At 46.9% G+C, this 70961-nt stretch overlaps 2 protein-coding genes across 6 annotated transcripts in view; one reads left to right on the plus strand and one right to left on the minus strand.

Moving 5' to 3' along the window:
* AP3M2 (adaptor related protein complex 3 subunit mu 2) overlaps positions 1-15820 on the plus strand; it is an 18410-nt gene extending 2590 nt beyond the window's left edge. For all 3 annotated transcript variants that reach the window (XM_082230271.1, XM_082230270.1, XM_082230272.1), the window contains 8 exons: positions 731-1080; positions 4156-4327; positions 7490-7627; positions 7929-8014; positions 9352-9485; positions 11041-11248; positions 12740-12884; positions 14339-15820. In XM_082230271.1, coding sequence (XP_082086397.1) covers positions 808-1080; positions 4156-4327; positions 7490-7627; positions 7929-8014; positions 9352-9485; positions 11041-11248; positions 12740-12884; positions 14339-14439 — 1257 coding nt within the window. In that variant the 5' untranslated portion in view covers positions 731-807 and the 3' untranslated portion in view covers positions 14440-15820. The remainder of the gene's footprint in view (positions 1-730; positions 1081-4155; positions 4328-7489; positions 7628-7928; positions 8015-9351; positions 9486-11040; positions 11249-12739; positions 12885-14338) is intronic.
* A 7902-nt stretch (positions 15821-23722) lies between these two features.
* Positions 23723-56026, minus strand: LOC309536189 (tissue-type plasminogen activator-like; the record flags this gene model as incomplete). 3 transcript variants are annotated; one of them, XM_082230149.1, is made up of 14 exons in its annotated part: positions 56006-56026; positions 44142-44256; positions 43073-43112; positions 41147-41278; positions 40597-40713; positions 36920-37094; positions 34563-34654; positions 33151-33322; positions 31193-31278; positions 30513-30702; positions 29054-29190; positions 28810-28950; positions 24978-25126; positions 23723-23881 (listed from the first exon to the last, which is right to left on the minus strand). In XM_082230149.1, exons 2-14 carry the CDS (start codon positions 44208-44210, stop codon positions 23723-23725), a joined length of 1659 nt encoding a protein of 552 aa, XP_082086275.1. In that variant the 5' UTR covers positions 44211-44256; positions 56006-56026. The 3 variants fall into 3 exon arrangements, with proteins under 3 accessions (XP_082086275.1, XP_082086276.1, XP_082086274.1); XM_082230150.1 differs by having other exon boundaries at positions 56010-56025; XM_082230148.1 differs by lacking the exon at positions 56006-56026 and adding an exon at positions 54464-54574.
* Positions 56027-70961: the final 14935 nt, after the last annotated feature.

Consider the following 70961-nt stretch of genomic DNA (forward strand, 5'->3'; position numbering starts at 1 on the left):
GGGGGCTGACGTAGAGGGACATGAGAGGGTGTGTGAATGGAGACTGGCCAAGGGTTGCGGGGGATGGTGGTGTGTGTTTTTTGTTTTGAAGATCTATTCTGCAAGATGTCATTGACACAGTAATGGGGCATTAGTGGTGGGTGTATACTGGACCAGCCACACATCATTCCCCCTCCTTGGTTATTCTGGGATGCCTCCTCAGCATTATTGCCGCCTAGAGGGGCCCCTCATTGCAGCATAAAGAGATACAGGGTTTCAGCAGGAAGTTAAACATGGAAACAAAGCTGTAGGTCTGTCCTTAAACTTCTGAAGGCACAAACAGTATTAAAACTGAGATTACATATAACCACCCCAACACCCTCATGAGCTGCTGCTGCTGCTTCTTTGGCTATCACTCATAGCAGAGTGAGATTGTCTTCCATAAACACTGTTTTAACAGTGAACCATCTTGAGCAGCTGGGTGGGAGCTGCTGTGGCTGCTGGGCAATAAGGACCGGGTGGGGTGAAATTACTTTGGTCCTGAGATTTATTTGTTCTGATTACTCCTTTTATATCCCATCTTTTTATCCTCACAGCAACCCTGTGGTTAGGCAGAGAGACAGTGAGCTTCATGCTTGAGCTGGGATCTGAATCCTGGTCTCCCAGGTGCTAGTACAACACTTGTGAACTGGCCTTCCTCAATAACACTCAATGAAGTAATATATATTTTGTCACTGTTGATTTTTTAAAGATCTGAAGTAGCACAGTCCCACTTCCTCTGGACTTGGCAAGGCATCTCCAGCGTTGTGCTTCCCTGTTGGACCAGCCATGATTCACAGCCTCTTCCTGATCAACTCTTCTGGAGACATCTTCCTTGAGAAACACTGGAAAAGTGTGGTTAGCCGCTCGGTTTGTGACTACTTCTTTGAGGCACAGGAAAGAGCCTCAGAGGCAGAAAATGTGCCCCCCGTGATCCCCACCCCTCACCACTATCTCTTGAGTGTCTATCGGCACAAGATCTTCTTTGTGGCAGTGATCCAGACAGAGGTACCCCCGCTTTTTGTCATTGAATTTCTTCATCGGGTTGTGGATACTTTTCAGGTACGTAAAATGGCAACGAGGACTAGAATCTGGTGTAGGATTCTGTGTTTTGTCACAGGGCACCTCATGATCAGGAACATACGAAGCTGCCTTATACAGAGTCAGACCACTGCTCCATCTAGTTTTCCATGGTCTACACTGCCGGAGTGGGGGGGACGACTCAAAACCCTCCAGATGGAGGACTATTTGTTTGTTTGTTTGTTTGATGGGTTGTTGTTGGACTGTTGTTAAGCTTTCAGACCGCTTTTCAGGAGATGTTTGCAGCTCATGCAATCTATTGCCATTGGGCATGGTGACTGGGGAGGATGGCAGTTTGAGTCCATCGACATCTGGAGGGCCACAGGTTGCCTGCCACCAGTCCCACTGACTGGCAGCAGCTCTAAAGGGCTTCTGGAAGGAGTCTTTTGCCACCCCACCTGGAGATGCGTTCAGAGCAGGTGCTCCACCACTGAAGAACCACCCTTCTTTCGGGCTCTTGGCCGTGCGGACTCCTAGACCCCCATTTAAAAGGCCACCTCAGAGATGCTCCAGTTCTCTTTCCTAATTTTTTACCCTTCCTTACAGAAAAATGGCTTTCGCCTCCTTTCTTACTTTGGGCATGCTCAGACTGCACACCCACCACAATTTTCTAACTACCTGTCAGCACATGAGACCCAGTGATGGAATCTGAGTTGTAATCTGATGAGCTGAGCATCAGGGATGCTTCTCTGCACTCCTTCATTATTTATGTGCCTCATTTTCTCCTCCTCCAGTTACCACTGTAGCTTCCTGGTGACTGTAAGAAAAGGGCCGGGGAAGATGGAGGAGAGTCCACCCTCCCAAATTTGGGAAACTCCAGACCAACTTGGGTCATAATCCAGGGTGATGTTCTGATATCAACAGGACCAGATGCTTCCTAACTTCTAATAATTTTATACTTCAATTCTTCCAAATAACTTGTGGTGACAAGCATGGGTCTCTCCCCTCCGCCCTGTCCCTGCCCCCCACCACACAAAATATTCCCACTTTATCCTCACAAGACCCTGTAGGAGTAAGGTCAGTAAATAGTCACTGGCCCCAAGGCGCCTTGTGAGCCTCATGGCTGGGTGACATTGAAGCGCTTGTCTCCTTGGCCCTATTCCAGCATTCTCACCACAGTTACAGAGTGCTCTGGTTCACTTCCAGGTGGACCAGCGTTGTTCCCCAATTATTTTACTTCACTGTGTGGTTTTTTAATACTGAAATGCTATTCTTCATTTATACATTTTATAAATCTCAAAGTGGTTCACAGTATACATAAAAGCAATAAATAACACCAGTTAAAACATCGACAAGCCATATACAGTACTTTTCAACAACAGCAGCAACCAAGAGAGCAAAATTCTGTCTGAATTCCAGTTGCTGGAAGCACAGTGGGTGAGACTGCTCTTGTGCTCCAGTGCTGCTTTTGGGTTTCCCACAGACCTCTGGTTGGTCACAGGTTTTTGGACTAGATGGGCCATTGGCTTGATCCAGCTGCAGAGACATCCTGGAGAAGGTGTTGGTTCTATTCCAGGCTGTGGCTGTGGCCAAGGAACTGCTATTCCCTTCTGCAGATCCTCTCCGTGGTCGTGCAGGAATTTCTTGTTGTCCTCTGTTGTTTTAATTTTAACTTTCTTTCCTTTGTAGTTGAAAGATAAACCTTGGGGAAACTCCCACCTGTAGGGTATCCCGTTGCCTCTCAGTAGTCTTGCTAAGTCAGTATACGCGGTTCTAAGGTCCAGAAGTTGTTTTGGTATATCTTTATAAATTTCCGCTCTTTTATCTTGGATCTCAAGCGATTTCTTGAAATGAAGGTCTAGTATTTTGTCTCTCTCCTGTTTGGATCTCAGAATGATCAAACAGTCTCTGGGCCTGTCCCTCCTTGCTGCTCTTCCCAATCTAAACGCAGTTGTTATTTTAAAATCTTTATCTGCTTCTATACCCCAGAACTTAGAAAATTCTGCTGTCAAGTAGCCAATCAAATCTTCTTTCTCAAGCTCTGGGATAGATCTTAGTCTCAAATTATTTTCCCGATTTCTCAATTCCACCATAGACAGGTGAGAGCAAAATTCTGTCTGAATTCCAGTTGCTGGAACCACAGTGGGTGAGACTGCTCGGGTGCTCAGGTGCTGCTTTTGGGTTTCCCACAGACCTCTGGTTGGCCACAGGTTTTTGGACTAGATGGGCCATTGGCTTGATCCAGCAGGTTCTTAAGATGTTCTTAAAGGAGTTCTATACCAATAGTCAAGGAATCCCAGAAAGGTCTTCAGTTGTCTGCAAAAGGCCTCCATTGTCTATGCTCACCTGGTCTCTATAGGGAGCTCGTTCCACAAAATGGGCTCCTCAATGGAAAAGGCCCTCCTTTGAACCCATGCCAAATGGACTTTGGTATGGGGAGCAGTGCCCCCCCCAATAGATTGCAGTCACCTGCATGGACTGTGGATGGAAAAGGCTGACCTAACCTGGTCCCAAGCAGTACCATTCGTTCCTTGTGATCCCATGTATCCCATGTGTGAGAGGTGAGTGCTGCCAAAGCCGGCATAGATAAAACTCCAGGCTCGCTGCCAGTTGCTGTCTTTTAGATTCATTTACAAAGTTCAAAAGAAAGTTTCCAGAGCTTCAAAGCATGTCTGACCCTGTCGGCTAAGATGCCCCTTAGGGTTTTTTTTTTACTTTTTCTTCCCCAGCAGGCTGGTCGGTGGAAACCCCGCCTCTGATTTCCTCTGTTCAAAGAATAACTAGTTCCGGGCTCAGCCTCCCCCCTCCCTGCCTCTTCTTCGCTGTCGGATGACAGGCTACTAATTATCTCTTTAGGCTCTCTATAAGTGCTGGTCTCTCCCCTTAGCTCTTTTGCCGTTTCCATCTCCCTGACACCATGGGCCAGGACTCTCCATATCTCACTGTGCTGCTCCCAGTGATACCTCAAAACTCCTGCTTGAAGTGGCTTCCTCACCTTGCTACACAGGAAAACCACCTCTGGCTTTTCTTTTCATGGGGAATAAGCGGAGCTCTCCCTCTTTGGCCTGTTTCAGCAGACACCCTGAGGAGGCTTGTTAACCTTGTTTCCACACACAGGATTATTTTGGCGTCTGCTCCGAGATTGTCATCAAGGACAATGTCGTGGTGGTCTATGAGGTGCTGGAGGAGATGCTGGACAATGGATTCCCATTGGCTACTGAGTCCAACATTCTGAAGGAGCTGATCAAGCCCCCGACCATCCTACGGACAGTTGTCAACACCATTACAGGTCTGTGATTTTGTGTATGTGTGTGTGTGTGGTCTCCAAATAACCTATTTATTGAGCGTTCACTCTGATTTGTTCGCAGGGAGATTGGATGGCGTTAACTGATGAGCACGCATTCTCATTTGTTGGTGGGGTGGTTAAACGATGATGCAGTGCAGCGAGAGTTATCTCACACTTTTCACTGGATTTTCCCAGTGGGCGAGGGCTGAGCCTTAACAGGTGAACTAGTGGAGAACTGGTGTAAGAGCTTTAAAGTAAAAAGGTTTCACAGCTGCATTTTGCAACTGGAAGTTTGTCCCCACTGAGACAAGTAGGATTTGCTTGCAAGTAAATTTTATGCAGGGTTGCATCAATGAGAGATACATTTGATGAGAGATGCATCAGACTCTGGTGGTGTTCATAACTTCCTGAAGAATCTTCACTGCATGTGCTAGATGGATCCCATGACTTACTGTTTTCACTGGGGAAGCGCAGGTGGCATTGTGGACCTCCTCTTGACAAAGAGCACAGCCAGGTTTATCCTCCTGAACAGCTGGAATGAATGGAAGAGGCAGCTCTTTCAGCTCAGTTCAGATGATGTCAAGAAGACTGTCACGAACAAGTTTGACAACTGAATGGTTCTGAGACACTATTCTGCATCTAGACAACCTGACAACTGACCCATATTCAGTTCAACAGCTGTTCTTCATATTTGGCTTTGACCGCTTTCTACTTCTAATTTTTAGAATCATAGAATCATAGAGTTGGAAGAGACCACAAGGGCCATCGATTCCAACCCCCTGCCAAGCAGGAAACACCATCAGAGCACTCCTGACATATGGTTGTCAAGCCTCTGCTTAAAGACCTCCAAAGGAGGAGACTCCACCACACTCCTTGGCAGCAAATTCCACTGTCGAACAGCTCTTACTGTCAGGAAGTTTTTCCTAATGTTTAGGTGGAATCTTCTTTCTTGTAGTTTGGATCCATTGCTCCGTGTCCGCTTCTCTGGAGCAGCAGAAAACAACCTTTCTCCCTCCTCTATGTGACATCCTTTTATATATTTGAACATGGCTATCATATCACCCCTTAACCTCCTCTTCTCCAGGCTAAACATGCCCAGCTCCCTTAGCCGTTCCTCATAAGGCATCGTTTCCAGGCCTTGGACCATTTTGGTTGCCCTCCTCTGGACACGTTCCAGTTTGTCAGTGTCCTTCTTGAACTGTGGTGCCCAGAACTGGACACAGTACTCCAGGTGAGGTCTGACCAGAGCAGAATACAGTTGCACTATTACTTCCCTTGATCTAGATGCTATACTCCTATTGATGCAGCCCAGAATTGCATTGGCTTTTTTAGCTGCCGCGTCAATAAGTCAATAAGTTTTGTCAATACGTTTTCTCACACTGCAATACAGGCCAGTGAGCTGATTGTCTGCACTGAAGGCAGGGAACCTATGGCTCTCTAGATAACATTGGGCTCCAACTCTTATCCGCCTCAGCTCACATGGCCTGTGGTCAGGAATGAGGAGATTTGGAGCCTTAACAACATCTAGAGGGCTTCCCATTCCTGGTTTGCATGCAGATTATATGCCCCCACAGCTCCTACCTTCAGATAGTCTCATTTGGTCATCAGTGGCTATGTTTGGATGATCAAATCTTGGCTTAATATGCCAAGTTATGAGCCAGCGTTGTTCCTCCACATGCAGCTGCTTTGCTGCTCCCTTCATAGAATGGGGAAATGAGCCAGGAAGCCACAGTTTAAAAATAGCTTCTCATTATGTACCAACCTGGAAGCTATGATTAATGGCTTCTCAGCAAGCCAGAATATGGAGAGACAGCCTAAAGTTGGTTGGCTTGGAAGCAGTTAACCATAGTTTGTTGGTTTGAATGTAAGTAGAAGCTATGGTTAACTGTTGCACGTACCCATTGTCTCCAACTGTAGCTTTGGGGACCTAAACAAAGCTTTCCTGAAAAAGCACCTTCTCCCATTCATCCTAGATCTCTGTGAGGATGAAGGTAGCCAAGAGGTTATGCCTTAGTTTGAGAATAATGTTCTCAGGGCTAATGGTGATGGGATCTGTCTTGCCAATGTGGAGAAGATTTTTAATTATTATTTGATTTTATTTATAATTTGTTCTGAACTACAAATGAACAGTCAGAATCCCAGCAGGGATCTTGCCCGCCCATGTTCCCACACTGTAAGATTTATACACAGTTTCAGTGTGCATAAGACAATGTTCATTTCTCTGTCCAGTTCTGGGCACCACAGTTCAAGAAGGACACTGACAAACTGGAACGTGTCCAGAGGAGGGCAACCAAAATGGTCAAAGGCCTGGAAATGATGCCTTATGAGGAACGGCTAAGGGAGCTGGGCATGTTTAGCCTGGAGAAGAGGAGGTTAAGGGGTGATATGATAGCCATGTTCAAATATATAAAAGTTTGTCACATAGAGGAGGGAGAAAGGTTATTTTCTGCTGCTCCAGAGAAGCGGACACGAAGCAATGGATCCAAACTACAAGAAAGAAGATTCCACCTAAACATTAGGAAGAACTTCCTGAGAGTAAGAGCTGTTCGGCAGTGGAATTTGCTGCCAAGGAGTGTGGTGGAGTCTCCTTCGTTGGAGGTCTTTAAGCAGAGGCTTGACAACCATATGTCAGGAGTGCTCTGATGGTGTTTCCTGCTTGGCAGGGGGTTGGACTCGATGGCCCTTGTGGTCTCTTCCAACTCTATGATTCTATGATTCTATGACTTCTCCTACTGTACCAGAAGTTGTCCCTGGAGGGCGAATGCCTCACAGACCTGCAAGAACATATGCAAAGAAGATTTTTCAAGAAGACACAAATACCCCCAAGTTTGGTGCATTCCTTGCCATAAAAATGTGAGCAAATTTATGTGTGAGTAGCTCTCATTAACCTCAGCGAGACTTGGCTGCTCCCTTTGGGCTGTGGGATATTTTGCTGCAAGAGTTGCAAACTTCCATATGCATACAGCTTCTGCCCTATGAATCTGGTATGCAGAAGCAAAATATTTTGGCTCTTCCTGGTGGGAACTCCTTGCACTAAATGCAATCTGAAAATACTGCTGTTTCTGAGAGAGAGAGCAGTGTTTTGCTGTGGTACAAGAGTATGAGAAATTAGGAAATGGGTGTGGCTGTCCACTTGTCTACTGCCATCTCTTTTAACCTTTTCAGGAAGCACCAATGTGGGAGAGCAGCTCCCCACAGGACAGCTGTCTGTTGTTCCTTGGCGAAGAACCGGTGTGAAGTACACCAACAACGAGGCCTATTTTGATGTGATTGAGGAGATAGATGCCATCATTGACAAATCAGGTACATAGATCTGTATTCACATGGCATCGCCTCTAGGCAGCAGTGTCCTTGCCTCAATGAACAGAAGCAGCAGCATTTGGGGCCAAAGGAAGACACATTTCAATGCTTTCCCCTCCTCTTGTTCATTTCATTTCCCTCGCCAGTGATGGTGTTTGCATGCTACTTTTCAGATGTAACTTACAAAGTGATCTACCATTTTGAAAAGTCTTGACTACTGTTAACCATAATCAGTGTCCAAAGTGATTTCCCTGGGTTTCCTGACCTCCTTTGTGACCCACTTGGGTTTTATTTCCCATGGCAGGTTCCACGATTACGGCTGAAATCCAAGGGGTGATTGATGCTTGCGTGAAATTAACTGGGATGCCAGACCTTACCCTCTCCTTTATGGTAAAGTTTGAGAGGGCCATAGGACCTCTTGCTTGCTTTTTCCATGCTCTGAATAGACCTACTGGAATTAAGGATCATCACAGGCTTATGGTCCCCTCCGTATGTCCTTTCTCTTGTGCCTTAATGATTATTTGCACCCATGATCTTGATGGGACAGTTAAAGGCAACCCCACTTGCTGTACTGCTTGTGCCTGCAAAACATTTGGGGCAGAAATCCTGCTTCATCTCCAATCCATGCATGTCTTGTAACTCTCTGCTGAAATCTTGTGTATTTTTTTATACTGTAAATACTCTGTTTGTTTTTTGTCCTTCTTTTATTGCGCTATAGTGCAATAATGGCCCACCAGGCAGCAGTGATGTGGTCACGTTGGGCAAACATTGCAGAACAAATGAAGTGGAATGGTGTGGGTGGGTGGTCCATTAATCTCAATGGTTCCCGTTTAATTGGATACAACTCTGTGCTTCTCTTCCGTATAAAAATGTCAGGGTGGCATATGTAATATAGTAGAACAGTTGGTGTATAAAAACATTCACATGCCAGATTGTAAAAAAGCAGGAGGAGCCAAGCAGGAAAATTGCTGCCTACAGTGATGCTTAGGCAATTTTTAAAATTATTTGCCTAGCAACAGTACAGCATCAAAGTCAGCACCAGGCAAGCACCCCTAGGGAAGGCATTCCATACCTGGCTATATGGAGCCTCACAACAGAGAAAGACCTTTTTCCTGCTCTCTCTGTGCCTCGCTTCAGATGTCAGGGAAGCCTGGAAGATGGCCATCAAGCCCAAGGGGGCTTGTGTGGTCCTTCATCACTTGATGACTGTTGAGGTCCAGGCATTCAAGTGGGGCTTGTCCTGCAGACCTGCCAAGGTTCCCTGGGGGAAGATGCCAGAGGAACTGGCTGGTGTGGGTGGAAGGCACTGCAGAATGTTGTGGTGGGAAGGAGGGTTTAAACTAGGGGTGGGGGACACTTTTTCAGCTGAAGGGCCATATTTCCTTTTGGGCAACCCCTTGGGGGCCACATGACAGTGTTGCATGGAGACAGAGGCAAAAGCAAGCAGAGCAACAAACCTTTGTCTAGTAGGCTGGTTTCTGCACATGCTCATCTCTCCTCCATCCAGACAAGCAAGAGTCACTACCAAAGTTCAAGGGCACCTATCCAAGTGAAAGCACCCAAGGAGGGTCCAATGCCTGGCCGGGGAGGGTGTGTGACCTGGGGAGAGTCCCAAAGGCCCAGCCCTCAATTAGACCTCTGAAATGGGTATTAAGACAACCCACTGATTTCAGGAGAGAGAACAGTCTGGTTAGAAATCTCTGCTGTCTTTATCTTGCTTGCATTAGAATCCCAGGTTGCTGGATGACGTCAGCTTCCACCCTTGTGTGCGTTTCAAGCGTTGGGAATCAGAACGAATCCTCTCCTTCATTCCTCCAGATGGGAACTTCCGTCTGCTGTCATATCATGTCAGCGCTCAGAAGTAAGGAGCGGGGTTGGGAGCAGTCATTGACTCCCAAGGTCCAGGAGCTTTCCCTAAACCCTTGGTTTGAAAAGGAATCCCTCGTGGTGACATTCTGCTTCTCCCCCACCCAGGGGAACTGCCACCCTCTTATTGGCTCCATTCCCTTTTTGATTTTATTTCTCTTCTCTTCATTGCCCACCCTTCATCATCAAGTCCCAGGGCGGGTTACAACAACTTAAAATTCTGAATTAAAAACAGAACATACTACATTCACAAGAGTACGGTATGTCCTGAAAACACACATCTCGGGCGTCTAAGGGTAACGAGGTATGTCTCCAGCATTTGCCGAAAGCTACGCAGCAAAGAAGCCAGTCTGTAAGGAAGGAGGCAAGGTTTTATACACACACACACACACACACACACACACTGACTGACTGACTGACTGACTGACTGACTGACTAAAATCTATAAATCTGAAAGTAGTTGTCATTGGGAATGCTGACAATGTAAATTCATAGTTTTGCAAGCCAAATTTAAAAAGGAAAAAAGCACTTGGGAGCCACCATCTCTCCCCCAAATTTGTTTCAGATCTACAATGCATCTTTGGCTCTACAAAAATCCTTGTCCTCCACAAGGCATTCCCAAATGATGCACCTGGAACACATTGTGCAGAGGAAGCTTACAGGCAACTCCGCTTGCACAGGGGTTGTGTTCCAGGTCATTGCGTGCTTGTGAGAAATTGTGTGTAATCAGAGCACCCATTGAAAAACCTGCAAACACCTCATTGAGCCCCTGCCCCACCCTGCCCCTTTTTGTGACTTTTGGGGTAACATCAAAGTTTAGCACAGTGCACGCATGTGCGGTCGAGTACATAACAGTCACTGCCTGTACTGTATATATTTTTGGCAAAGATTAGAAGTCACAGAATATAGAGAATCAAAAATAAATAGCCTTGGGTGCAGAGGCCAGAGAGAACTAACCACAGGCTATTGAAATCCCACTCCTCAGACCACCAGAGTGCTGCTCAACAGTCCCTTCTGGCTTCTTGCATATTACTGCCAATGCATTTGGAATTACCATGGAAAACCTGGGGAAGATATTCTTTCAGGTGTTCCTCTGCAGTCATAAGAACTAGAAACCTTTAAAATATAATAGATATCATTGTGCAAGGAAGACATCAGAGCCTACTTCAGAAGGACTCTCCTCTCCCTGCCCTGCTCCCCACAGACACCAGCCAGCCCCAGCTATCCTCTAGGAAGGACCATCGCATGTGACTGCTGAACATTAGCCTGCTACACAGGACCGGGCAGGTTAGGGCGGCTTTCTCCAACCTGGTGCCCTGCTCCAGATGCTTTTAATTGCCATTCCCATCATCATTGGCCAGCACAGTGGGGCGGCGGCGGGGTGAGGGGTGTGCGGTTTGGACCACAGTGCCGAAACGTGACTGCCCTACTAGCTAGGCTTGATGAGAGTTGTTTTCCAAAACATATGGAGCAGGACACCAGGTTGGGGGGAGCTGGTTTTTACTGCTGCTGCTGCTGCTGCTGCTGCAATGGTGTCTCCTCTCTTCCAGCTTGGTGTCCATCCCTGTTTATGTGAAGCACAACATCAGTTTCCGGGACAGCAACTCCTTGGGCCGCTTTGAGATCACCGTGGGTCCCAAGCAGACAATGGGGAAGAGCGTGGAGGGGGTGATGGTCACCAGCCAGATGCCCAAAGGAGTCTTAAACATGACCCTCACGCCTTCGCAGGGGACGCACACATTTGATCCTGTCACAAAGGTGAGAAGGGAGGTGCGGATGGGGCAGCAGAGTCTGGTTCTTGAACAATTTCTCTCGTCTTCCAGGAAGAGAGGAGATGAGAGCCCCTTGACCCATTTAGATGCTTTTCAATGTCTTTTCAAATTAGGGCAATTAGAGTGGCACAATTTCTGCATGCGGTTCTCCAGCCAAATAACGTGTACAGAAATATATACTAAACTGTGCATAGAAACATGTGTATTAGTGAAAACAACATACAATAATGTATTATATTACAGGAAATTGCTTGTGAAATTGTGTATATTACTAAAAATAGTATACCAAAATGTGTTCACTAGGAGAAATTAGCACTAAGATGCTGGTGAATTTTCAGGAGGATTAAAAAATAATAATCCACAAGTTGCTGCAGAAATTTGGAGTACAGATATTACGACTGAAAAAATGAGAACCTGAGATCCATTCCTACTTGCCACACAATGTTTTTTCTTTCTTTGGCGATCACTTTTAGCAGAGTAAGATGGTCTTCCACAGAGTTTTAGCAATGAGTCCGTAAGTGACTGTGGAGGCCAATTCTGGATCCACCCATCCTTCCACAGGGGGACATTGGTTTCCGGATGGGAGTTGATCATGGTGTGGATTTGCCAAGCGGGCCTTCTTCTTAGCACGTTTCTCCCTTGTGTCCTGAGTTTGAGTGTCTTCAAAGCCAAGACACTTGAAGACAGGCCACACAATGTGCATATGCACTGATATATTGAACCCAAGTTAAAAACATTTTGCAGTCGCCAAGGCAGTCAAGTGAGTAGAGTGGAACTGGAGATGGCAGCAATAGGAATGACCAGTTTGCTTTAAGAGAGGAAAGGTCTTGGTCAGCCCACTAGAGGTGTCCAGTGAGCAAACAATGAATTCCCCAGGGAGGGCACCACTGCTTAGAAGCCCCTGTTCTTACTGTTTCCTCCCAGGCAGCAGCACCCTGGGAAGGGTGTCTTGGATGATTAACTAAAGCTTCCTGTCCACACTTAGGTCCTCTGAATAGAGCAAGAACTTGCTTCTGAATAAGCACACAAGAGGGGTGAGATGTAAACTCAAATTAATTCACAGTGCATTAGCTGCAGATTGGTCTGCATGTCTGAGGTCAAGGCAGAGGCATATTCTGATACCCTTCCTTCCTGTGTGTCAGCACTGCAAGTCCTACACTTTCCAGGCCCCAAACCTTATTTTATTTTATTTATTCATTTATTACCTTTATATTGCAACTTCCTTCCAAGGAACTCAAGGTGATACACTTCTTTTTCTCCTCCCCGTTTTATCTTCACAACAATCCTGTGAGGCTGAGAGTGAGTAACTGTCCCCAGGTCACCCAGCGAGCCTCATGACTCAGTGGGGATTTGAACCCTGGTCTCTCCCAGGTCCTAGTCCAGCCCTCCAGCCATGACATCACACTGGCTTTCAACCTTCCACTCTCTTACTGACTCCAAGCTCTGTGGTTGCCTGTCTTCTGTTTCTCCTGTGAAGCTGCTGTCTTGGGATGTGGGGAAGATCAACCCCCAAAAGCTGCCCAATCTGAAGGGGACCATGAGCCTCCAGGCAGGAGCCTCCAAGCCGGACGAGAACCCCACCATCAACCTGCAGTTCAAAATCCAGCAGCTGGCCATTTCCGGTATGTGGGCAGAGAGTTCAGTAACGCTCCGCTTTTTTAAACTTACGCACTTCCGTTTGAAACATTTCTCTCTCAGTTGACCCAATTAGGATAAACCAAAGCAGACGACAGCAGAGGGTGGTGGGCCTGCAAGGCAATTTAACAGCCTGTTGCTGACGCAAAAGCCACCCTTATTCCATCTTAATGGTTGCTTTGAGCCGCCTTGAAAAGCTCCCACTCTGTTGGGCAAATAGGTGGGGGGATTGGTGTTTTAATGAATGCCCAGTGTCCCCTTTGCCAGTTTCTTTAAAGAGATACCTGACCAAAGCAGGTAGGTCTTCCTAGGCCAAACGTTCTCTACCCTGGACGCCATCCTTGAGAATCCCCTTTCTTCTGTCATGCCCTATCAGTCTGGTGCCAGGAGGAGCTCACGCATCCAGGCCGGTCAGCATGCCCGGTGAGTGACTTGCTACGAGAAGGTTGGGAGTGAATGGAGGCCTCTTCAGCCTCTGCCTTCCGTCCTGCCTCTTCTGGCTCCACGTCCTTTGGGGAAGCAGTGTCCTTAAAGGGGCAGCCTCTGGCCTAGGCGCTGTGGCCTCCTGCCTCCTGTGGTCCCTGGTCAGGTCATTTGGGAGGGGCAGGCACTTGGTTCCTCGAGCTCAGGTGAAGCATCTTGGCTCTGGTTCTCTGACCCCCTGGTGTTGTGGGAGCTGGGCTCAGAGATTCCCTTACTACCTGTGTCAAGCTTGGAGCCAGGAACCAGATCTGGCTCCTTAACCGAAGGATTAAGGAGGTATCCTGATCGTTGCTGGACTCTGTTCTGGGGCACTTAGCCACTCACCTAACATTTATTAAACTTCTTAATGACATTATCTTGCCCAAGGCAACCCAAAGCGACTTAACAACCCACTCACCCACCCCACAGAGATACACTAAAACCAGGGGAGGGGATACATTAAAAACATCCCACCCCCTTCTAAAAGGCCACAGATAGTTAAAGAACGAAGTCCTGGTTACAGAGGATTTATTTATTTTTTTTGCCTGGTGCCTAAAGACAGGGATGTACAAAGCAGCAATCTTACTGCTACAGGGGGACATGTGAAAGAGACTATATGGCTCAGTGGACTGCAGCAGACGATTAGTCCCCTCCTTTGCTCCTTCCCATCTCTAGCGTAATAGGTTTCATGAAGATTAAGCAGTTCTGTGCACATGTGCTTAACAGTCTCAACATCCCAAAGGGCTAAGAGGAGACCACTGGATCAGGCCAGTGGCCCATCTAGTCCCACACGCTGATCTCACGGTGGCCAAGCAGATGCCCTGCGAAGTGCACAAGAGCCCCCCCCTCACCTGTGGCTCCCAGAAATGGGCACTCGGGTCTTCTGCCTCCGTCAGTGGAGGCAGAACAGAGCCGCCATGTCTGGTCTTCCCCAGTTGCTCTCCCCCAACCTCTCTCCTTACCTTTTCCGCCCTCCTAGGTTTGAAAGTGAATCGCCTGGACATGTACGGAGAGAAATACAAGCCTTTCAAAGGGATCAAATACATGACCAAAGCTGGGAAGTTCCAAGTGAGAACCTAACGGTGGCCCTGCCCGCAAAAAGGCTTGCGTGTGCCCTGACTTTCAGTCCGACTGTGTCCCACCTCCCAGAGCTGCTCCTTGCTATGGCCCACCTGGAGTAGGTCAAGGCAGGTATCTCTTCCCACCCCCACCCCTGCCAGCTGGGCAAACCTAGCACTTACACCTGGATCTTAAATTGTGAAGCCCTTGGGTGGGATTGAAGAGCAAACGCGAAACTGTGAACCATCTTCCCGGCTTACCAGCGAATGTTTCAGCTCATGAAAACCCTGCCCCCGTCTCCCTATTTTTTGGCTGGCATTTGCTTAGTTATTTGCTGTCTGGCGTTCCAGTAGCATCTGAAGACAGGAGGAGACGTCTGTAGAGATTGAGGGGTTTAATCCTGAAGATGCTCCTCCTCTTTTGCATCCGGTACTCTTCTTGTTTGTTTCAAAGGCTGCCTAGGAAAGAACTCCCCACCTCGTAAATCCTTGACAAAGAGCTGGCTGAAGAGGACTGGAGAGGGGAACAGGATGCTCTCCTCATTTCCTCCTGTCCCGTTTTAAATGTATTGCTTGGGGAAGAGGTTGGAAAGAGCTAATAGTCTTGCGGGGCCTGAAGGTCCCGTGGAAGAGGCACTTGAGCTCCTTGCAGATCTGCCAAGGGCCAGTCCAACACTCATCTGTCTCGAATGGCTTTTTGCAGATTTCTTGGTCATGCTTTGAAAACCACAAAGCCTGTTCATCCAGAGATAGCAGTGCGACACAAAATGCAACTGTGTTCAGGGCTGCTGCTGCTGCTGTTGCTGCACCATCTTTCGCTGTCCAAAAAATCCCCGTTATTTTCTTTGCTGAAGGGTTGTGGTGGGAGGGGAGGCTGTGTCCCCTGTGTCCTTCGTCTTGCTAAGGCAGCCCCTTCACCAATCTGGTTGACCTCCAGGCACTTTGGACCACCCTGGGGCTGATGAGAGTTGCAGTCCCAAACATCTGGAGGGCCCCCAGACAGTGAAGGCTGGATTCAGGGAGTGGAGTGGTGGCAGGAGCCTGGGGCTTTGCGGGGGCTGCTTTGTGGCTCCTCTTCCTGCATGCAGTGGTGTGTTGCTCACCTGGCTGTCCTCTCTCTTAAGCATATCGCTCCTATGCAAGTAGATTATCAGATTATAGTTGGGTGCATACCGGTCAGAGCTTACATCAATTTGCACGTTTGTTTGTTTTATAAAACACAGCAAAGCCAGGTTGTTTCCTTTTTGACACAGCAAACCATCTTCCGAATGTCCCCATTGTTGAGAACTCTAAAAGCACAGCATACAGCTGTGAGCCACATGGGGAGAATCCACGAGGCTGGTTAGTTACTGTGCCAAAACAATCCTTGCACGCTGGACTTCACGATTCAAGTGCCCATTTTTTTTTAAGACAATAATTATTAAAATGGCAGTGTACCCTGGATCGCTTTTTCAGGACTCTGGTGGGTCAGAATCTCAGAAGACCCTTTCGCCCGTCAGATCCCTGCCACTCTCTGAGTGCAAAGAAGACAGAATTAGGTGCATCCCCTTGTAGCCCGGGGAGGTTTTCTCTTAAAGGAATTTCCTCCACCCTCAATGATCACCTTCCTACAGTGAGACCCCATATGTAATCACCAGCCCATTGACTTGCAGCCGCTAGCAGATTATAAGGTGGTGCCATTTTTAGCAGAGTGTTGTAATGTGGTAATCTGTCTGCATGATTCTGCAGCAGCTGTCATTTCCAAACACTTTTGAATGATAATGTGTAGATCTGATCCAAATGTGACTTAAAGTCCCTGGCCAGATCTGCTTTCTCCAGGGAGGGGTGCAGCTGACACACCTGCTGAAACTGGGCCAAAGCACTCCTTGCCACCTGAAGATGTGGAAGCAGCTCCAGATCTGAGAGCACCTACAAAACTTGAATTGGGTCCTTCAGAGGGAGCACAAGCCCACCAGGAACAGGCCTGCCCTTCTGTTCTTGCCCCAGCATTTCCACAGACCATTGCCTGGCTTAAGCCTTAGCTTCCCATGCAAAGGGGAGTCCACATCCAGACTGGCTGCAGGGCCAGCCCTCTGTCCTCAGCCCCAAGATGGTGCATCACTCCTGAAGTTTCTCCTACACATTAAGAGTGGACATCTGCAAAGAAAAGTCTACATGTATAGACTTCCAAACACATTAGACTTTCTGTGTGTTCTGGAATCCTGCCTAGATGTGAACATGGGGAGGCTTTCCTTTGCAAATGCCTAATTTGTGGGTGTTGTGGAGGAGGCCAATGTTGGGGTGTGGCTTTGGCAGTGTGTGTGTGTGTGTGTGTGTGTGTGTGCACGCAACCTTGAGTGCAGCCCTTTTCTACCTACAATTTCCACTCCCCACATCTACAATCCTTGTGTGAAAGGAACTCTGGTCTCTGATATTTCCATATAAAAGTGCATAACAGTAGTGAACTATTTAAAAACAACAACATCTCAATAAAACCAGATGAACTCTGGCATAAAGACAGATCTGCAGCAAGGGTGGGCAGGCTTCAGGCTTGTGTGATCTGCTTTGTTGTGTGTTTTATTTATACTGTAGCCTCAAGATCTGTCAACTGGAGCCAAGTATGAAAGACATACACTTAAATGTAAAAGAATTATGAGCCCAGGACTTCATTTTGAGTCTTGGAACCATGGATGAAGCGGTCAGGGATTACGTGAGCTAGACGGTCTGTTCCTATTTCAGCACTTGGTGCAGGCAAGAAATGAGAGTTGGTGTCAAGAGAGCATTCCATGAAGACAACTGAACAGAGCCTTTCCCTCTTGCTTCAAAGGACATGTGGACTTGTAGAAGCCTCCCAGGACAATCTTAGAAATTCAGGCAGATTTAAGCAGGAGAAAGGAGTCCTTTAGGGTCCTAAAGCACCGTATTTGGGATGATGATATTCAGTGCATGCTGTCATTAGCAATGGAATTGGATATGCACAGCAGAGCTGAAGCCCACCACACCCATGTGAGTGTGTGTAAAGGAAAGAAAAGCTTAGGTGTGGTTTTGGCACATGTGAGAAGTGCACTCTCCTCTTTCTGTGGGAGGGAGAGATGTGCTTGCTTCCCATGCTCAGTAGGTGGAGCTGCAACTCCAGGAATTGTGATTCTGTGCCCTTGTATAGTTATTCCCCTTCTGCAAACCAGTGGGCCTTCTCAGGTGGGAGCCAAAAGGAAGGCCTAGTTTGGGTGGGTGGGTGATGTTTGGCACCATTTAAGGACAGTAGAGCAAGAGGTGCACAGATCTGGCTCGTCAGGTACAACAAGAAGGAAATCCTGCACCTGAGACCGTGCTCTTCTGCAGCTCCCCCCATTGATGGAAATGTCTTGCTTCATTTCAAGGGAGCAGGCGCAGCACTTCTGCATATGTTGTGCCCTAGGTTAGCTGATGACAGGGTTGCAGGATGTCCCGATGGAGGGCTTCCCAAGGGGCACCTGCGATGGCCACAATAGGATGATGGACTAGGCAGGAGCAGCAGAAGCTGCTCTTCTACCCTCACACCAGCATTCCTTCTAGCCCACTATTAAGGAAGGGCCAGAGCTCAGTAAGAGAGCATCTGCTTTGCGTGCAGAGGGTCCCAGGTTAAGTCCCCACCAGGTCGGGGTGAGAACACCCCCTCTCTGAAATGGTTGGGAACTGCTGCCAGTCAGTGCAGACAGTACTGAGTGAGATGGACCAGTGGATTCATTCGTCTACATTGGCTGGCCAGCAGCTCTCCTAAGTTTTCAGGCAGGGTCTCCCAGTCCTTGCTGGAGATGTCAGAAGTTGAATTTGTCAGAAGTTGAATCTGCATGAAAAGCATGTGCCCTACACATTCCTGCCTGCAGATCTCTGGCACGTCTCAAGTGCTTGTGTCTAATGGGAATGTCTCCTTGAACTTGAAAGGGTCAAGAGATGTGTGAAGAAACCTCTGACTTTGCATGGCTCAGATATAGCCTCCTGCATAAGACTAAGAGTCATGTCCGTTGAGCTGCTCGCTTGCTTCTCTGGCGGTGCCCATCTTTGTCAGGAAGCCCCTGCCAGGTTGCCTATGAGAGAATTGGGCTGGAAAAGATTCCATGCCTCTGCTCTAACCACTCACCGTGCTGGTTTTAGTGTAAAACACATGGACCCAGCACGTGTGCCAATCCACTTGATGCACTGTTACCCCACTCTTCCAAACCAGTATGTTTACTGGACTTCTGAGGAGGAATTGTGGAGGACTAGATGTTGACTGCTGACACTCCTGTCAGCAGAGATAATCATGTTCGGGCTCACTAGCAGTACATGTGGAAAGGATCAGCAGAAGTCTAGTGTCCAGATCAAAGGAAGTTATAGTCCCACGCTATTCTTCCTTGGTCAGACCACATCTGGAATACTGGGTGCAATTCTGGACACCACAATTTCAGAAGGATGTTGACAGGCTGGAAGGCGTGCAGAGGAAGGGTGACCAAGATGACCAAGGGTCTGGAAACGCAGCCTGATGAGGAACGGTTGAAGGAGGTGGGTATGTTTAGCCTGGAGAAGAGGAGACTGGGGGGAGATAGGAGAGCCATCTTCAAATATCGCAAGGGTTGTCACATGGAAGATGGAGCAAGCTTGTTTTCACCTGCTCTAGGAGCAATGGCTTCATGTCACAAGAAAGGAGATTATGACTCAACATCAGGAGAAATTTTCTGACAGTAAGAGCAGTTTGGCAGTGGAACAGCCCCCCTGGGGAGTTGGTAGCCTCTCCTTCCTTGGAGGTTTTAAAGCAGAGATTGGGTGGCCATCTGTCAGGGATGCTTGAGCTGGGATTCCTGCATCGCAGGTGGTTGGACTGGATGAATCTTGGGTCCCTTCCAACTCTACAATTCTGTGGTTCTATTCTTGCTTTTCTCTCTCTCTTGCTTTCTCTTTAGATTAGCTTGGCTTTTATTGTATTTCATGTGGAAAACTTCCAATAAAAATTGATAAAAACAAAAGAACAAACCAGTATGTTTACTCTGGTAACTTGGAAGCATTCTGTTTATTTTGATCTCTGAGGGCACGTTCAGCTTGCTCAAAGGCCTGGAATTTGATGTTGCTTCCAAGTTTAATCCCGGGATGACCCAGTTCTTTATCATAATCAGGCCTTCCTGATGAGTTTGCATCCTCTTCAGTTTTTGACCTTGGAAAGATGAGGGTTGGGCTGGGCTGCCTGCCAGGTGCTGCCGCTGCCGCCACACTCCCTTCAGTGCTGCTGTCTCCTGGTGTCCGCTGAAAGCCTGGTTCCAGTTGCTGGATCGGATGGTCTCGTGCTACTCACCTTCAGTCTAATGGGAATATAGGAAGCTGCCTCCTGTCAAGTTGGCCCGTTGAATTAAGTGTTGCTGACACTGACTGGCAGTGACTCTTCAAGGTTTGGGGCAGGGAAATGTTGAGGACTGTAACTGGGGACCTTCTCTGTTTAAAGTGTGCACTCTGCTACCTCCAAAATAAAACCCTTCCCTCTCATAATAAAGTAAGATTCCAGCCCTCATGATTCTGAATAAAGGACTGATTTTAAATGAGACAAATCCTTATTCCATTGAGCCAGTTGCAAAGTGTGTGCTCTGAGCTATGGCCCTCCGCCAGCAACTTCTGCAAGTAAGCTTTCCCTACAAACTGGTGTCCTCCCCACCCAGGTGGGTCAGATTTCACACCCAATTTGTGGTGGTGTTGGTTGACAGCCATCTGTATCAAGAGACAACTGCATATGCCTTGGCAGGGGTGGGAATCAAACCACTGAGAATCACAGCACCTGCTGTGGCTGCTGAGAACAGTAACTTGCGACTGCTGCCTCCTGCCTTGTTTTTCCTGCGTTGGTAGCACCAAAGTGACCTTCCCAGGGCGCCAGCCTGGGCCATGTGAAGGGAGGTCTTTGGCTTCCCAGACGATAAGACCCGCCTCTCGGCCTCACTGGTGGGGTCCAAAGGGAAGCAGAGCTGGGCTGCAGGAGTTGCTGAAAGGAGACACCTCTGGTACTACACAAAATCAACAGCCTCTGCCCCCCAGATCTCTATGGTAGAGATGTGGCCCTTCAGGAATTGCTGGATTACAAGTCGCATCATCCCTGACTATTAGCTATATTAGGATTTCCATACGTCTGGAATTTCCCGGACATAGCCAGGATCCATCCCTTGGAAACAGCGTCTGGTTGAAAACCACTGAAATGTCCAGGAAAATCTGGACGTATGGCAACCCATGTTGGATTTTGGCTAATTTCCTTTAAAACGTCATATATAATTTTGAGATTTTGCAAAAGAAGCTCAACAACCTTGGGCAAAAATAAAAAAGCTCAACAACTTTGCCCCCCCCCAACCCAAAAAATATGACAACCATAAGATATGCTGACTGGGGCTGATGAGAGTTGTACTTCAACATCATCTGGAAGACCATGGCTTATCTATGCCAAGGACACAGCAGAGGGAGCCAAGCAAGCGTCCACATTCCTGCCGTCATTTGTTCTGTTGTTGGGGCTTCTGGAGAGGGAGAAATGCCCATCTCATTTCTCTGAGTCAACAAACCTCCCGCCGAAGGCCTTGTTCACTGCGTTGGAGTGAGGCCTTCATTCCTGAAAGGCTAAATCACCAGAAGGCCAAATCAGCCCTGGCTTGAACTTTGAACAGCAGCAGAGCAGAAAGACCTTGTGAAGTTGGGAGGAGAAAAGCCTGGAATTCGCAACCCTGATACCTCAATACAGATGCAAGTCCTCTTGAATTCAGTGGGACATGCCCAAGTAATTGTGTATGCCATCAATCTCTTATTTTCAGAAATAATAGTACTGTAATATCCTTTTTGCATGATTTCTGTTTCTTTTCTTCACCTTTAACTGCCCTGAACCATTTTGCTTGTTTTTCTTTTATCTTACTTGCTACTCTCTTTCTCCTTTCATCTATTTCTGTCATTTCTATATATGAGGACTATTTGATTCCTGCAGTTGACCTTTCGCCAACATTTGCTGTTTGTGCTGTCCTCAGCATCCTGCTGGGCACCACGCAGAAATCAAAGAGGGGCACATTCTGACTCCCAGGCTTGCAATCTAATAAACTATGGTATGTAAGAGAAAGGGAATGCAGAGGGGAGAAAGGAAGATCATGAAAAAACAGCAGGACAGACAGAGAGAGAAAATGCACTTTCAATAAGTAGCTGTTTGGCTCAAAGGTGGAGAAATATCCCAGGCTTATGGAGCAGCAAGTTCAAAAAATGAACTGCTGAAAAATGGCACACGAGAGCTGGGTTATGAAATGCAGGTTAACATTGGAAGTTAGCGTCCTTCAGTCTTGAGACAATGGAGTTCACCTCTGGGGGTGAAGTCCACCTGCTGCTATAGCAGCACTGGAGTGACTTCCCTGGGGCACAAGCCTGGGCAGTGTGGACGGAGGTCCTGGGCTGCCCAGGCGACAAGACCCTGCTCTGGGCCTCGCTAAGATGGTCCAAAGGCTGCCAGAAGGAGGCATACAAGGGGCCATCCAACTGTCTTGGGGACTCCAGGTTTGTGTAGAGCCTTTTCTTCTCCCAAAGGTATCCCACATGGCAGCGGAGGTTTAGGATCAGGCCAGACCAGGCCTAGTGAGCACAGCAACTCATCCCTGTAGATCTAGCCCCTATGAGGCAGTTGTGTGGATTGAAGATCCCCACCTTCCCACAGTTGCCTAAGTCTCCTCTCCCAGCTCTTTCTCAAGCAACCCGACTCCATTGCTGTGCCTGTTGGTGTTCCGCCCTCTCCACACCTCTTCTGGTTCTGGGAGATCAGGGGGAAGGGAGCTGGTCACAGGAGGGGGGCGGACCCCCCAGCTTCTTCAGCAGCCAGGCTCATCTCTGCCTCTTGGCCCCTCCCCTCCTCTCCAGCTTCCGCTTCTGGACTGCTCTCTGCCCCAGCCGCTTCCCGCTCACTAAGCCCTGTTGCCTCTTATACAGTAAATAGCTCTGTGATCCTCAAAGGGCAGTATAGAAATTTAATGAATAATACGAAAGAAAAATGTGGAACAGGACTGGGGCAGATTCTCAAGGGAGGCCCTGAAGCACCACATTTGGCCCAATCCTTGCACTGTCGTGTCAATTCAAACTCCACCCTCCAAGCTGGTCATCGAGCACACAACCAAGGAGAAAGATCTCCTGCACAACCCACCTCAAAATGCGTGGGAACTGGGCAAGCAGAACTACTGTGTTCTTGATTTCAGTGGGACTCTGGATCGGTCGATACACACTGTGCCCGTGTCTTTTCTTTGTAACCCTTTTAAAAAAAAATGGAAAAAAAATATTGAAGCAAATTAATACAATGAACACCAATTAATTCAAAGACAAGGTAGTTTAATGCCCTAGGAACCACACACAGAAGGACAATTTTCAGCACAGAAGTATTTTCAAGTAGCGGCAGAAGACAATTCTGCCTTTGGACAGATGGTTAACATTGTATTAAAGAGTGTTTTATATAAAACATACACAGAAAGGTTAAATACCTGCAAACAAACTTTTGGATTAAAAGGATCTGAATGTGTTCCTGACTAGAAGTGCGATTTGGTCCCCAGCTAGGGGAGCCTTGGGTCTTTCAGGTCATAGAATCATAGAATCCTAGAGTTGGAAGAGACCACAAGGGCCATCGAGTCCAACCCCCTGCCAAGCAGGAAACACCAGCAGAGCACTCCTGACATATGGTTGTCAAGCCTCTGCTTAAAGACCTCCAAAGGAGGAGACTCCACCACACTCCTTGGCAGCAAATTCCACTGTCAAACAGCTCTTACTGTCAGGAAGTTCTTCCTAATGTTTAGGTCAGGGGCCTTGCAGGAGAGAAGTGGCAAGCTGGCTTGGAGAAGTGGTCGGAGCAGATCAGGGCCCTTCTTTGCAATGCCCACGTTCTCTTCGCATACCTTTAGGAAACTGGAGCTTTCTTCATTCAGCAGGCTAAGCGTGTGTGAGAGAATTTATTATTACTGGCTGCTGCCCACATATCATCATTGTGTAGCCTGCTGCTAGAGTAATATACTCTCTGTCTTCTCCTGTTCATAAACTGCTCTTTACAGCGCTTCCTGGTTTGAAAAGTTCTTAACTGTGTGGAAGTGGGAAAGATATACACTCCTTTAAACAAGGCAAGTGTAGCTCTATGCTGAAGATTTCATTCCTCTCATAAAGTGCATGTCGGGGTCATATGCATGCTGGACACGCAGGTGCCTTCAGACATGCACATGCCTGCTTTCTGCCAGTTTCCACTCCATACATATGGAAGCAAGTTTCGTGTTCTGCCATCCACTGTCTCTCCCTGATGCAAGGAGATTCCAATGGGAGGAATGACTGGCTTGCAGGTGCCATCAAGGCTTCATGTTCTCCTGAATCCAGCTCAGATAGTGAACCACCTTTGTGTAGACGCCCGGAATGCCTTTCTTCCCACAACCCACGCCCCAGCTGATGATCCCCAGCAGGTTCATTTGGCCATTGTTCAGACAAACCAAAGGCCCACCAGAATCGCCCTGCAAAAAGAAAAGAAAAAGGAGGGGGTGCATTAAGTGAGCAACAGGTTCATTATTCATTTTAAGGCTCACTGAAGACAAGTCTTTAGCCACAATTAGCCACCTAGTCCTCCTACGATCAGCAGATCCAGGAACCAGTATCTAAATAAGCTGCCTATACCCAGGCGCCCAAATGAGCTAACCTTTAAGTGGGTCAGTGGGTTTCCTTGCTGCTTTCATGAACGCTGTTTGCAAAGGTTGATGCCAAAGAGATATGGTGATCTAGGAGGAAAGGGTGAAGCAGCCTTCCCCAGCCTGGTCCTGAAGTGTAGTTCAAAATGTTTGCATCCACTCAAAAAACTATATTTTAAAAAGGGCCCCAAAAGGAAATACAACAGAATCACAGAATTGTAGAGTTCATCATCACGAAACTCAAGAGGTTACTCAGTTAAATTGATTGGCAGTGTTTCTCAAACTTGGCTCCTCAGCTGTTGTTGTACAACACCCATCATCCTTGGCTAGCAGAACCAGTGGTCAGCCATGAGGGGAGTTGAAGTCCAACAACAGCTGAGGACCCAAGTCTGAGAAACACTGCTCTATGTGATTCACTACTGCAAAGTGCAGGGATGGTCGACAGCTTAGGCAGACAAAATTCGTGGCAGATAAAAGGCCTTATGGGTAATGGCACCCAACCTGTGGAACACTCTCCCATCATATGTCAGATAAACAAATGACTTTTAGAAGACATCTGAAGGCATCCCTGTTCTGGGAAGTTTTTAATGTTTGATTGTGTGTTTATATTTTGCTGAAAGCTGCCCAGAGTGGCTGGGGCAATCCAGTCAGATGAGTGGCATATAAATATCATCATCATCATCATCATTATTATCAAACCATGGCTATAAGCCACAATGGCTATTTATTTTTAAAAATCCTATGTCCAGCTTCCCCCGCCCGCTCTGAAATATGGGATCTCCAAAGTCAGATGTTATTTACCTCTGATCCTCAGAATCTAGAGACAAAAAAATAGGACATTGCTTTGATGTCCTCCTTGTGAGCTTTGCAGGCTGCTAGTCTGATCCAGCAGGGCAATTCCTAACATTCCTAGAACTGGGATTACCTTGCAGGCATCGTCCATCTCCCTGGTGTCTCCTGCACACAGCATGTTCTCAGTGACCGTCCTGTTTGAAAGGAGCTTGGGTGTGCATTGGCTGTCTGGATAGAGCCTCACATGTCCTTCCTTCAGACGCTCCGAGAAGAAAGCAGAAACTGTAGATAGAAAGAGAACATATTAATCTGGATTATTGTCTTAATACAGTGGTGCCCCGCAAGACGAATGCCTCGCAAGACGGAAAACTCGCTAGACGAAAGAGTTTTCCGTTTTGGAGGTGCTTCGCAAAACGAATTTCCTATGGGCTTGCTTCGCAAGACGAAAATGTCTTGCGAGTTCCTGCTGGTTTTTCCCCCCCCCCCTTTTCTAAGCCGCTAAGCCGCTTATCAGCTGATCCGATCAGCAGATAAGCCGCTAAAAGCCGCTAATAGCGCTAATCCGCTAATCCTTCAATGGGCTTGCTTCGCAAGACGAAAAAACCGCTAGACGAAGAGAATCACAGAACGGATTCTTTTTGTCTTGCGAGGCACCACTGTACATAATCACAGTGAAGAAACTCTGGAGTGAATAAAGAGCAAGGACTGAATACTTCTTAATATTAGAACAAAAGTTGTGATGTTGGATTGGCAGAAGGTTACGGCTGATGTTTATCTATAATAATCATCAGAGAACCTCTTTTGGACTTCTTGTCTTGAAAGAAAATTGAATGCCTGAATTGAAGACTGGAAAAACATCACCTAGCAGAGGGAAGAACAGCTGGAAACAGGACTTTGAATCATTCTTCCACCCCTCTTCTTTTCGTTGTTTTTGTTTAGATTAGTTTGTTGTTCAATTGTATGTATTATGAAAAGTCTTAATAAAATCTTTTTTTCAAAAAAAAAGAAAAGAAAAAAGGAACAGGTGCCTGTAGCCAAAGCACAGCACTGGGGCTGTTTGCAAAAGGCTTTCAAACCATCCCATATACTGCACTTTGAAGTCCTGGCAAATTGGAGCGTCAAAGTGCAGCATCACCTGACATCATAGTGATGTCAAGCGACTGACCCAAGTCTGGCCGGGCAGGGGTGGGGAGATAAAGATATTTCCCCCCAGTCAGAAAAGGTTCCCCACCCCTGATTCAACAAGTCTCTGCACCATGTTCTGCATACTGCAGGATATATATGACCACTGACTGTAGAGTCAACCATGAAGGCAGTTAAGAGTCAGAGGCTCAAATGGCAGAATGTTCCTCAATACCAAAGAAAAGCAAAGAATTCACTGCACACGGAAAACAAGATTTCAGAGAAAAGCCAGGTTTCTGCATACAGAGATAGGCTTTTGTTTGAATGAGCTTTCCCTCATGCAAGCTCTCCACCCCAGCCCTCTCAAGAGAGGCATCCCAGGCACAGGTGGGCATGCAAGGCCCAGGGCCAGGCGCTGGCTGCCTCTGCTCCAGGTAGCTGCCTTTTCATGGGCTTGGAAAGCCATGGCACACAGAAATTTGGAAAGAAGAAATGAAGTTCCCAAAACACGTAGGATAAAGGTCACCACTTTCGGGATCTGGCTAGCTCTAATAGAAGCCAGATGCTCTGCTGGTGTAAACTTGGTTCAGTCATATAGATCAGTTAGTAAGCAGATAGGAATTCATCTCACAGACAAACACTGCATCAAATTAGGAGCAGGGAGATGTTTATTGAGAGAGGCTGATTCTGCAGCTGTGCAACAGACGAAATCTGGCAACTGGACAGTCCCATTCCAGACCAAGTGACCTTAATTTCAGCAAGTACATAAGGCATTTGTGAAACAACCTTCCCCCCCCCCCCTGCTGCTACCTAGGTGAGTGGTGGTGAAGCTATGGCATGCGTGCCAGAGGAGGCACTCAGAGCCCTCTCTGTGGGCACGCACCCCGTCGCCCTTTCCGACTCCCCACACTCCTATGACTCAATGGCTGGCCCGCCGGGCTACACTTCTCAAGCCCAGTTGTGCAGGAGGGAGCAAAACGCCACCCGGCTTACTGGCACTTCTGTACCGAGGCGCTTCAAGACAGCGGAATGGAACCTTCCCGTTTCAGCTGCAGCCCGCGGGTGGCAAACCGGCTACTTGCACATGCGCAGCTCTATTCAGCGCGCGTGCTGCCCCTATGAACTGTGCTGGGGCTCCTCCCTCCCAGGCTGTGACCGAAATTTCCTTTTTGCCTGCTTGGTCAGGCTGGGAAGTAAACTTTTGAGCTGAACTCTCTCCCATCGCCATGGGTAAGTGCAAGATCCTTCCGGCTAGGGGACACACAGTGGAGGCCAAAAGAGACTGTTTTGGTTTTCTCATAGGATTGTGGGGAGTTGGAAGGGAACTCGAGGGTGATGGAATCCAACCCCCTGCGATGCAGGGATCTCAGCTACAGCATCCATGACAGGCGGCCATGCAGCTTCTGCTTTGAAATCTCCCAAAGAAGTTTCTGGAAGGGAAACTATCAAAACGGCCATGTTGTCTGGGAGTAATTCCCTTTTTCATGATTTCCCAAACAAGGATAATGCAAACTTTTACCTTTCAATAAAAAGTTGTTTGTATCATTGAAAGCTCTGTAATTGTGTTTTTCTTTTAAGACAAAATATGTTAATGTATGAGTTGTTTTTTCTAAACTAAAACCTCAGTATTCAGGTTAAATTGCCGTGTTGGCACTTTGCGAAAAATAAGTGGGTTTTGGGTTGCAGTTTGGGCACTCTGTCTCTAAAGGGTTCGCCATCACTAAGACCTGAGGCCTTCTTGCTGGGAATCATGGGCAAAGAAATAAAAAATGAAGATAAAAAATATTTCTCTATGCCACCACAGCGGCAAGAACTATGCTGGCACAAAATTGGAAAATAGAAACTATGCCTAGTATAAGTGACTAGCAGGTCAAAATGATAAACTACGCCGAGCTTGATAGATTAACAGGCAGAATACGAGACCAAGATGATCAGAAATTCCAGAAAAATTGGAGTAAATTTTGGAAATATATTGGAACGGATTTATAAGATGAACTGGCGGGGCTAGCTAGAGTAACTCTATCAGCGAATAACTATAAGTTTAAAAATTAAATACGCAATCATGGAATTTATTTGATACTTACCAAAAGGGTGAAGGGAAGTCAAAGGCTCGGGAGAGCCTAAAATATTATGATTTTCTTTTTTATGATTTTTATGTTTACTATTTGTTTGTATAGTATGGGGAATGGGAATAATAATCTATGTAAATGTGTTTATTTTCATATTTGTTTGTTCTTTACAAATTCTGAATAAAAATTTAATGATGAAAAAAAAAAGGTTCGCCATCACTGGCCTAGGACTACTGCAAGGAAAGGGAAGGTTGCACAGTTTTTTTTTGGGGGGGGGGGCTGTCAAAGGCAGTGAGAGAGACCCAGAATCCACTGGCAAGTTCTCCAACACTGCTCAACATTGCTCAAAATGCAGAAGGGGTTTGGATGCAGAATAGGAGAGGGAGAAATTTGCTTGGTTTGATTTGAAAAACTAACTTACATATTTGCATTTCCCAAACCACAATACAATTATCTTTTGAGATTCACCCTTCTCCAATTTTTGCAAAGCACTTTCATACAAAAGATGCATACACCTTAATAAACAAACATTAGAAAAATCATACACAGGAATGCCTGTATTAATTAAAACAAGATGACTTTCATTATTTTAGGGGAAACTGCTTAGAAAATGGACATGTACAAAAATTCTCAATCTGATGCAGAAGTGTAACAAACTGGAAAGATGAGAAAGAGAAATGGAAGGGGTTGGTGTCTCCCTAGCTAGCTACTGGGATGGGGCTTAGGAGCACAACTCTCAGAGGCCACCGTCTGAAGCAAGCCAGAAGTTCTTACATTCTTCATGCTTGCCGTAGCCTGAGATCTCACATTCTGTCCAGTCAGGCAGCTTCAGGCCAGGCTCTGGGAGGCAGACAGGACGAACGGAATCTGTCTCCATTGCACACTCATTGTACAAGGACTTCAGCTTCAGAAGAGCTAGCAAAAAGAGAAAAAGCAAAGAAAAAGGCAGGGTGGGTCAAGGCAAGAGGCTGGAGCAGGTGCAGATCTAGGTCTGTGTGCAGGGAGGGAAAGGTCTTACCAATATCGTTGTCAAAGGTGCTTTGCACAAAGCTTTTATGTACAACGTATTTCTCCACTGAGAATGTCTGTTCAGACCATTCCGGGTTTCTGCGGGAAGTCCTGCCCAACACAACCTTGAGACGACTGGTGTCAAACCTACAGAATCGGGGGGCGGGGGGGACAGCTTTGGTGACTGCCAAGTTCAGGTGTAATTTATGCTCCTAAAAATACAGACTTCAACTTCCTTGCTCAAGTGTTGCTTCAAGGTCCAGTTGTAACCATGGCTTTGCAGCTAACTGACCACCGTGGTTGTCCAGAAGAGGAACTGGAAGGCCTTTGTTCAAGCTTCAGCTCAACCATATGCAACTGAAGAAAGACAGTCAGTTAAGGTTACCCTAAAACCCCCAAACTGTTTATGAATTCCCCCTCCCCAGCCAGGCCTCAAAGCCTCGCCTCAAGCACTTTTCAAATAAGGCTAAAAGCGTTAGCTAAGCATATTCCTCTTGCTGTAACAAAAAGACTCTAACGAAGGTAGAGAACAGAGTCCATTGATTCTCAGAGCCTTTTTGTTTCTAAGGCCAGTGGCCCTGTTAAAACCAGATTGCAACTTTCTTTCCGGGAACTATGCCAGGACAAGAGAATGAAACATATCTGAACACTCTGAAACCCCCTTTGGTTTCTCACCCCCTTTCTGGGAAGAGTCCAAAAAGAGTCCCAAGACAGGAACTTTCTGTTCATGCTCAGGAGACATGGGGCAGAACTTTTCATAAGGAGGAGAAAGGGGAGGGAACTGGAAGAGGAATATATACTCTGTGCAAATGGCTGTGAAATCGTGCTTGTTTTGTGACTCTATCACACTTGCTCCTCTGCCCCCCCCCAATGGCAGAATAAAAGCTCTTTCTCTGGATTTAACCCCTTGGTGTCGTTTGGCTCTTTTCGTCCCTGCTCGGGTGCAACATTTCCTATCCATTTTAAAGGGCCAAGAAAGGCTACATTTCTTGGTGCGTTAGTTAAGGAACGACTGTCTTTCTTCACAACATCCCTTACAGGGGGAGAAAACTGGCTGCCTTGCAAAGTTGCTGGATGGATTACTTTCATATAACAACAAAGCAAACATTTTGTGTCTTGGGGGGAAAAACAAAAAACCCTGCCCCAGACCTTGAAGGGATGTTTCCTGTCCAGGGGGGGGGGGGGTATTGAGGTAGATGGAGAATTGGGACTTGCCTCCCAATACAAATAGCAGGAAGAGGAGCGGGGGAGATCCGGACTGCAGCAGCAAACCCTCCCCACAGCAGAATCCCACCTGCTATTACTCCAAGAAAAACCTGCACGAACGGAACAATTGCTAAATGCACAAATGTTGCTAACTCCCACTTGGCCCTTCATCTCCAGAACCACAAATTGCCTCTGACTTCAAGAGACTTCCTGAGGGGGCAGCAAGTACAGAAGAGATGGCAAATCAGGCGCTGGACTCTTACCTTTCCACAAAGCAGTGGGCAGCTGAGAGGACCCAACAGGAATGGATCAGGACCCCACCACAGAGGTAGGCCTCCACTCCTTGTACCCTGACAAAGATGGCTGCCTGCCATGGGTGGGACTGGATGTATGAGTAGAGGCCTCCTTTGATCCGAAACTGAGACTGACGGTACTTTCTCGTTCCACACGTGGCTGTAGGTGGCCAGGAAAACAAGGAAAATGTACCCCAGACTCAGATACAACGTTAACTCTCCGCTTGGGGCAAAATGCTCTCCCAGGGCCGACCTCTTCATTTATTTAGCACATTGCTATCCCATCCGTCCTCTCAAAGGAACCAGGGTGGCAAACAGTTCAATGATAAAAGCATCTTCAAAACAATTCCACTACAGATGCAGACACAGAAAGATCTCTGCTTAAAAGTTGGAAGAGGAAGGTCTTTGGTAGGTGCTCATAAGACATTCATAGAAGAATTCATAGAATCATAGAGACAATAGACAGCAGTAGTATTTATCCCACCTTTCCTCCCAAAGCTAGAGCCAAGGTGGCTCACAACATTTAGAAACATTATTATAAAATACAAAGCAATGAAAACAATAGTAAAGGTACATCAAAACACCATTGGAGCCAGCAACTGAAATGCAGTTTGCTGGCATTTTGCCCCACGGATAAGGCGGGCACTTACAGCAAGCTGGCACATTGCAGTATTCCCATTTCCTCTTGCCACCCCTGAGCACGTGGCACCAAGGCTGGGTGCTATTATCAGGATTCCTGCAACACAAAAGTGGAACAGGATTACTTCAGAGATCAAATGCTCCCCCCTCTCTGCCCCTGCAAAGAGCAGCAGTGTGGGCTACCCAGGTTTGTATGTCCCCTGAGGATGATGTTCTGGAGTTTACGGAGGGCTGCTTGATAACGTTCTTTGTTTTTTGCATGTACTTAGAACAGCTTTTTCCCAACACTCCTGACGTTTTGGCCATCAGCCCCATTCAATGCAGATTGGTCAAGGCTCTAAGGAAGGCGCCACATTCTCACCATACATTTAAAACACTATGATACCACTTTAGAGGGCTTCCTGCAAAGAATTCTGGGAGCTGCAGTTTGTTAAGTAGCCTGAAGGTTAGTAGGAGACTCCTGTTCCTGATCCGAGAGCTAGAATTCCCAGAGTTCCCTGTGAAGAGGGATGAATAGTTGAAACACTCTGGGAATTGTAGCTCTGGGAGGCAAATATGAGACTCCTAACAACTCTGAGCACCCTTAACAAACCATATTTCCCAGAATTATTTGGGGGAAAGCCATGACTCAAGCGGCCCTCCAGACGGTGCTGAATGATAGTTCCCAACATCCTTGGCCCTTTTTGTGGGTGCATGGGAGTTGGAGTTCAGCAACAACCGGAGGGCCAAAGGTTCCCCACCCAGCTTAACACAACATGAATTTGAAACTGGTCCAGGCCACAGAAAGCTCTGCATCAGCTGTGACTTCCTGTGTCCATCCATCAATCCATCCTATACTATAAAGTCACAGGCAGGCCTGGAAACATTTGGGGATAGTCAAAAGCCATTAAATCCAGCATCATCTCCTCCTCCTGGTCGGCTTTCACAGACACTGTGTGAAGTGGCCTCTGGCCTCAACTGTGATTCAAAGCCTCACTCAAGAGTCCTTGGGAAGGGGGCGCTTGAGAAATTGTCCTCATCCCAATTTTATTCTAAAATATCTGAATAGTTTCTGCACTGGAAAGCAATGCTATTGAAACTCTCCCTTGTTTTTACTGTTTTCAAGTTGGACAGAGCACTAGGCAGGCATGTTTTGCAACAGCTTTCCGTTCTTTTGCACTTCTTCCCTTCCCTGCAATGTGTTCCCGGTGCACAGATGTGCCCTGGTAACACACTACCAATGCATTGCCACAATGCGTCAAGGTTGCCTTGGGACAAGTCAAGGTACATTCAGGGATGGACCACAGGTGCAGAAGGTCCCAGGTTCAGTCCCTGAAATGTTCAGTTAAAAGGATCCCAGATAGAAGGGGACTCTCAGTGAAAGTTGGAAAGTGGCTGCTAAACATGCCCTCCAGATGTTTCCCACCAGCCTGGCCAATGGTGGGATGCCAAGGGACCCACGTTCCATCTCCAGTCAGTGCCAATGCCAGTCAGTGCCATATTGTGGTGGGTGCAGGGAATGTACAAGTCCACTTCCTGAGTTTCTAGATAACTGCATCGAGATTCATTGTGTGTGGTGTGTGGTTTTTTACCAGTGTGCAAGATCATATATGCGTACACCAGTGGAACACACACCAAGACCCTGAATGCAATCCTACACATGACCACATCCAAATTCGGGTTTTCACCAATATTTTATCAACAACCACATAGGCATTTGTAGCAAACATGAATGAAATGGCACAAATGGATTGGATGACCCAAAAAACACAGCCTCATCTAATTGCAGAATTATTTCTATGAATTCAATAAAAGCAGCACACAGGGCAGAGCCAATCAGCAGGTTATTGTTCTTACACTAGATAAGGCAGAGTGGTCCAGAGCCTTTATGGAAAAGCCAAACACATATCTTATCAATAAGCCATGTTTTGCATTTAGTTTTTCTTTTTGGACAAAAAACTGCAAGGAGAAAAGGTGAGGGTCGGCTTACCTGCAGAAGTTGTGGCTGGTGAGACCGAGCTGCTCTGCATCCTCCCGATGGGAATTGAAGACCAACCCAGTAAGGAACTGGGAATCCCACCTCAAGCAAGCAGCACCCGATTCCGTGCGGTTGTGGGGACCTCGATAGTTGTTGCCTCTTCCAGAAATGCAAGTGTGGCTTTCTGTGACAAAAAAGGCAGGTTTGCATCAGTCCCGAACCACATTCATGGGGCATATAGTTTGAGTTTTTTTCTCACTGCAGATTTTCAATTGTGAAGCCTACATTAAAAGCACATCCCCCCCCTAAGAATCATAGGAGCTATAGTTTACCTCTCACAGAGCTACAATTCCCAGCACCCCTGATGACCCACAGTTTCCAAGTTGGGGGTGTGTGTGCCTTAAATGTATGAACCTTGGGGCAGGGATCCACTTTTCATCTGTACAGCCCCATAGATGTTATAAGGGATGGGGCTGGTTCTTAAATTAAATTTTACATATTTTATTTAACTAGAAAAGTTTTAAATGATTTTTATTTAACTAGAAAACCAACACAGACAAGAAGAAAAAGGAGGAGGAGGAGGAGGAGGAGGAGGAGGAGGAGGAGGAGGAGGAGAGTTTGGATTTAATATCCCGCTTTATCACTACCCGAAGGAGTCTCAAAGCGGCTAACATTCTCCTTTCCCTTCCTCCCCCACAACAAACACTCTGTGAGGTGAGTGAGGCTGAGAGACTACAGAGAAGTGTGACTGGCCTAATAAAAAGCCGAAAGTTACTGTACATGTCTTAGAACAAAGCTTACACATACCTTATGAATACGAGCCCTATTAAATAATTTGTAATAAACAAGATAATACATTTTTCCTGCAAGCATGAAGGTATCAATATCCAAAATGCAACATTAAGAAAATGTTTAAGTTGAATGCCATCAGAACATTGCAAAATGATTATTTGAAGCCAGCACCCTCCCATTTTTATTTAATTCATAATCAAGTCTCTTTTAGTATATATTGCATCTTCTCATTGTCTCCTTTTTCTACCGTAATGAGCGAGTTTGGTCACTGAGGCCAACTAACACAGGTTTTCTACTCCATTTTCCCGCAAGCATGGCAATAACCATAGATGAAGCCAATTCTTTGTTTCTGCAAAACTAAACATGCTGCACAAATAGGGAATGATTGTGGTGGAACTAGAGCTCCAGATTCCACGCAAGATTCTCGGAGTCTGGTGCATATTTCTATTGAAAAGGAGCAGACCAAAATACAAGTGTGTGGGTGTGGAATTCACACAAGTTAATTTGGATCAGGGCCGTGATGTGGAGAGAAACTGCTAAAAGCCTTCTTCCCTTCGGCTCCAATGCTCATAGCACAACATTTTCACCGCCCCATCTGGCTCTGCCCCACTGCAGAGGAGCCTTGAACCTACTGTTGGCGCAGGGAGGGAGGCTGCAGAACTCAAAGCTGTACTTGTTTCCTTTGTAGACAAAGCACCAGGGCATGATGTCGGAATCAGGGTTTCTAGAGGAAAGGAAAGGCAAACACTGGGCATTTTGTACCATTAAGACATTTATCATAGCAGTGTGGAATTGTAGAGCTGGAAGGGACTCCAGGGGTCATCTAGTCCAACCACCAACCTTCTGGTTGATAGCCAGATGCACTGGCCCACTGCACCACTGGGGACAGCTGCAAACTCAGCTGCAACCTCAAAAATAAGGGAAAAAATGGGGGGGGGGAGGCCAACATTTATACTCAAAATAATACACTGATAATTTTAAGAATGTAGGAAGAGTCTTGCTAGATCATACGAAGAAACATCTAGACAGACACTCGGTTCTCACAGCAGCCAACTAGAAGTCAGTGAAAGGCTTGGAAGCAGCCTTTCCTGGGTGCAACAGCACTTGCCCTGTCCCGCCCCCCACTTGCTATTCAGAAGCCGACTGCCTCCCCCCCCCCCCAGGGAAGCATCACCTCCGTCAAGGCCAGTAGCCACTGACAGCCTTATCCCCCAGGAAAAGGTCAAGAAAAGGGCTGCCAAATTAATTAAGGGATGGAGTGACTCTCCTATGAAGAAAGGCTGTTGCATTGGGGACTTTTTAATTTAGAGAAAAGGCAAGTGTGAGGTGACACAATGAAATTTTATGAAATTATGCAAGGCATGAAGAAAGTGGTTGGAGACGTTTTCTTCCCTCTCTCATATCACACCCAATGAAGCTGAATGTTGGAAGATTCAGGATAGATTTTTTTAAAAAATAATTCTTCATGAAGTGCAGAATTCAGCTCTGGAACTCACTCCCACAGGGGCAGTGGTAACCACCAACCGGAATGTCTTTAAAAGAGAACTGGACCAATTCATGGAGGAGGAGGAGGAGGAGGAGGAGGAGGAGGCAGCAGCGGAGAGGGGCTCTTGATGGCTGCTGGCCATTGTGACTCTGCTTTGCCTCCACCGGCTCCCACAGACTCCTCTTAGGCTCGTGGAAATTGGTCTTCTCAACCCAAGTTGGTGGTTGACACTACGCCTTGGGGGAAGGAGCTCCATAGTTTAATTCTAAGCCCTGAGGGAAGACGTCCTTCCTGTTGTCAGCCCTGAATCTTCCAATCTTCAGCTTCACTATATGGCCTAGATGTCTTCCTATTTATTCCCTTTCTCCACAAAGCGCACACAGTTTCATGAAATTATGATGAAATGATATTATACACCTCCACCTTGTGTGTCTTCCCAAAGTCTCACTTACACTAAACTAAAATGTTGTAACCTTTCCTCACAGTGGAGATGCTCTCAACCATTTTGGTCGCCCTTTTCTGAACCTTTTCCAGCTCTGCAGCATCCTTATTTGACAATGTCAATATTTCTCCCGCTCAGAGTAGATTTTGCCTACAAGGATGTATTTGTGGGAATGGATTTCGGCACTAGGAGAGGATACATGGTTTAGTTATTATTCTTCCTTGCTCACATTTGTGAGATCAACAGAGTACCATCCTTTGCAGCTTAAACTTTGAAGCTAAGAAAAGTTTGATTTAAGCTTTTACAAACAATAATCCAGGATGCTCTAAAGGCAGACTGGATTTTCCTGGTATTACCCATTGTCTACCCTTTAAAAACAACAATCACAACACTGTTTTGTAAAGAAGTAAAAGTAGTATTTATTTACACAATCTAGGCTGAAGTAGCAATTGCAGCACCAAATAAAAGCATGTTTATAACTACAGTCGTACCTTGGAAGTCGAAAGGAATCCATTCTGGAAGTCCATTTGACTTCCAAAACGTTCAGAAACTAAAGCGTGGCTTCTGATTGGCTGCAGGAAGCTCCTGCAGCCAATCGGAAGCCGCAGAAGCCCTGTTGGACGTTCAACTTCCAAAAATAGTTTGCAAACTGAAACACTCACTTCTGGGTTTGCAGCATTCAGGAGCCAAAATGTTCAGGAACTAAGCTGTTCCAAAACCAAAGTACGATTGTACTATCTAAGTTACCAAAGTACAAAAGGTAAGTTCAAAATTGTGTCTGAGCTGCAGACCTCAGACATGGACATGTGGTCAGCTTGGAAGCATGACGAAGAAAGAGGAGGCTGCCCAGGCTGGAAGGATGTAGGGCTACAGCTTCCTGCCAAAGCAGACAAAGGAAGTGATCTCACAGAGTTCTCTCTAGCAAATTTGACAAGAAAGCTCTATGAGCCCCTTCATGTGCCAATCTGGTAAAACATGAATTATTGGTTTGACTGCAATAATGTCCCATGGTATTGGGGGGCAAGAAGAGGAAGAGGCCCCTCCTAAACTCACTTTCTCACCTGCAATAGTTGTGGTTTCCAAGGCCCAACCTAGCGGCATCTGCCCGGTACGCATTGTACCGCTTATTCCTCAAGGAATCGAGCTTCCAGTTCAAGCACTTGGCTCCACTCACAGTTGTGTTCCATGTCCCCATGTAGCCCTCTCCAGCGCCCTGGTAACACTTGGCTTTGGTATCTGAAAAAGGAGGAGCAGAGCATTCAGTCTCCCGCCTGTTCTCCAAAGGTACTCTGCACACATCTTGCATCCATGGGGCTGCTCGGGATCAAGATGGGAGATTGCAGCTGTGGTCACTGGGGGCTAGACAGCAGAGGCCTATGGGCCACATGTGACCCCCCAGGTCTATTCTGTTTCGCCCCTGGGACTCTCTCCAGGCCCCCCTGCCCTCAGAATCTCCACCCCTCTCACTAGCCCTACTTTGCAACCTCTCCTCAAATGTTTCTGACTTGCTGGAATGTGGTCTTGAACTCTGATAATGGTTCTTGCTTGTCTGGCTGGAGGATAGAGCGGAATGCCACAGTTTGTGTGTAGAAACCAGCCTCATGAACCAAAGCAAAATTCACATTCACTCCTGTGCCCATTTTTGCCCCCTGCTAGATGAGGTGGAGGATGGAAGAACCACAAGGCCATCTCCACCTATGTCCTCCCTGCTCTGTGATGCAGTCCTCCTCCTTCCCCACTATTCCAGCCATCTTGGACTGGAAGAAGCAGGAAGCTCATGACACTTTATGCCAGATGCTGCTTCCACGCTGCCTCTCCCTCACAGGCACAGCTAGCAAAGCCAGCAGGCCTGGCAGCCAAGCTACATACAATTTATTCTTATTACAATTTATTTATTACATTTCTATACCACCCTTTTCTTCCAAGGAGCTGCTTGGGAGTAAAGGTGGTATATAAATGTAACACACACACACACACACACACACACACACACACACGGTGGTGTACATGGTTCTCCTCCTCCCCATTTCTTCCTCACAACAACCCTGTGAGGGAGGCTGCAAACGCCGACTAAGGTGCTTCCTGGCTGAGTGGGGAATTGAACCCTCCTCTCTGGGAGTAGGAGCTGGCACTCTGACCATCCCACCCCAGTCACATCTTGGAACAAGGCTGCTTAAACTTGCTCGCTTTTATTTTGGAGAGAAAACTGCTGCAGGTATGTTTAGCCTGGAGAAGAGGAGGTTAAGGGGTGATATGATAGCCATGTTCAAATATATAAAAGGATGTCACATAGAGGAGGGAGAAAGGTTGTTTTCTGCTGCTCCAGAGAAGCGGACACGGAGCAATGGATCCAAACTACAAGAAAGAAGATTCCACCTAAACATTAGGAAGAACTTCCTGAGAGTAAGAGCTGTTCGACAGTGGAATTTGCTGCCAAGGAGTGTGGTGGAGTCTCCTCCTTTGGAGGTCTTTAAGCAGAGGCTTGACAACCATATGTCAGGAGTGCTCTGATGGTGTTTCCTGCTTGGCAGGGGGTTGGACTCGATGGCCCTTGTGGTCTCTTCCAACTCTGTGATTCTATGATTCTAGGTATACCAAATTCAGGTATTTCTTCTTGAAATGAAAGGCAGCATATGCAGTCTTGTACTAATTAATCATAACAGCAGCAGCCAGGCAGGCAGGGGGCCATTTTCAGTGGGGAACCAAAGCAGGGTTCTGATCTGGTTCAGGAGTGTTCTCCAAATTGGGGACCCACAGCTATTTCCCCCAAAACGGCTGCAGGCAAAGAAGTTTCCAGTTCATATTATGGCTTCATTTGTGTCAAACGCAGATGTGGTCTTAAGCAGACCAGAATTTTTCTGTGTACGCACCTGCAGGCATTGGTTTTGTTTCTTTTAAACTGCTTTTTGTATGTTGTATTTTAAATTGTTGTGACCCAGCCTTGGATCTTACGCTGAGGGAAGGTAATAAATCAAATGTGGGAATGTTGTGGATACTAGGAGAGGATATATTGATTAAATATTATCCTTCCTAACTCACGCTAGTGAGTCGTACAGCAAAGTTCATTCCCCAATATATAGCAGGAAGCTAGTTGGTGGATTCAGTTGGATCTCTATACTTAAGTAATCCAATCTGGATTTGTTCAGGTTAGATTTTGTTCCTGGTAAGACCCCTTTTATCCCTCCTAAAAAGAATAAATACACAAGAAGCTTCTTTTAAAACTTTGCTCACATTCAGTTCACAGCTGGATCCTGAAGGCAGGCTTCAGCTTAGAGTTACAGAAGAGAGCTTGAGTTCATCCCATATGGGAATGAGCCCCTGTCGTGGTGGCTGAGAGCCAGCAGACAGCAAAATGCATCAGGATCAGGAGAGCATGGCATCAAGAGAGGAGGGCGGCTGCGTGACTGGACGTTTTGTAGGGTCTGCAAGGGCCACGCCCACCTACCTGGTCACATGCAGGGGGAGGATGTTCTAGACCAGGTGTAACAGGAAGTTCAACTGGCTGGATCAACTTCCCCCTGTCTGTGTCCACTCTAGGCAAACAAGGAATGTTGTATTTGACTGTGCCAATGGATTACCGTATTGGCCCAAATATAAGCGACATCCACAAATAAGCCACACCTTTAAAATTCAAGGCTTATTTGCAGGTGCAGCCCACCTCCTCGTACTACTGCCCTCAACGGGGGTGGGGGGCAGTCGGCACCAGTGCTTGCCACCCTGCTCCCCAAGCCGGTGCTCAGTTCTGAGGGTGCTGCGCGCCCACCTCCCAACACTACCGCCTCCTGGCACTATCTCCCCAAGCCGACAGCAGAGGCGGCTTGGCAGTGGTAGGTGGCCTGTGCGCCACTGCCCCACATTCTCAGGCTGCTTCCTTGGGGGGGGGGAGCTACACCGCTTTGCCGGAGGCCTCCCCCCTTCCCCCATCCTTACAGTGGCTTAGGGGAGGCTTGAGAGACGCGGTTGGGACGGGAGCTGTTTTCCCACACCCCTGACGGCCCTCGTGGGCAGCTGTTTCAGCAGTGATACTGTAAGGTCATAAATATAAGCCATATTTTAACTTTTCACAATCAGAATTTTTTTTGGGGGGGGAGTATGGCTTATTTTGGGGCCAATACGGTACAGTGGTACCTCAGGTTAAGTACTTAATTCGTTCCGGAGGTCCGTTCTTAACCTGAAACTGTTCTTAACCTGAAGCACCACTTTAGCTAATGGGACCTCCCACTGCTACCACACAATTTCTGTTCTCATCCTGAAGCAAAGTTCTTAACCCAAGGTAATATTTCTGGGTTAGCGGAGTCTGTAACCTGAAGCATATGTAACCCGAGGTACCACTGTATATCCCACATCAAATGCATCCAATAATAGACAAGCAAGGCAGGGGAGAATAATGCCTGCCTGCCACCTAGAACTGTTGTAAGGATTACCAAGATGAAAGCCAAATAAAGGCCAAGCGTCTGCACAGTGGCTTTCAACCCAAGTCAGGGCTCCTTATATTGCAGCCCACAATAAATGTGGTGCAGTGGTTAGAGTGTCAGTCCTGGGAGATTGGGGTTCAAATCCTGTTCGACGCAGAGCCAATCACTGCCCCTCAGCTTCACAGGGTTGTTGTGTGGATTAAATGAGGAGGGGGAGGCCCCCGTATAATACCTTGAACTCCTTGGAGAAGAAGGTGAACTATAAATGCAATCAATCAATTAATCAATCAGCCATCCAACCACATTGCATACCAATTACTCACCAATCTCACAGCGCTTCCCAGAGAAGCCTGGGCGGCATAAGCAGATGAAGAAGTTAGAAGAGTATAACGCTTGCTTGCAGCGGCCCTCATTGAAGCACTGTTTCCTCCTGCTGCAGGCTGTCAGACAAAGAAGAAAGAGAACCTCAGGTTTCCCCCGCCAGCAGTCGAGTGCTTTCAGTTCCTGGGCCCATAACCTCTTGGGGTGGAGGAGCAACTCAAAGGCAGAGCGGATACGTGGCTTGCAGAAGGTCTTAAGTGCACTACTTGCTGGCCTCTGCAGTTAAAAGGGGTTCTAGGGAGCCACATCGTGGATTGGGCGTTTTCAACTACCCCACTCACTGCCTTTGGAAGCCTTGCAAGTTGCTGCAGGAGGAGGACGACAGTGAGCAACATCACAGGAGAGGTGTTCCTAGGACCAAGGCAAGACTGTCAAGCTCCCGCCATCGGGTCCCAGGGTCCTATGAAAGAAGCTGCAAAAGTTTGGGTCACCCGCTTCATTGTCACATCCTGCACCCAAACTGTCTCCCATATCTACCCATCTAATACCCACCTGTGCCTGGCACGATATGACAAATGATGCTGTTGGTCGCACACCGACAATATTCAAGTTCTTTTTCTCTTTGGCGTAGCCAACTGTCCCTGAACTGGTAGATCTCTTGTGTTACCGGGTCTTTACATACAACTGCAATCAGGAGAGAGGAAGGGCTCTTGAGAAGAGTCCCCCACACCACCACTTCCCACCCTCCAGGCACCAAACTTCCCTTTGTTCCCTGCTCAGCAGCAATGGCGGCTGGAAGTGGGAGGACATAAGCCAGGCGGTCAACAGTAGGTGGTGCCAGGTCGCCAGTGACAGGCAGAGCTTGGCAGGAAGCTGTTACACTACATCCTTCCTTCCTGCCTGGGCAGTCTCCTTTTTCTTTATCCTGCTTCCAAATTGACCACACGTGCCCATCAGGGGTCTATAGCTCAGACAGTACTTTGTACTTTGGTAACTTAGCAGTTTTAAACCTGCCTTCATTTTGCTACTCTAACTCTTGCTTCAAGACCTAGATTATGTAAGTAAATACTACTTTTATTTCTTCACAAAACAATGTTTGTGTGATTGGTGTTTTTAAGGGGGAGAAAAGGAGTAACATCGGGATATCCAGTCTGCCTTAAAACATCCTGGATTATTGTAGTAGAAGGTTAAATTAACCTTGCCTTAGCTTCCAAGTTTAAAAGCTGCAAAGGATGGTGCTCTGATCTTACAAATGTGAACAAGGAAGGATAACGACTAAACAATATATCCTCTCCTAGTGTCCTTGAAAGCAGACTGAGGATGTAGGGCACTGCCCCATATGCCCTCAGGAACCAGCCTCCACAGCTCAGCAGTCACCCTCTTTCTGCCTCACTGCTGTCTGTGGGTGATGGGGCCATTTTGGAGCCTGCCACTTGCCAAGGTCCATGTGTGCTGTAAAGGAGAAAGGGAAATGTCCACCTTCTCTTCCAAGTTCTTGGAAATGCTTTCAAACCTTGTCAGACAAAGGGAGGGTGGTAAATCCAAAATATTTTTCCTCCAGGGCAGTGCATTATTTGCATCTGCATAGGGCTGCCACGTGATCGTAACAACTAGACAGTCCCTGTAATACTCTTATTAATCAGAAGCAAGCTTCTGCCTGGTCCTCATGGCTGCAGAGAAAAGTTTCAAAAAACCATGTTGGGCAGAGCCTCCTGAAGTCCCCGGAGCCTTGGGGGGCAAGGAGGCAATAGCTGGTGATTTTGGCGAGGGGGAGCAATGCAGGATTAGCAGTTGTGCTGCCTGATTTAAGCAGCCTGCTTTCTTCCAGCACACTCTGCAGTTTTAAAGTCCCCAGTGCTCACTCTTGTTGCAAGCAAACGGATCGTGCCATGTGGGTATCCGGGGTCAGCAACTTGGAATACTTGTGCAGCTAGTCCTGCCTGCCCGTGACCGTTCTGCTTTGGCCCTACGGTTCATTTATCCTCAACTTCATAAAACTGCTTGCCATTAAGCAGTGTATGAAATATTAATATTAATGGTGTTTCCTTGTATCCAGTGCTAGTCAGGCTCCAAGCAGCCTCATTGAAATTAAAGCAGCTCAGCCATGTCCATTAACGTCCATAGGTCTACTCAGAGTAGGACTAAGCTCTGGATAAATCCCAATATTATCATTAGCAATAGCTACTTTTACGCTACTTTTGGCCTTGCCAAACGAATCCCAACTTCATTCCATTTACAAAACCCAAGTTATGAACAAGTTTTTGAACAAGTTAGGTCACAGATTTCCACGCTTGCTTAAAATTCCAGTTACAGATCCTGAGCCCAGAACGGGGCTTAGTTTGGTGTTCTGTGTGGGGACCCCGAGGACCGAGAGAGCAAAATCAAAAGAGACCACCCAGTTTGTTTGTGTCTTTCTGCTCAGAATAGCACACCCCACTCATTCATTTTGGAACTGGGGTGCTAATCCTGGCTACTTACCCTTTGACCGAGCTCCCAATGCAGCATAAAAAGAAAATTCCTGCCAAGACACAGAGGGGAAACGTTGGCTTTTTTAAGGAAAGACATTGTCAGAGAAAGTCCTATTTCACAGCTACTTCCTAAGCTCTGGAGCAGCCTTCCCCAACCCGGAGCCCTCCACATATTTTGGGCTGCAACTCCAATCAGTCCCAACCAGCAAGCGAGAGATGCTTTGCAGCAGGGAGAGCTCCATCTCCTGCCATTCCCAAGTGAAGCAAAATGAGTTACGGGTTCTCAGGTGGTCCCTTTGTTGTTTAACTCACTTAAACACTGTTTTTTAAGAAGAGATAAATTGGCTGAGTAACCTAGCCCCCACCCCACCAGAAAGAATTTGATTGGGTGGAGGTGCCACTGCAGGCTAAGATGGCATCCTGCCTGAGGGGTGAGCCAAGTGTCAATCCACCAGTGCAGAGCACCCCCCCTCTCCAAAATCCAGGCAGGTGATGTTCCAGAGGCAAGGAGGGGCTGAGTCAGCCCAGGATCTACTGGATCCCAAGCAAGTCCCAATGATGTTGCATGATAGCATGGGGTCCAGTTGGACTACTTCAAGCTGCTGCAACAATTGTCTGCCTCTCCCCCAACACATCTCCGCCCACCAGCCTCTGCACCAGTTAGGATTGCTCCCCCAAATGGTGTGCAGCGCAGGACTTAAAACTAAGCACTACACACTTACAACATTCTCTCTTGCTCCTTCTTGCCGTTCTGGGGGGCGGGTGTGTAAGGGATTGAAGCAAGAGGCCATGCCCCCTAGTGCTGTCAGGGTTGGACTTTGGGACAGACATCAGCAGCAGGGGCAGAAGGGGTCCCCCAGCAGAGCAGAGCTGGCCTTGCAATGGAAGTGCAGCAATACATGACCATCTCAAGAAGCTCCCCATCCCTCAAACCTGCTAAGGTGATTGAAGGGCAGAGTCTAAAATTACCCGACTGCACCGCAAGCTGGAAGTCTGCTTATCCCTCTTCTAATGCGCTGCTAAGGCGGCTGGAAAGAAAAGCCAAAGTGAACAGACAGGTTGGCAGGATGAGCTCTTACCTGGCACTGAATTGTGGCAAATCCTCCCAGCAGCAGGAGAAATGGGGAGAGTCCTTGTCCCAGCCTCATTCTGAAGTCCTTTCAAGGCCTTCTCTTCCAAGGGTAATCAAGAGCTCTAAAAGAAAACAGAGGGAGGAGAGAAGGAAACTAAGGAAGACCTAACCCCTCATAAAACTGCAGACCTCTACTTAGAGGAAGGGAGCTGCCATGGCAAACTCTGGCCCGGGAGCTGACTGGCTTCTTCTAGGAACTTTGCCCAAGACTCATGAAGCACACACAACAACGGATGGCCGGGCAGCAAGCAAGAGCGGATCTCTCAGCTGGAGAGCTCAGCCTGGAAGCGCAACAGCAGCAGCAGCAGCAGCAGAGCATATTTACTGGCAGATTCCAAGCCAGGCGCATCTGCTCCGGCATTTCAGCCCAGGCTGGCTGCTTGCGTTCTGGTCCCTCCCTTTGGCTGGCTGATGAAAGTAGGTTACTTGGCCTGGGACCAACGGGGCTTGTGGTCCGGGCTCTCTGCTTTCACCTCCTTGACTCACTTCCCTGCAGCCACAACAAGCCTCTTGTAGCCTTGAGTCGAGGCCAAGAGCCAGGCCTTTGACTGCTGCCCTTCTGGTTTAACTCTCCTGCTGCCATATTCATGGCATTGTGCCCACCCCAAAAGAAGTTGTGGCTGTGGGTGCTCCATTATCCAAGTCTTCCTCCAGAGGCAAAATTTATTTTCTCCTTCCCCTTATCCCCATACTTTCCCTATTTTAAAATTGCCCTCTAAAGCTGCCTTTCCAGGCCAGCTCTTTAGGCAAATTGGCTGAAACTGAGGGGAGTTTTGGTCCAAAATCTCTGGATGGAAATTTGAGCCCAGAACCTTGGAGGGCACACGGTTTAGAAAGGTGCTGCCATCCAGCAAGGTCACTGAAGGTTTCTGAAGGCCTCCTCCTGCAGAGCATCTTGGCTGTGAGTCCTGGAAGACTTAACCCCTGCCTTGCCGGCCTTTTCCCACCTGGCCTGGGAGGAAGGGCCCTGACTGACTCCAGCTACAAAAGCTGGGGCTGTTGAAGAGGCCAGAGACCATCTTGGTTTTCTCTTAGCACAGATGCAGTTCTTCAAGCCTGAGCTTTCACAGCCAGCACCAACCACCACTGGCAGGACTGGCAGCAACAGTAGCAGGTATGTTCTCTGTTTAAGACAAGTGCTTTTTTCTGGGGGGACGCAGACCCCTAAACATTTTATGAATCTAAGTTTGGCCTCATTGGGGGGCAGTATTTTAATAGGAGTAGGAAAATGAGAGTAACCCTAAACATATTTTTTAAAGAAAAAAAGCACTGGCTTAAGGTAAAATTTTATTCTCTTGCTGATTGTGCTGTTTTAAATGTGCATTTTATATCCAACTTCCTTCTTTGAAATGTTTAAGTTTTTTTGTTAACTTTGCCGCGTTAAATGCACATTCTGTAGTTGACCACCTTTATAAGGTTTTGTTTTGAAATCTTTAAGGTAATACTTTAGTTTCCTGTTAACTACACTGCTTTGAATTAATACTTTATCTTTGACTTTCTTCAGTAATGTTTTATTCTGGATTGTTATATTTGATGTTTTAATGTGTTATAAACGGCTTTGAGACTTTTTCTTAAAAATATAAAGTGGTATAGAAAAGAAAAGAAAAGAAAACTAAAAATACTACTCTGCAAACATTTTATTTGGAGGTCCATAAATACCTGAGTTTACTAGAATCATAGAATCATAGAATCATAGAGTTGGAAGAGACCACAAGGGCCATCGAGTCCAACCCCCTGCCAAGCAGGAAACACCATCAGAGCACTCCTGACATATGGTTGTCAAGCCTCTGCTTAAAGACCTCCAACGAAGGAGACTCCACCACACTCCTTGGCAGCAAATTCCACTGCCGAACAGCTCTTACTCTCAGGAAGTTCTTCCTAATGTTTAGGTGGAATCTTCTTTCTTGTAGTTTGGATCCATTGCTCCGTGTCCACTTCTCTGGAGCAGCAGAAAACAACCTTTCTCCCTCCTCTATGTGACAAACTTTTATATATTTGAACATGGCTATCATATCACCCCTTAACCTCCTCTTCTCCAGGCTAAACATGCCCAGCTCCCTTAGCCGTTCCTCATAAGGCATCATTTCCAGGCCTTTGACCATTTTGGTTGCCCTCCTCTGGACACGTCCCAGTTTGTCAGTGTCCTTCTTGAATTGTGGTGCCCAGAACTGGACACAGTACTCCAGGTGAGGTCTGACCAGAGCAGAATACAGTGGCACTATTACTTCCCTTGATCTAGATGCTATACCCTATTGATGAGGCCCAGAATTGCATTGGCTTTTTTAGCTGCCGCGTCACAGTGTTGGCTCATGTCAAGTTTGTGGTCAACCAAGACTCCTAGATCCTTTTCACATGTACTGCTCTCAAGCCAGGTGTCACCCACCTTGTATTTGTGCCTCTCATTTTTTTTGCCCAAGTGCAATACTTTACATTTCTCCCTGTTAAAATTCATCTTGTTTGTTTTGGCCCAGTTCTCTAATCTGTCAAGGTCGTTTTGAAGTGTGATCCTGTCCTCTGGGGTGTTAGCCACCCCTCCCAGTTTGGTGTCATCTGCAAATTTGATCAGGATGCCCTTGAGTCCATCATCCAAGTCGTTGATAAAGATGTTGAATAAGACCGGGCCCAAGACAGAACCCTGTGGCACCCCACTAGTCACTCTTCTCCAGGATGAAGAGGAACCATTGATGAGCACCCTTTGGGTTCGGTCAGTCAGCCAGTTACAAATCCACTGAGTGGTAGCATAGTCAAGACCGCATTTTACCAGCTTCTTTACAAGAATATCATGGGGCACCTTGTCAAATGCCTTGCTGAAATCAAGGTAGGCTACATCCACTGCGTTCCCTTCATCTACCAGGCTTGTAATTCTGTCAAAAAACGAGATCAGGTTAGTCTGACATGACTTATTTTTCAGAAATCCATGCTGACTATTGGTGATCACAGCATTCCTTTCTAGGTGTTCACAGACTGTTTTCTTAATGATCTGCTCCATAATCTTCCCTGGTATTGATGTCAGACTGACTGGGCGGTAATTATTTGGGTCCTCTCTTTCCCCCTTTTTGAAAATAGGGACAACATTTGCCCTCCTCCAGTCTGCCGGGACTTCGCCTGTTCTCCAGGAATTCTCAAAGATGACTGCCAGTGGTTCTGAGATCACATCTGCCAGTTCTTTTAATACTCTTGGATGCAGTTCATCTGGCCCTGGAGACTTGAATACATCTAAACTAGCCAAATGTTCTTGTACTATCTCCTTAGTTATTCTGGGCTGTGTTTCCTTTGCTGAATCATTTGCTCCAAATTCTTCAGGTCGGGCATTGTTTTCTTTATCGGAGAAGACTGAGGCAAAGAAGGCATTGAGGAGTTCAGCCCTTTCTGTGTCCCCTGTTTGCATTTCACCATCTTCTCCTCTGAGTGACCCCACTGTTTCTTTGTTCTTCCTTTTGCTATGGACATACCCATAAAAGCCTTTTTGTTGCTTTTAACCTCACTAGCAAGCCTGAGTTCATTCTGTGCTTTAGCTTTTCTGACTTTGTGTCTACACGTGCTGGCTATTTGTTTGAATTCCTCTTTGGTGGTTTCCCCCCTTTTCCATTTTTTTGTACACATCCTTTTTTAATCTTAACTCAGTTAAAAGTTCTTTAGATAGCCACCCTGGCTTCTTTAGGCACCTTCCATGTTTCCATCTCATTGGTATTGCCTGACATTGTGCTTTTACTATCTCCCTCTTAACAAACTCCCAGCCATCATGAACTCCCTTTCCTTTTAGTATTACTGTCCATGGGATCTCACCCAGCACTTCCCTAAGTTTTATGAAGTCGGATTTCTTAAAGTCAAGAAATTGAGTCCTAGTATGCTTGGCTGCTCCTTTCCGCTGTATAGTAAACTTCAGAAGAGCATGATCACTCGCGCCTAATGATCCTTCCACTTCTACCCCACTAACCAGCTCATCAACATTGGTTAGGACCAGATCTAAAATGGCTGTTCCTCTTGTTGCTTCTCCCACTTTCTGGACAATGAAGTTGTCTGCAAGGCCAGTGAGGAATCTGTTTGACCTTATACTAAGTGAGGGTAGCACTGTACTTTTTGATAATGTTTGCATTTTAAAAATCGTATTTATCTACCTCAAGCCTGAGGCAGAAGACTGGAGAAAGATTAATTAAAACCTTTGCTTAAAGGTAGCCACCTGCCTAAGGAAAAGAAAAACCTCCCAAGAGGTTTGCATTTGCATTACTTCATTAAGCTACCAAAGCGAGGCATCAGTCCATCCTGGAACCTGAAAATCAAGGAATGGCTGGTGAGTTTGCAAGCAAAAGGAATACACGTGTTTCAGTTTGCTTATTAGCTTAGGAAGGGCAGATTAGGTTTGCATGAATGAATCGCTCTCCCACAGCCTTATTGAGAAGCTGTCTGCTTTCTATAGGCACAGAACACACACACATTTCTTTTGTCTGTGAAAAGGTTGTGCGAACCCACAAACCACAGGCAAAAACGGGATGAGCAAACTCTTCCTTCAACCAGTGCTCTGCACCCTCCTTGTCTGGCTGGAATATGTCCTTGAAAGCTGATAGTGACTCTCAGCTTGCAGGGATGGAGAACAGAGAGGTAGGGGTGTGTGTGGGTGGGTGTGGGTGTGGGTGTGTAAACCAGCCTCCTGTGCAAAGGCAAAATCCACATTTATTGCTCTGCCCCTGCCCCCCACAGCATGTGTCCCCCACCCCAGAAGGCAACAAGGCCCTTGGACAAAGAAGGGGCTGCTCTACACAAAGTGCCGTTTTGCAGGGCCCCACAAGGTCCTTTTCCATGGTGGAATTGCTTCCCAGAGTCTCTCTTACCTCCCTTCCGTACTAGCACTCCAGCAGAGAGACTGAGAGGGCTCAGTCAGTAGAGCAGGAGACTCAGGGTTGTGAGTTTGCGCCCCATGTTGGGCAAAAGATCCCTGCACTGCAGGGGGTTGGACTAGATGACCCTTGTGGTCCCCTCCAACTCTACAATTCTATGATCTATATCCTCTGCACTTTGTAAATGGATTTGAATCTGCACTCTTGCCCTCTGTTTTTAAAAAAATCATTATTGCTGTATTATGGTAGAAAAGTATTACGGCAATTTGCACATCTGAGCGCTTGGCACAAAAAGTTGACCAGCATTTTTTTTTTAAATAAACCCAGACACCACACCTGCTGTACCCAGTGGCCAATGATGTGCAGAACCCACTCTCCGTATGCTGGTGCCTGCGCCCTTTTCTCCAGCCAGCAACAAGGATGTTCCAAAAAGATAAAGCAATCTAACTGGATCCACATGTCAGAGATACAGCTGTGTTTACAGGGGTGGAAACTGAGTTTGGCAAGCACATCTCAAGGAAGCAAATGGTTGTAAGAACCCAAAGGCTGCCAGCTCCAACCTGCTTCCTGCCCCCAAAGCCCCTGCCAGCCAGCTCCAAGGATCAGCCCCACCAGTAGGGAGTCAGCTTGATGCTTGTATAGAATATAATCCCGTATTAGAAAGAAGGAAAAATAACTTATTGAGCCACAAAGAGAGCTGCTGCATGTAGTTCCCTTAGCAACGCTCTTGCTTCCAGCGTAGGACTTGGCCGAGCCTGAATGGAAATTGGGAGCTCTGTAAGATGCTCTTAAATAGACTGAAAGCAGACGGTTTGTTTTGAAAGAACTGGTTCCTAGTCTGAATTTAAGGAGGGCAAAGAGCAGACAGCTGACCTTCCTCTGAGGTACCAGAGGACATTGGAAAAATGGGAATCTGCCTTCTGTTGAGGCAGACCGTTGATCCACCTAGGTCACTATTGTTTACACTTCCTTCAGACCCATCCTGGACCAAATGGAGCAAACAGCACGCAGACCTAGTGGTGGGAGGAAAAAATCCTTAAATAAGAGACACGGGGGAATGATTAATGGACTTCAATGTCTGTACACTGAAGTCCCATGATTGGAATGTAATAATGGAGGGATACAATCTATTTCAGAGAAACAGACCAGACAAGAAAGGAGGAGGAGTGGTGTTATATGTCAGGGATGTGTATACCTGTGAAGAGAATTCCTGGAGAACAGGCGAAGTCCCGGCAGACTGGAGGAGGGCAAATGTTGTCCCTATTTTCAAAAAGGGGAAAAGATGGGTGACACCATCTTTTCCCCTTTTTGAGCCAACAGTGTGACGCGGCAGCTAAAACAGCCAATGCAATTCTGGGCTGCATCAATAGGAGTATAGCATCTAGATCAAGGGAAGTAATAGTGCCACTGTATTCTGCTCTGGTCAGACCTCACCTGGAGTACTGTGTCCAGTTCTGGGCACCACAATTCAAGAAGGACACTGACAAACTGGGACGTGTCCAGAGGAGGGCAACCAAAATGGTCAAAGGCCTGGAAACGATGCCTTATGAGGAACGGCTAAGGGAGCTGGGCATGTTTAGCCTGGAGAAGAGGAGGTTAAGGGGTGATATGATAGCCATGTTCAAATATATAAAAGGATGTCATATAGAGGAGGGAGAAAGGTTGTTTTCTGCTGCTCCAGAGAAGCGGACACGAAGCAATGGATCCAAACTACAAGAAAGAAGATTCCACCTAAACATTAGGAAGAACTTCCTGACAGTAAGAGCTGTTCGACAGTAGAATTTGCTGCCAAGGAGTGTGGTGGAGTCTCCTTCGTTGGAGGTCTTTAAGCAGAGGCTTGACAACCATATGTCAGGAGTGCTCTGATGGTGTTTCCTGCTTGGCAGGGGGTTGGACTCGATGGCCCTTGTGGTCTCTTCCAACTCTATGATTCTAAGATGCTGAGATTCTAAGATCCTACAAGTCAAGGATAAGGGAAGTGGTCGTGCAGCAGTGCCTGTGGCGGCACAGGCTGGCTGCCCCTGTTGTCCACAAGAAGCTTCCACTGGCCCATCGAGAGCAGTGCAGTCTACACTCAGCGGCAGCAGCTCCCTGGGGTTTCAGGGCAGGCCAGCCACACCAGGATAGGCAGACGACTGAAGCCAGGACTTTCTGCATGCAAATCTGATGATGTCCTTTGGTACAGAGCTATAGTTGCCCTTCTGTGACTGAGTTAGACCTTCCCCAGGCTTTTAGATTGCATAGTTAGCTGGATAAAGAGTGGCACAAGCAAATACTGACAATTAAATAACAATACAATTACAGTGGTACCTTGGGTTACATACGCTTCAGGTTACAGACTCTGCTAACCCCGAAATATTACCTCGGGTTAAGAACTTTGCTTCAGGATGAGAATAGAAATCGTGCTCCAGCTGTGCGGCGGCAGCAGGAGGCCCCATTAGCTAACATGGTGCTTCAGGTTAAGAACGGTTTCAGGTTAAGAACGGACCTCCAGAATGAATTAAGTACTTAATCCGAGGTACCGCTGTATTTTAAAAAACTTATTTGGGCTCCTTTTAAAAAACCTCATACATACACACAAACACCCACCCACTGTATTCTTGCTTACTGTGTCCTAGTACCGAGTATGAGAAGTAGATCCAAAATCTAGTATTTTGGAGAATGAATTAACTGTGAAGGGTAAAATATACAAAGCAGATGCCCAAGTCCGGCTTAACTAATATGGTCATCACAAAACTCAAAAGTGAACATCTACTGGGTTATTTTGCATTGCATCAGAGTGGGTTGTTGCCTTACTATATTATGTTCTTGTTATACAAGTCTTTTATTTGTTTCCAGAAGAGACCAGCCTCTTTGAGGTACCCACCCAATTCCCTGCCCAAACAAGTGATCCAAAAGAATTGCTTTACAAGATAATAAACCAGCGCTGCTCTCCTTGGGGAACTTCATGCTCTTTAAGAACCCGCCTGGGTCGGTCCAAAATCCTACCTAATGCAGCACCTGTTCTTCCCGGAAGCCCCTGAACTGGGCTTCGGGGCAGTGACCCTCTCCCTCACAATCCTGCCTCTGATCCTGCAGATAAATCAGCGGCCACTGATAGCTTTATCCTCCACTGAGTTCAGCAACCAGAGCTACACGCAGCAATCCAACTGCAGTTGCACCACAGATTTGCATTCAGGCATCCTTTTCTCAGCAGTTTTATTTTTTACTCCTTTCTTATTGATCCCCAACATGAAATCTTACTTTTTCACACTAGCTGTTCAGCATTCACACTGAGTTGTCCACCACAAAGCCAAGATCCCTTTAGTGGTCAGTTATTGTCCATTCAGACCACAATCATATACACACACAGGCGCGCAAAGTTGGGATTCTCCCTCCACCCCCTGCCTGTGCAACATTTTACCCCTGCATGCATCAAACCTCATTTGCCATTTGGCCTCCCAGTTACTCCTTTAGAGAGACAATCAGGAAAATCCAGCACCTCACAGCTTACCCTGGACTTTAGGCTATTTATGAGGAAGTTAAAAGGCAAAGTGAGACAATACAGATTCTCTGTGACAACTGTCCATACTTCCATTCTGCTTCCTGCTGTTTCAATTGGTTATTGATCCACATGAGGATGCCTTAGCTCATGGCTGCACCCCACATATAAAAACATTTTAAACATGTGGTTCCTCCCCAAGAATCCTGGGAACCATAGTCTGTTAAGGGTGCTGGAAACTATCTCTGTGCCAGGTAAACTACAGCTCTTGGGTGGCAGAAGCCATGCGTTTTAAATGTGTGGTGTGGTTGTGACCTTCGTTTACTCAGGACGGGAGCCTTGGGTGAGGGATTTCATGGAAAGAAAGCTCTCTAGATCAGTGTTTCCCAACCTTTTTTGGGCAAAGGCACACTTGTTTGATGAAAAAAATCTCGAGGCACACCACCATTACAGCCCCGTGACGTCAGCGCGCAGCGTCACGCCGGGAGGGACATGAATTGCTAGCAAATTACATAATCACCTCCTTGAGGGCTGGCTCATCTTCTCCGAAGGCAGAACCCCATTAATTAACAGCACAGACTCACACCATAGCCAAGACGAGGGGGAAAAACCTCAGTCATGCACAGTCATGCACATGTGGGGGCTAAACGAGGACGAAGACCGGGCAGAGAGCAGGGTTCAAATCACCCCACCTGGCCAGAACAATCCCTGGGTGCTCCCTTGGGCCACTCGCCTGACCCACCTCGCAGGGCTGTTGTTGCGAGGATAACACGGGGAGAACCACGCGCGCCCCCGGGAGCTCCTTGGAGGAGAAAGCGGGCGATGAATGCAATGCACAAAATATATGAGAGGCGACCAGGTTTTGCAGGTGAAGGGCCCCCGCCAGCCTCCGCTTCCAACACCCGGCGCAACGACGCCAAAGTTTCCCCCCGGGCTCGGCTCGGGGAGCAGTGCTGCTCCCCCCTGGCTCCCCTTCGCCCTCCCGGCTCTCTCTGCCGCCCACTGGGGACCCCCCTCACCTGCCAAGTCCGGAGCGCCGGTGGAAGTTGCATGCATGCATGCAGGGCGCCGCGTTGCCATTGCATTGCACTGCACTCCATACAACGCCTGCACGCATGCATTGCCTTGCACGCCCGCCAAGGGGTCTCCCCGCGGTCCGATGCGTCCCCTCCGGCACGGATGCAGCATTGCAAAAATAAAAAAAACCCCGACGCAGCCCTACCTGGGGGGCAGCCTCCGCCTCCGCCTCCGCGGGGATCCCCGGGCTCCATCCTGCCGCCCGATCTCCGCGGGGGCGCAGGCAGGCTGCGCGGGGTCTGCGCGGAAGAGCCCCTGCCCGCCCGGCCGCCGCCACTGCGCTCATTCCATGGCCGGGAGAAGAGCGCTTCAAACAAAACGCCTGGCCCGCCAGGCCACGCTGGGAAATGTAGTTCACGCACCCCGCGCGGGCGCAGAGCCCAAGGGTGAGGGGACTACGGATCCCGGCAGACCCCGCGCCGGGGACGGAGGGGGAGAGGCCGGGTGCAGGGATGGAGGGATGGGTGGGCGAGCGAGTGAGTGAGTGGCAGCCGCCAAGCCTTGGCCGAGAGCCAGGAAGGGCCTCCCCGGAGGAGGAGGAGGAGGGAGGCGCAGAGAGGAAGGGAGGGAGGGAACCCCAGGGGTCATCTAGTGACGGCGCCCCAATCGAAAATTTGACTTTAAAAAAAAATCTTTCGAATTTTTTAATTTTTCCCGCGGCACACCAGGCAACATCTCGCGGCACACTAGTGTGCCGCGGAACAGTGGTTGGGAAACACTGCTCTAGATTTCTCATCACCTGAGGAAGTGGGAAGGCTAACAGGCCTTGATACCAGCATCTCACTGGCAAACATAGAAACGCAATAAACAAAATAAATAAAACAGCATTGATTGTGACCAGGCTACACAATAGCAGCACCTGTCTGGGACACTTACAAAATTCCTTGGCCCATCCGTGTCCTGTGCTGACACAGGGCTGCTCTGGGGGATTCACCCACTGCAATGGAGCCCACTACAAAACCTTACGTGGGAGCAACTGGGCAGCACAATGATGCACCTGGACAGCCTGGCGTCTCTCTTCACTGCCTCTCTCTTCTCATTCATTATCTCTCTTCTCATTCAAAGGTTTCCTGCCCTTACCGTCTTCTCATTAAGGGTACGGCTCACTAGCAACGTATCAAAAGAGAGAACAAACACATCTTTCAAAGTGTTGCTTTCTAGAAAGGACTCAAATAGCAAAGACTTGAAAAGGAATAGCCATCCAGAAATGGCATAACAGAGAGTCCGAGAAATTGGCTTTAACCAAAAAACCAACCCAGAAGTCGTGCATCACCAGAGGACAAAAGACAAAGGGAGAATTCTCTGCAGTCTGGTGAACCTTTGTTGCCTTTACAAACAAAGGAGAAGATAGTAAATCCAGTGCCAAAGGCAGTCTAAAACCATGTGGATTGGATGGCCTTTAGGGAACATCTGCAAAGGCAGCCAGAACCCTCAGAAAGACAAAACAACATTATGTGACTCTCAAATTCCTGAGTGCTGTCTGTGCAGAAAGGGGAGGAGGGAGTTTCCCCTCTCCCACATATATGTACTTGTAAAGATGTATGATGATAATTTGGATATTTTATTTTTATTTTTAATTATAAACCACTTGGAGGTGGTTAAAAAAATTAAGCAGAATATCAGTTCTGTCCTGGATGCTTTAGCTGAGATCCTTGCATTTCAGGAGCTTGGACTCGATGACCCTTGGGGTCCCTTCCAACTCTACAACTCTGAGATTCTATGAAATAGAATTAATTACAAAATAAAGTGTGGCTTTCAGTTCTATTAGCCGCGATGGCTACTTTCAGTGGCGCTGAAATCTCCAGAGGAGAGATCAGTTTGTGCCTTGATCCATTTATGCCCGGTGCTCGTGGCAGAAGGCATCTATTGGGAGACGTGGAAGTCCTCCGGGCATTCGCCCCGCGCACGGAAAGTTAGAGGGTCGGGTTCTGTGTCGGCTTCTTCGGACAAGCCGTTTCCCCTCCTGGCAGGGAGGTTGGGCAAGGCGGGGGTCCCCCCCAGAAGCAGCCCAAGAGAAGCTTCGCCCGTCCTCCCGGGAGGCGGCGTCGGGGGCTTCCCCGCGGAGGGCGGATTCCAACCTGCCTCGGCCGCCTTCGACCACGACGCCCCGCAGGCGGCCGGAGCTCCGGCGCTGGGGAACGGGAAGGGCGGGCCGAGGCGCCGGAGCCCGGGCTCGCTCGGCTCCGAGGGGCTGCCTGCCTGCCTGCCTGCGCCCCGAGCCCCGCGCAGCCAGGGCCGAGGGGGCATCCCGGCCCCAAGTCCGAAGGGCCGCCCCCTCCCGGCCCCACGCCTGCTTTCACGCGGCCCCCTGAAATCTCCTTCCTCGACTCGGAAACAAGCAGCACGTGCGGAGCGCCGTCCCAGTCGGAACCCGGCTCCGCTCCCGCCCCGCGGCCCGCGGCCCCCGGCCGGACTCACTCACCTGCCTGCCTGCCTGGCGTCCGCATCCGCGTCGCGCTCCCGTCGCGGCTCCTTCTTAAGACCCGGGCTGCCCGGGGGGCGGGGCCAGAAGAGCGCTGAGCTGCCGGCGCCGCCCCGGGGCGGGCGGAGGCCGCCGGCGACCCCCTCGGGCCGGGAAGGGGCCGGCGAGGCCCTCGATGCTCCCCCGAGAGACCGCCCGGCTCCCAGGGGGACCCCCTCCCCGGGCGCGGAGGTCTCCGCGGACCCCCCAGGCCACCTTCGAGGGGAGGGCGGCGCGACCCCCGCGGCGTCTCGACGTTGGCCGGGCCGGGGGGTGAGGACCCCTCGGGGGCAGAGAGGCTCCCAGCCCCTTTCAGGCCGCTCGGGGCAGAGTTCTTCGTTACAGGTTCCGTGGTTACTTTCAGAGCCTCTTGTGAGTCAGGCGCGTTACGGAAGGAAGCGGGGGAAACTGGGCTTCATTTTAAGAATAGGGGGAAAGATTTGTTGCCAATTAAGACTATCTGAGCGGGGTAACGTGTACGGTCATTTATTCCAATGGGAAGCAGGGGTGCGGTGGGGTCTCCTGCTGTATTTGGGGACCCCCTTCACTCGGACTAGACATCTGCCTCCAAGTCCTTCAGCTCCGCGAAAACCCCTTCCATGGTCGGCGGGGAGTCAAAACAGGGCGTCACCCTCCATATCCCAGGTGCTGCACCAGCAGAGAAAGTCCAGGCCGACTGCAGCAAAGACGAAAGCCTTTGACTTCTTTGGAGGTCTTCAAGCAGAGGCTTGACAGCCATATGTCAGGAGTGCTCTGATGGTGTTTCCTGCTTGGCAGGGGGTTGGACTCAATGGCCCTTGTGGTCTCTTCCAACTCTATGATTCTATGATTCTATGACTTGTCCCAATAACTCACTACCAAGAGGAGCCAGGCTGCAAGCAAAAATATTCTGCTGGCTTTTCATGGGAAACTCGGGTTGTGGCTGCAAGAGGCACACAGCTGCTGGGCTGGAGAAGGAGCAAAGGCAAGCAGCGGACCACCGTGTTGTGGCCCAGATGCCTCCAGAAACCCTCGCTCTGGGTTTGGGTCAGGGCCATGCTAGATGCATCATGCAGGAAATGGCGCCTCAGCACCAAGGCGTTGCCACCTTCTTATTTGTAAGCACACCCTCTGCCCTTGTGCTAATTAAGTTGATGGCTCACCATACCATAGAATGATAAGAGTTGGAAGAGACCCCCAAGGGTCATCTAGTCCAACCCCCTGCAATGCAGGAATCTCAGCTAAAGCATCCGTGACAGATGGCCACCCAACCTCTGCTTAAAAACCTCCAAGGAAAGCGAGGCCACAACCTCCTGAGAGAGTCTGTTCCCCTGTCAAACAGCTCTGACTGTCAGAAAGGTCTTCCTGATGTTTAGTTGGAATCTTCTTTCTTGGTTTGAATCCTCCCCTCCAGAGCAGGAGAAAACAAGCTTGCTCCATCTTCCATGTGACAGCCCTTGAGATATTTGAAGATGTCATTCATATCTCTTCAGCCACCTCCTTTTCCAGGCTAAACCTACCCAGCTCCTTCAAGTGCTCCTCACAAGACTTAGTTTCCAGACCCTTGATCATTTGCATTGTCCTCACCTGTTAACGTTCCAGCTTGTCAACATCCTTCTTAAATTGTGGTATGTCCAGAATTGGACACAGTATTCCAGGTTTGGTCTGACCAAGGCAGCAGAGAGTGGTAGATGGATTTGTGGGTTGCAATACCAAAAGTTTGAGAAGCCCTTAGGGTGGTTTAACAGGAAAGGGTTATCGAGGGTTATCAATTTCATTCTATGAGCCAGCTGTGTGTGTCACCAGCATTAGCCTCATTGAACTCATTGGAAGGTGCTAGCCAAGATCTCTCGTTCAAAGACTTGAAACTTTAGTTTAGTAGCAGTGTACAGTACATAAAAATAGTGCAGAAATCAGAGGCCCACACCAGAGGTCTTTCCTTGGACTTAAGGTATGGTTAGGCTTGGATTGTTGCCAAAGCTAAAAAATTAAGCTGTCTGCTTCAAAAAGCACAAAGATGCACAAAAGCAGACAATTTCCCCCTCACTTGGTTTCTTCTTCTTCAATTGATTAGTTCATCGGAACAGAGGCAGCAACCACCAGCCACACTTAGGCACATGTGGCAGTTCAGTGCCACTACTGCAGCGGTTTGACTTCACCCCCAGAGGTGCACTCCATTGTCTCAAGTCAAGACAGACAGAGGCTAGAAACAACAACAACAACATCATACTAGCAGCCGGTGCACAGAGTGAGGAACTACCTAGCAGGAAGGGTTGGTACATATAATTTTTATATTTATTTGCTTCCATTTCTCTTCATTTATACTCAAAGCAGTTCATAAATGGGTGAAAACACAGCATTCACAAAATGTTCATTAGAGGTTTTTAAGCAGAGGGCTGGCTGACCACCTAGTAAGGATGTTGTAGGCTAGGCAGCGGGTGGACTAGATCACTTTGAGATCCCCCCTCTGTGATTCTGTAATATACACATTAAAGTCAGTTCAATTTGTATCCCCTTTTACAGCCCAACCCAAAATTGGCTTTATTACTTGTATCTGATGGACAAATACTTGGCAACTTTTAAATTCATCAGTTCAAGACTTATTATTGCTAAAAACTGGAAGGTTCTAAAACCCAATCTACAGTATTACAAAGCTGGCATCAAAAAGTGTAAAAACTAATCTGATGGGGAAATACACACATAAAAGCACAGTGAAAAGGAACAGAGACAGGCAAGTTCACTAGTAGAGGGAAATATAAGTGGAATCAGATTTATTGTGAGATAAAGCATTCTATTGAACTTTCATAAGAATAAGACTTTGGGAAAGCAAACTATTATTGCCAGCATAGAAAGCCAGCAACATCCTGCTTTTCATAAACACATCCTGCTTTAGAAGGCAAGGCAAGAGAGGTTAACTGCCCAGCGGGCATGCAAAAGTGTGTTACAAATCTCCAACAGCCAGTTTCTGTAAACAAAGGCTGCATATGTACCATGCATTTAAAGAAGCCTGGGAAATGCAGGGGTGAACGTAGTTCCCAGCATTCTGAGGGTGGGGGGGTCAGGTGCTTTAACTGTGCTTCCAATATATGGTGTGTGTGCAGCCAAAATGTGTGTGGGGAGGGCACACTTTTGCGTAGAGAAATAGTTCAAGTGATTTCTTGTAAGCCACTTTGAGATTTTATTGCAATCAAGCAGTATATACATCTTGTGATATAAATCAACACATTAAAAAAGGTGTTTTTCACCTTTTCCCTGCCCACCATTTCACAGTTGATGGGAAGGTTGTCACTTCGTGGGAAAAAATATGCTTTGCTGCAGCGATAACCACACAGGAACAACAGGAAAGCTGATTCACCTTAAATCTCACTTTGGATCTCGGCAGCAGTTTTTATGCAAAAACTGCAGATCAATTGCTCATCCAGGGAAGCCAGGGAGAGAAAAGGGCTCTTTCCATCAGGAAAAAAGCTGGAACGCCCTAGGATGAAATGTCATGCCCTAGCTTTCGCAGGGAGGAAATCCTGGTGAATCTCCAAAGATGACATGATTTCCATGTGTGCCCCATCTGTAGCTTTGCCCACGTCAGTCCTAGGCCTTATCACAACACTGGGGAGTCGTCACAGGACAACAATCTGATAGGAGTCACAGAGACACATAATGTATCTGGACCTACTTATTACTCCTAACGGGCAGTGATTCAACAACTAGAATCATGATCACCTATTGCTCATGCCAAGGAGAAACTGTACAAGTTAACCAATAAGTTGTTGGCATGAAATAAGTAAACAGTGAGGAGGACTCCATTTCCAGTACAAAGAGCCTTGTGACTTGCAATAATACTTTTGAAAATGTCAGGGTACAAATTACAGGGTAGTGTTACAACTAGATTTTGAAATGTTACCGTGTGAAAGCTTTTAAAAGTTATGGGGAAGTGGGCTAAGACGGGAGCTGATGACAAATGAGCAAGATAAAGATGTCACAGACATATGGGGCAAATATATCTAACATCAGAATTCCTGTAGCTTCACAAAGTGCAAGCAGACTCAAAAGAGATATTGCAGAGATGGGGAAAGTCAGAAATGGCACTCAGAATGACCAGGAGACAGGAGCAATGCCGGGGGGAAGCAGGCAGAAGCTCCAGACAGAATGCAAAATAAATCCAGTCACTGTGGCTCTAAAACTGAACTAATCCTAACCAGTGTGGTGTAGTGGTTAAGAGCGGTAGTCTCGTAATCTGGGGAACCGGGTTTGAGTCTCCACTCCTCCACATGCAGCTGCTGGGTGACCTTGGGCCAGTCACACTTCTTTGAAGTCTCTCAGCCCCACTCACCTCACAGAGTGTTTGTTGTGGGGGAGGAAGGGAAAGGAGAATGTTAGCCGCTTTGAGACTCCTTAAAGGGAGTGAAAGGCGGGATATCAAATCCAAACTCTTCTTCTTCTTCTCTTCACTCCACTCATTCAAGTTTACTCACAATGAATCACAGAACCAAGACAATAATGCCCATTTACACCACAAAGAACTCATAACCAGAACTCAGAACTCAGCAGCCAGAAACATCATAACCAGACACTGGTATGACCTGTCAGGAGTAAGCATGGACCAATGGTACCAAATAGTATGGGAAACAGCCTTATTAGAAAAACTAACCAACAAACTGAAACTGACATGGGGACTAATAGAAGAAGACGCCTCCCCTTTATCACACACACAGCCCAACAAGACAGTAACAAAAATCCACCAACAGCAATCAAATCAATACAGTGGTACCTCAGGTTACAGATGTTTCAGGTTATAGACTCCGGTAACCCAGAAACAGTACCTTGGGTTAAGAGCTTTGCTTCAGGATGAGAACAGAAATCGCGCAGCAGCAGTGCGGCAGCAGTGGGAGGCCCCATTAGCTAAAGTGGTGCTTCAGGTTAAGAACGGTTTCAGGTTAAGAACGGACCTCCGGAACGAATTAAGTTCTTAATCCGAGGTACCAGTGTATGGCTAACCTGATCCAAAACACACACATACCCCACTCATACTTGAAAACAAAGATCACCACAGCCAATCACAAATGAACAGCCACACTCTAGGCCACCCCATCCTCTCTCACCACCAAAGGAACACAAGCAAATAGCAGAGAACCTGTACAAGTGACACTGACACAAAACCCCATATATATATATTAAGTAAAACAGAAACATTGCCACCTGACCCCACTCACCTTTCCCCCTCCACCTCTTTCCCCCTTTTCTTCCTAATGTTTCAACAAATGAAACTGATCTGTAAAAAATGTTACTTGAAAAAAGAGAGAGAGAGACATTGCACATACTTTTGTAAACCAAGAAAATATTTAAGAAAAACACATTTAAAAAAAACCAATGAATCACAGAATTGCAGAGTTAGAAGGGATCCGGAGGGTCATCTAGTCCAGCCCATCAGGTCCAATCAGCAAGACTGGGCAGCTTCAAGGAAGATCCCCTCTTGGAACTCTGGCGCTGGGAAGGGAGCTGATTTTTCTGGTGATGGAAGGGGCCCTTCTTCACAACCAGGAGGCCAAATGGAAAGTTGCCATGTCATCACCTAAGAAGCCAAATCGGGTTCTTCACTCTGAGCCTGATGCCAGAGCAGAACCCTCACGGGCACCTTTCTGTGATCCCAGTGAACCACATTCCTCTCCCCCTGCGCCACCAGTTCCCTGGCACAGAGAGCATGCCAGGCGGGAGGCCACAGAGGCCGTTACCTGTCCAGTGCAGCCCATGATAATGACCTGGCCCACACAAGCCACAAGGGGTTCCAAACAGTCCAGCCCTCTGTGTGTCAGGGATTGGGGGTCTGGCCCTCTTAAGCGTCTCAGTGTCATTTGCCTCCAGATGAGGGCATGGACTCTGAAATAGAAGGGTAAGCAGGGCCAGCCCCACAAATGCTCTCAGGTGAATCTGTGGGGCCAGTGCCTGGGGATGTAGCACTGCCATTCTCTGACTCAGAGGACTCCGCTGGAGAAGAACAAGAAAGACCTGGGGCTTCCCCCACTTTGTAGCAGTAGATTACTAGATTACTGGAGGAGGGTGGGCCCCTTTAGGTAGGGCAACATCTTGTAGCACAGGTGGAGCTAACAGTTATGTTGTACCTGCTGCTACTTCTGTAAATGGACTCAGTTCCAGCTTGTTCCTTGCTGGAGCAGCTACAGAGCTTAGTTCTTCAGAGCACATCCTTCAGAACCTTTACTTACACCCATGTTGGGCCTTGCTGCACAGAGGAACACAACAAACACTCCGGAGAGCTCACTGAAGGCAGAGCAAGTTGCTCCCTAGGAGCTCTCCACGGTGCTGAGACAACAGGCCTGCCTTGCTCAAAAGTCCTCAGTCCTCAGAGGAAATGGCTCACTTGAGATGTCTTCCCTGCTTCCTAGACTCCGATGTGGGACCAGAACAGGGCGGCAGTCTTCCTTGGAAACATAAGAAATGCACTGGGACTAAACTCGACAAACCAAGCATTCAAATTTGGCCTGTTAGGGTATTTTCCCTAAGCTATGCTCACCTGCCTCACAATTGATGGCATACCTGATGTTAGATGTGAGGGCAGGTAGAGACAGGGCTGCCAGTGCACAACTAGGAGCCTTAAAGAGCACTCCCAATTGTGCACCTGGAAAGGAAAGCAGGCTTTGGTTCTACTGCCCATCAGCTTGATGGATTGGTTGTATTAGTGCGCACCCCTGGCCCGCCTCCACTGCACAGCTCACTTGCACAGCCAATGCCTGCAATAAGCAGGCTTCTACTTTACCACACATCAACTGAAAGGCAATAATCAGAAGCTTCATGTGCCTTAAAGCATTGCACCCATCTCTTTGCAACCCCTTAGGGTGTTTTGAATTCCTGATGTCATTGTGACATCAGGAAATGGTCATATGCAAGGCTTCCCTTACATGTCCAGTTCAGCCCACAGAACCCACAAGGGGTTCCAAACAGCCCCGCCCTCTGCGTGTCAGGGATTGAGGGATCTGCATGCAGCTGCCCCGTGTGGAGGTTCTATCGACTGCAGGTGGCAGATTCCCTGTGAAGCACCTGCTCAGTCCACCCAGGCTGGCCACTGGTTCGTCTAGAACAGGAAGTATACAGGGGCTTCCTGCTCTAGCCAAGCAACAAGATCTCACTGAGTTGCGGTGTTGAACCTGGGACCATCTGTGTGCAAAGCAGATGTTCCAACTCTGAGCTATTGACCTTTTTTTTTAACAGAGCACATAAACTATGGAATTTGCTACAAGATGTCATGGTGGGCATTATTCAAATCAGTGGCTGGAAGTCATGATGATTGTACACTGCCTCGGATGCCAGTTGCTGGGAACAAGAGTGAGAGAAGGCTATTTCATTCATGTCCTGCTCTTGTCCCTGACCCTTTCATGGTTATAAACGTGGGGGAAAGTGTGCATGCCTCACTCCACCCATTAAGCACATTAAGAAGTAAGCAGGTTTCGACTGGTCAAGAGTTGGGCCAAAATGGGCAAAGCCACTGAGATAACAGGCAGAGCTCAGGCCCTTATCTGTAATTTGCAGGCTGCAATCCTATAGACACTCCCCTGGGAGTAGGACTGAACTCATTTAATTCTAAATATAGGATTGCACTGTAAATGCTATTTTATGAATATTTGACTTTATTTCAAAAATTGGAACATATTAGGCTGCCTGCATCTGGGACATGACTGTTCTGCTTCAGCCCTCCACCTCCAGCCTCTCCAAGTTGGTGTTTGTGGTAGATCTATTCTAGTTTATCAGTTGTTCTAAGATGGGCTCTGATTGCTACCATATTGCTGTCTGGGAGGGGGGGTGGGCTATCGTACAACAAAAGCTTGACAAAAAAACCACCCTCAGAACATTTGTGGTATGAAAAGTTACAAGGTATGCACTGGTTGGAAATGAATGAGTAGGCCCACCCCAAAACCTTTGCAGGAGCAAACAATACAGTGCTGCTGCTGCAAGGCTATTGAAGAGAAGAAGTCAGTTGCAAATGGCTGCTTAGCAGAGGACCAGCTTCATTGTAAAAGAACCTTGCACAAGAGCCGCATTGACTCCCGGCCTCAGCTGGACACAGCGCCGCCTATAGTTGAAATAGTCATATAACCGTTAGCTCTACACCACAAGTGCTTAGAGATGCTAATGATTCCATGATATATAAATGCCATAAACAAACAAATAAATAAAATGGTGTTGAAAGTGGGCATGTGTATGACCACCCAGATCGCATCCTGAGCACATCCTGAGTGCATAACGAAAAGGACGTCTGCAAGGCCCAGGCACTCCTCTAGGTTCCCCACCACAATACTTCTGGCTACCGGCCTGCAAGAATCCTTTCCGCTTCACTACACAGGGGCAGAACTGAAAAAGAGGAATTTGCTGGTCAATTACAAATTCACATTTTCTCAATCAGTTGCTACTGATGAGTTTCACTACAACAAAATGCTGCTTCCATTGCTTAATTCCCCAGCCACGTTGGAGAATATCAAAGAACCATGTAATCTTTGTGATATTTTGAGAACTTGCCGTTCCATGAAGCAATTGGATGACATCAGAACATTTTATCTGTGCAGCACACATCTGAAATGGCATTTCCCAGTAGATATGAATGCAGCCAAAAAGTCTTTCACCCCTACCCCTCTTATCGGTGTCATTTTAACATTCCTTATGGAAGCCAAGGGAGGGGCAAAATCCTCTACTACTGACTGCATCATCCTCATTCTTTTTTTTAAAAATAAAAGCATAGGCACACGAGAGGAGCCCCACTGCTGGATCAGCCCCACAGCCATCGAGCCCCACTTCCTGTTCTCACAGTGGCCCCTGGATGACTCCGGGAAAGCCATAAGCCAAACCTTACTCCATCAGCGCTCTCTACGCGGGAGACTTCCAGCAACTGGTATTCAGAGCCCGTTTGTGAGCCCTCTGTTCTTTGTGCCCAAACAAGTAGGAGGCTGGTGTGTTTTTTATTTGGTTTTCAGTTTGTCCCCAATTTTAATTCTTGAATGTGTTAAGTAGTTGTTTTTAACTGTTTTACCAATAATTGTATTGCTTCATTTTTTGGTAAACTGCTTTGAGGTGTATAAATTTTATGAAATAAATAAAATAAAGTGCAGTGCAGTGCAGCAATGAAGGCAGGTCCCTGTACTAAGAAGCTTACAAACAACTCATTTACATTTAAGCCCTACGTGATTTTTCCAGTTCCCCACATAATCAGAATTACACGGAGAGGCAAGGACGGCCACGTTATTGGTCCATGATATGAAAATGCAGCTCTGGGGCAGACTCAGAGGAACAAGAGAGAGCCTGGGAGCCCGTGCCCCCTCCTCATGTACCATCCAGGCCAGAAGATGGAGGACTGCCCCACAACCCTGGCTCCAAGGCCAGCCTTCCCCATTCCCAGGGCTGAAGAATAGGGCAGTGGTCCTTTCAGCTCCTTAGAGTGGCAGGGCTAACAGGAGGTATCAGGTCAGTCTCCATAAGGCAGTGCTTCTCAAACTTTGTTCTCTGGGCCACACTTTCAGAATAAAAATTTGCTTGTGCCACACCAGTTTTTTAATAGATAATAAATACATTGGAAAACAAAAAGAAACAACTAGTAGTGCTTGATTTATAAACATTGAAGAAAACCGTTTTAAAGTATGATCATGGCACATCCAGAAAGTATAAAACAATGCAGCTACATAAGAACATGAATCATTCCTAGAGGTCCCGGGCCCTAAGGAAGTCAGATTAGCTTCAACCAGAGCCAGGGCCTTCTCAACACTGGCTCCGGCCTGGTGGAACGCTCTGCCTCATGAGACCAGGGCCCTGCAGGATCTGATTTCTTTCCGCAGGGCCTGTAAGACAGAGTTGTTCTGCCTGGCCTTTGGCTTAGAAGGCTCAGTTTGATTCCCTCCCCCTCTTTCTTTTTCATTTCTCCTCCTGCGAAGAGGCTGCATTTTAATGTTTCAATGTTGTATTTTAATCTTGTTTTTATTATTGCTTGTTAGCCGCCCTGAGCCCGGCCTTGGCTGGGGAGGGCGGGGTCTAAATAAAATTTATTATTATTATTATTATTATTATTATTATTATTATTATTATTATTCCAGAGGCATTGACTTATGCCCAAGATTGTGTCTGACGTCATGTGCCTGGCCTGCAATGTGCGGGACATGGAATTGTCAGCCCAGAGCGCTGTGGCCACAATGGCCGGCAGTCCCTCCTCTCCTGCTCAGGAGGAACTGGCCACTGAAGCTCTGCTCCATGTCTGGACTCCTGTCCCAATCAGCATTGAGGGGGGCCAGCCAACAGATATTGGGGGAGCAAAGGCACCTCGTCCCCATAGAGTTGGTGGCCCTGAATCATTCCAGAAATATAATTACAGTGGTACCTCGGGTTACATACGCTTCAGGTTACATACTCTGCTAACCCAAAAATAGATTAAGAACTTTGCTTCAAGATGAGAACAGAAATTGTGCTCCGGCGGCGCGGCAGAAGCAGGAGGCCCCATTAGCTAAAGTGGTGCTTCAGGTTAAGAACAGTTTCAGGTTAAGAACGGACCTCCGGAACGAATTAAGTACTTAACCCGAGGTACCACTGTATAAATGAGTCTCTTACATATGTACCTTAAGTATGTATACAAACTTGTTTTAGCAGGGTAATCTCATTTTGCCGGCTAAGCTCCACCCTCTTAATCATTTTGCTTGTCCTTTTCTAAACCCTTTCCAACTCTACAATATCTTTTTTTTTAAATAATTTTTATTGCATTTTTTCCAGATAAAGATATACAGTATAAAGCAAACAGAAAAAGAAAAGAAGAAGAAAAAGAAGAAAAAGAAAACAAACCATTTCAACAACTTATTTCAACTTTCTATCGGACTTCCCCACGTCTCCCGCACAGTGCAATCTTGACAATAAATTTATCAGCAAATTATAACCTTGTTTCATGTGTTTCTTTTGTACCTTCAATTGCAATTTAAGTTTAAATCCCTTATTATCCATTTACTCTATAAACAAACATATTATCATTTTTGACCATTTAAACATTAGTTCTTTCATTAATATTATCTGATTTCGTATAAATTCCACTCTCGTTGCTGGGGCTAACATTCCATATCATGCGAAATCCTATAATTCATATAACTTATAAAATTTTTGCAAATAGTCCTTAAATTTTTTCCAGTCCTCCTCCATTGCTTCTTCTCCCAAATCTCGGATCCTGGCAGTCATCTCGGCCAACTCCATGTAGTCCATCAATTGCGTTTGCCACTCTTCCAGTGTGGGCAAATCTTGAATCTTCCAATATTTGGCAATAAGAATTCTTGCTGCTGTAGTTGCATACATAAAAAACGTTCTATCCTTCTTTAACACCTTTTGGCCGACAATGCCCAAGAGGAAGGCCTCCGGTTTCTTAGGAAAGGTGTATTTAAACACCTTTTTTAACTCATTGTAGATCGTCTCCCAGAAGGCCTTCACTCTTGGACATGTCCACCACAGGTGAAAGAACGTCCCTTCAGCCTCCTTGCACTTCCAACATTTATTATCAGACAAATGGTATATCTTAGCAAGCTTGACTGGGGTCATGTACCACCTGTATATCATTTTCATAATGTTTTCTTTCAGGGCATTACATGCCGTAAATTTCATACCGGTGGTCCACAACCTTTCCCAGTCTTCAAACGTAATATTGTACCCAATGTCTTGAGCCCACTTTGTCATGGCTGATTTAACTGTCTCATCCTGAGTGTTCCATTTAAGCAGCAAGTTATACATTCTCGATAGTACCTTGGTCTTTGGTTCTAACAACTCTGTCTCAAGTTTCGATTTTTCCACCTGGAATCCTGTTTTTTTGTCCAACTTAAAAACCTCATTAATTTGGGCATAGTGAAACCAATCTTGCACCTTATCCTTTAATTTTTCAAAGCTCTGTAACCTCCAATTCTCTCCAATGTTTTCTATTATTTCCCAATATTTCGGCCAGCCGGCCTCCATATTGGGGTTTTTTCCGAGCCTTGGCCTCTATTGGTGATAACCACCTCGGGGTCTTACTTTCAAGTAAGTCTTTGTATTTTATCCAGACCATAAATATTGCTTTCCTGACAATATGGTTTTTGAACATTCCATGTGTTTTTACCTTGTCATACCACAAATACGCATGCCAACCTAGCGAATTATTAAAGCCTTCCAGATCTAGGACATCAGTGTTTTCTAGCAAAATCCAATCTTTCATCCAGCAGAAGGCTGCAGCTTCATAGTATAACCTTAAGTCCGGCAGGGCAAACCCCCCTCTTTCTTTGGCATCAGTTAATATTTTAAACTTTATTCGGGGCTTTTTGCCCTGCCAAACAAACTTCGAAATATCCTTCTGCCACTTTCCAAAACATTCCACTCTGTCCACGATCTGCAAGGCCTGAAACAAAAACAACATTTTTGGCAAAATGTTCATCTTTATAGCTGCAATTCGGCCTAACAAGGAAAGTTTCAATCTTGACCAGATTTCTAGGTCTTTTTTAACTTCTGACCAACATTTTTCATAGTTATCTTTAAATAAGTTCAAATTTTTGGAAGACAAGTTAACCCCCAGGTATTTCACTTTTTTAACAACATTTAAATCTGTTTCCTTCTGAAATCCATCTGTTTCAGAAGATGTCAAATTCTTTCCTAATACCTTAGTTTTTTGTTTATTCAACTTAAATCCCGCCACCCGACCAAATTCTTGAATCAATTCTAAAACTCTTTTTGTACTAGATTCTGGCTCCTGTAATGTTAAAACCAAGTCATCCACAAAAGCTTTCAGTTTATATTGTTTCGCTCCGACCCATATTCCTTGTACCTGCCGGTCCTTCCTAATCATATTCAGCAATACCTCCAGACTGAGATAAATAATAAAGGGGATAGGGGGCACCCCTGTCGTGTTCCTTTCTCAATATGAAACTCTTCTGTCACCACATTGTTCACTATCAACTTAGCCTTTTGTTCTGAATAAATTGCTTCTATTCCATTTTCAAACCCCCGTCCCACTCCCATCCCTTCCAAGTTTTTCTTCATAAACTTCCAAGAAATGTTGTCAAAGGCCTTCTCAGCATCAATGAAAATTAACACTGCTTTGGTGTTGATATTTGTTTGCAAAAGTTCCAAAATATCAATAATATTCCTGGTATTGTCAAACAAATGCCTGCCTGGGAGAAAGCCTGCTTGGTCCTTGTGAATTACCTCATTCAGTACTTTTTTAAATCTATTTGCCAAAATGTCTGCAAATATTTTGTAATCCACATTTAGGAGTGAGATGGGACGGTAGTTCTTAAGTTGAGTCTTTTCAGTTTCCACTTTGGGTATCAGTGTGATGAATGCTTCTTTCCACGTTTCTGGTGCCCTCCCTCCCCCCATAATCTGGTTACAAACCTCCATTAGTGGTTGTATCAGGTAGTTTTTTAACATCCTGTAATACTTGGAGGTAAGTCCATCAGGGCCTGGAGATTTGCCTAGCTGCATGTTCTGAATGGCATCCTCAATTTCCTGTTGTGTTATTTTGTGATTCAAGATTGATCTCTTCTCCTGAGATAGTTCTGGTAAGCCATTGTCTTTCAAAAATTGATCTATCTCAGTCACTTCCTCAGGCCCTTGGGTATATAATTTTTTAAAATATTTCTGGAAACACTTTCTAATTTCTCCCGGTTTCTGAATGTTTTTCCCTTCAACTTCTAAGATGGTAACATAATTTAATTTTTGTCTCTTTTTCAACTGCCAAGCTAGCAGTTTTCCACATTTGTTCGCAGATTCAAAGGATCTTTGTTTCATTTGTTTGATTTTCCATTCCACTTCTTGGTTTATCAGTTTCGTATATTGTGACTGGTGGAATTTAATTTCTCTTACAATCTCTTTTGATTTTGGATTCAATCTTAGCTTTTTCTCTCCATCTCTTATCTTCTCTAGTATCTTATCCTTTCTTCCATTCCAGAGTTTTTTCTTAATCGTATTCTGTTGTATCAGAAACCCTCTCATTACAGCTTTACTTGCGTCCCAGATTGTTCTTTTTTCCACCGAAGTGTTCAAGTTGATTTCAAAATAATCCTTTAACGCTTTTTGGGCCTTTTTTACAATCTCTTGGTCTCTTAACAGGTTGTCATTCATTTTCCATCTGAAGGAACCGGCTGGAGTAAATCTCACTTCCATTTTCAAGGCGTTATGGTCGGAGCAGGTCTTTGGGCAGATTTCCACTCTTATAGTCTTAGGTGCCAGCCCTCTAGTTGTCCAAATTTGGTCGATTCTTGTCCATGACAGGTGGGCCTCAGAGAAAAAAGTTCCTTCTTTACCTAAGGGGTTTCTCGTCCTCCATATATCAATCAAGTCCATATTGTCAGTTAATTCAAAAAAGGTTTTTGGTAGTCTGCCATCCTTGGTTAAATTCTGGTTCTGTGACTTATCCATGTAAGTAGAGACCACCCCATTCATATCTCCCATCATTATGATGTTAGAGTAGTCCAGATAGTCCAGTAATGTCTCATGTAGCTTCTTGTAAAATTCTGATTTCCCCTCATTTGGTGCGTAGATTCCTAATATCAAAACTTTTTCTCCTTGGGTTTGTATTTCAATTGCCAGGATTCTTCCTTGTTCATCTTTAAACAAAAATTTCGGTGATAGGTTCTCCTTTGCGTAGATCACCACGCCTCTCTTTTTAACTCTATCTGATGAGATAAATTCTTGGCCTAATCTTTTGTTAATTAACACTTTCCTATGGAGCCTAGTCACATGTGTTTCTTGCAGACAAATTATATCCAGATGTTCTTTTTTCAAAATATGGAAAATCATTTTTCGTTTCTCCGGGGAATTTGCCCCATTAATGTTCCAACTATACAGCTGCAGAGACATCCTGTATCAATCTGCTGTTGCTCTTTATGGGGTGTCCTCTTTTTTGTCCAAATCCGAGGAAGAGGTTGTTGGATCTATTCCAGGCTGTGGTGG

This window comes from Podarcis vaucheri, assembly GCF_965113315.1.
Source record: "Podarcis vaucheri genome assembly, chromosome: 7".
In the NCBI taxonomy this organism is placed as follows: Eukaryota; Metazoa; Chordata; class Lepidosauria; order Squamata; family Lacertidae; genus Podarcis; species Podarcis vaucheri.